Source organism: Bactrocera dorsalis, chromosome 5 (genome assembly GCF_023373825.1).
Source record: "Bactrocera dorsalis isolate Fly_Bdor chromosome 5, ASM2337382v1, whole genome shotgun sequence".
Lineage (NCBI taxonomy): Eukaryota > Metazoa > Arthropoda > Insecta > Diptera > Tephritidae > Bactrocera > Bactrocera dorsalis.
In genome coordinates, this window is record NC_064307.1 from 7,232,435 (window position 1) to 7,304,523 (window position 72,089).

Here is a 72,089-nt window from a genome sequence, read left to right on the forward strand (position 1 = left end):
TGTAAAAATGCAAAAAAAATGTAGGGTATGAATTTAGATATTCCAAAGATAGCAAGAAAATCTTCATGGTATAAAGAAAGGGGAATTGTTTTACTCCAAATGTAACGCGTGCGGGCCACGGGCAGTAATGAATAAATCAAAACTATGGCATCGATTTTAATCATTTTTTCAGTGAGTGACATAGGCCTTATATTTTATTTCCGTGCGAAGCCGGGCGGGTTGCTAGTATAATATATATAAGAAAAGGCTTTCTTAGCAAAGCATTTGGGTATTATTCGTGTAAGTACAATATGCTAGGAGATATCTTCAGATAAAACTTTTTAGAAGTATCCGCAATTCTTTTTCAAAATCGTCGGTAACTTGCCAGAACTCTACTGAACTCTGTAACACTTTAAAAGCAACATTCGTCACATTCGAACATACAAAGTCTTGCTATACTTTCCATTCTTATTTACCACATTTACTTTCACCACGATAATTCCTTGGACGAAAAGAAAAATAACTTTAAAAGCCTTCATGCAATGCCATCTAGCTCATCATCGGCTATAAAACTCTCACTAAGGCTGAGAAAGTGGATTCTGAAAGGGAAAGGGTAACGGAATTTTATGACACCAAAGAAACCACGCTTAACGGTACGCGTATGCGGTTTATTTGGAAACTCCGCCAACTTCATGTTAGTCGGCAGTAAAAGATTTTGAGTTATTTTCGCTTTTTGTTGCAATTCTATTCAGTTGGTTGCAACAAGGATTTAGCTACAGCCCCTACATTCGCCGACGCTCTCACTGTTTGTGTAATAGAAAGTCTCATTGACGAAAAAAGTGCATAATAAAATCGCCACACACTTAAATGTGCCATCACTTTTTATGCTTTTCTGTGATTTTTCATGTTCGACGTTTTATTATTTTTCACTTTTTCCCTCTTTTGCCTTTTTGCTGTTTTTAGGTTACATTTTCGAACATGTTTTTCGCAGCGCACGCTTCCCCACACTGGCACAGCGCGCTGGAGAGTATTGAAAATCGAATACACTCTTAGCATAATGGAAAACGTTTCACAAGTTTTATGGCGAATGCGTGTTGCAGCTCGCTATGGCTTACTTTCAGCGGCACACACATATTATCCTTTGTTGCCACTTTTGGTGTAACTTTATGAAGTAACATGCATAGATGTGTGTGTGGGAGTGTGTGTGAGTTGGCCATTTTTGCCACATTTTATGACATAACCCACGCGCTCCGATTTCCAATAAAAGCACGCAAACTTCCATGCACGAATACCAACATACCACAAGCAACACTTATATACGTGCACACACTCGGGTGTCACGAGAGTCCTTTGTCAAAATTTGTTACTGTAGGCGACGATGAGAAGTTAATAACCGAGATTACTAACCGAATTTAGGTTGTAAATTTTAAACGCTTTTCAGTTGACTTCTCCTAGATGTGAAAATAAATGTGTCCGAAACTCTTTTTACGACTGCGATATTCAACCCTTTTTCACATATATATCTAGGCTATAAACATAAATACAAGTATGTCTTAAAATTGTGCAGCTCTTTCACTCTCCAAATATATTGATAAATGTTTGTGAGAACTTTGTCAAAATTAAATTAACTGTACTCATGCCGTGTACTGTTATAATTAGTATAAACGAATGTTTTCATTTTGGATTAGAAGCCGAAACAAAATATTTCTGATAATTCAATTACAGACATGGAATCAGCTAACGACTGTAAGATTGTCATGTCTTCAATTATTCGGCGAAGTTCTGGCAAAGTCCTTGGTCTCTTCTTGATCTGCCAGAGGTACAGGTTTTCCTCTAAGATCTGTTGGTATTTAATGGCGTTAACATTTCCATCAATCAAGGCCAACTTTCCAGCACCATGATAGGAAAACCACCCCGAGATCATCCAACTCTCTCCCTGCCTGACGGTACGTTTGACACATTCATTATTGAAATGCTCGCCAACTCTCCTGCGGACGTACGACATTCTGTTTGAACCGAAGATGTTAATTTAGAACTCATTTGAAAATACGACTCTTTTCCAATACCCCTTGGTCGAGGTTTTGTGCAGTTTCGCCCATTGGAGGTATTTTTGTCGCAGTTTTACCGTCAATTTGACAAATCCACAGGACTAACCGCCTTCTTAGAGGCGACGTAGCACTGTTACGGTATTGATTTCGGCCCCATTTAATTCTTGAAATTCGCTAGTGATGTCTGTACCTGTTTTAAATCTGTTCTGAATAGTAATCCGCTTAATATGGTGGTCATCCTTGGTAGTAGTCTTCATCGGGTGTCCGGTTTTCCACATTTCATTTTATTTGCAGCCATAAATCACTCACTAGGAATACCCTTTTGTTTCTGCTACCTCTCACTTTTTTCAAATTTTTTTTAAATTAAAATCCCGAATATTTTCTAGAGATTTTTATATATTCCTTTCAAAAAAATACTCGTACTTCGACAGTGCGTATAATATTCTTACCTTGGTCATTGGTCAAATGTCATTTGTGGTACGAAGACCAATATTTATCTGGGGACCCTCTGTTAAATATGGCCATTGTACCAACAAAAGATTCCAAACTTTTAAGAACACGAAAGACCCAACTAGAAGATAGTATCTGTTTTAAAAAGATGGCTTCAGCCAGAGTAAAGGGTCGAACTGGAAAGTGGGGCTTCCAAAATATATTTTAGTATTTAGATATTAACAGGCTTTAATACGTCTGGTTATGGATTTATTGGGTTTCTATTGAAACTCTTGCATGTCAGAAGCAAAGCTGGGAGCTAAAACAGTTTCCAATAAAACCGCATTTTATTCGGGTAGTAGTTCTAATTCTCATTGCATAAATTCTCCATCAACTCCCGGAGACTCACTCCAAGAGCACTCCAAAGTTTGCGAATAAACAAATTATGTATTCGCAAAAACAAATATTTTGTTTAATATAACTCATGTACAGTTTAGCTAACTGCACTGCAGACCAAAGTACCGTTCGGAGAATTACACAAGATGGTCTCAGTAGCACAATGGACCAATTAAAACGAACGCAATTTTGCATAAAACGTGAAAGTCACGCGTGCGTGCAACGTGAATTGCTCAATTGAGTTGAGCAGCAACAAAAGTGCACAGTGCAGAAGCAAACAGCAACAACAACAACAACAGCACTTAGAATGAAGCAACAGCACAAGCAGTTGAAGCACGACAAATTCCCGAACGAGCACTCACCATTTGCCCAAGTCAAGCAAAAGCGAAATTCTTGCTGCAAATAAAAGTTGCAATAACAAAATAACATTTCACAAAACAAAAACAACATGTGTTTCAACTTTTAATTTACCCTTTTAAACTTTTCACTTGCAACACCAAGCTCCGTTGCAAGGCTTTCTGTCGAGTGCAACTTTGCGATTTCCGCTTTCAACACGAACTCCGACGAGGAATTTTTTTTAATGAAATTCTTTGCTGATGCCACATTTAATGAATCTACGCGGAAATATTAATAACGTGGCCCACAGGAGAATGCAATACAAACGTTCGCTTTGTTGTTGCTTCGCATGCGACATAAAGTGTGGTGCCCGAGCGAGTGGTGAACAGCCGAAAGCGATTAGTGTTGGAGTGCACGGGGGACATGAAGCGAACAAATAAGTCAAAATATATGTTCGACCATTTTCAGCTCACGATATGATGTTTTGACCTCGACTTTTGACCTTTTTCGAGATCTTACAGTAATTTAAAATATTCATCATGCCCAAAAAATCGCCAACATTTTCGCTCGTTTTTCCAACGTTCCTGAGGATGAACTTTACAAGTACCTCAATGAACTTAATTCAATCTTTGGCCATAAAGCTCCATCAAGTGCCAGTGTTTATCGATGGTGTGGTGAGTTCAATAGAGATCGTAGACTACTCTGTGAAGATCGTCCAATCAGTGGTTGCACCAGAAACTATTGATTCTCTGCGAATACTGATATTACAAGATCGCAAGAATTCCTTTTCTCCTCCCTTCCCATGCTGGCTGATGCCGCCTAAAACAGTTCACATGCCACAAACCAAAAATCTGTTGACTTTAAGCGGAGATTTCAGAATTGACCAAGTGACTTCACTAAATTCCTCCCTACCGAACTTCGTCGAATTGATTAAAATGCGGAATATGCATGTGCGTACTAACCCAACCCGGTGCTTGGAAAAGCATATTGATTTCCCAAAGGCGATTTGGTTTTTCATACAAAACCAACCCAAGAAAAAAGAAGAGCAAAACCATATTCACAATTGCAACACTCTGAGCTGCTGGCAAAAAACTTCAAAGCTGCGGAGGCGCAAGTGACGCTTCACTGAGTGGTGGTGGCATGCAACATAGCAGCACAGTTTGCAAATGCCACAGCTGCTAGTTTGACAGCTCGGCAGCCACTTCGCTAAGTATCCACACTTTCGGCGAATGTGAGTGACGATTGTGGCGTTAACTGAATTCGCTTCGAGGGATAAGCGGAAATCGGCGGAAAAGTTGGCAAATGCAGTTGGCTTGAAGTATGCGACAGAGATTTGCTGCGTATTTAGAGACAGCAATTCTGAGTATTCATTTTGGAGCTACGAAAAAGAGAAATACAAAAATGTGATCTAAAAATTCCCTTTCGATTTCATGAGAGACGATGAAAGGAATAGATTGCCGGTGCCGAATTTAAAATTATGAAATTTGAAACGTTCATTTGATGGCCAGAGATTTTTTAGAACTGATAATTGATTCATATACCTTGCTCTCTGAGCCCTGATGAAGATCTGTTCAGATTCCGCATCGTCCGTCACTGTAATCCTTAAGCCAACTATGAGTTTCAAAAATTAATTGTCGATTAACTTGCGTAGTAATACACACCACTCGTACTCGGAGGTGGGTGTGCGCCAAGTTTTATAAAGATACTTCAGTCTTTACTCGAGTTTCATGAACAGCAGCATAGGCAGACCCTTTTATGTTTCAAAAAACATCTAGTGGTCTCGGTCATTTAAAGGAACGTTCAAGAGACCCGATCAACGACTTCTCCAACTAAAGATAAGAATACATTTGTTACCACCGGTAGACGAGGAACCAAATGTGATCATGGAAAATGTAGTTGAGAAATGGGAGTCTTGTGAGTTTTTCATAAATAAAAATGTGTTCCAATATTTCTAGGTTAGGTTAGATTTGGTTACAGTGTAGATATTCGTTCTTTGTGTTACCCAGCGAGAGATTTTTTTATGAATAAAACGTGATCTAATATTTCTAGGTTAGGTTACAGGGTTCATCTTAAAGCGATGGATCTCACTTGAACAGAAACATATTAGTCCTTCCTCTCACCCATACTCTCTTAAAATTAGATCACCAGATCCTCATAAATAGACGACGTTTTGAACTTATCACAAATTTATTAAGGCAGTTTATATCCTCGCAGCTGCTTCGCTAGGTTCTCCAGTCTTAATCTGATAAAAGCTAGGCACATGAAGAAAGAGTGGAAAGATGATTCCATCTCGCTCTTCTCCATACATTTTTGGCAAAGAGCGTCCGGCAGAATATTTAGTCACACCGCTTGTGAACCTATTGCACAGTGTGCAGTCGGAACACCAACAATTGCGGAGAGATTGACTTTGTTAAGCCGGAGTAGTTCGGAGAACTTCTTACGGGAAATCTGGTTTTGTTACCAGCATTTACTGAGCTCCCTGGAGATCCAAAGGTTCAACTACAAATCGCAAGGCTGAAATTAAGGAAAGGGTGCCCTCTCTTGGAAGCTCATCAGCTCTGCAGTTTCCGGCGATTCCATTGTGTCACAGCACCTACAAATTTTTACTTCTCATCAAAGTTACTGAAATAAAAATTACTATTGATTTGAAGTACACAAATTTTACTGCAAAAAGTGAACCATTTTTAGAAGCTTAATGGCTGTACCACATTCCATGAGCAATCTCGGCCACCCTGGTTAGGGTGCAACCTTTGGTTAGCTGCCAATAGCAGGCAATCAGCAACATATCACGTACAATCAACCAACTGAACAAGTATAATTGCTTTTTAATTGCAGACCCAGCGCTCTTCCCTTTTCTTTCACGAACCCTTTCAGCTCTGCTCAACCGCACTCGCTAAGAAATTGCCTTCATCTCCTTGGTTTACATTGCCGCTGAAACCTAACCTCACTTCAGCACACCTTGCCGCAGCCAACCTCACTTCACCGCGCCGCACGAAGCACTTGCAACAAACCGCTTGGCACTTCAGCCGCCTGGTTGCAGCTAAATTACTTTCAGTGGTTTTTTCAACACGCCACTGTACACACTCCACTAAACACATGCGAGCACACACATACCCATGCATGAGTGTGTGTGTGTGTGTGCGTGAATGTGTCGGTAAACCTGTGAAATATTTATCCTTTCAACAAACCGCACGCGTTTTAGCTACCATTAGAATTAGTGGCGCCCTTCGGCGGCAATGTTCGTTGTTTGGCTCGGCGCAACTGTGTGTGTGAGTGAGCTCGTGTGAGACTCTGGCGCTGATTGTACATATTTTACGCTCCATTGATATTTGTTGCTCCAACTCATTTAAAATTCAATTTTATTTCCCCATCGCCAGCGCCAACGCACCGCCATTGTTGTTGTCGAGGGAGATCAATAAAGCAAACTATGGGAGATCGCGACTTAATTAAATCCCAAGCCAATAATTTCCACGCCACATCAATGTAGTGGTGACTTGCTGCCGTTGTGAGGGACGGTGAGCGGAGAGACCACACGCAGCCTGGTGACTGGTGGATGGAGTGCATTTGAAGCCACCATGGAAAACAGTTGACACACACTCAGATATATATAGACCTAATCCATGCCCGTATGTACTTATTTGTATTAACAGAATGAACCATCTATGCAAAATTGTATCGAAATATGTGTGACCCGGTGTGTGTGTTTAATTTCCGTCAGCTCGTGTAGCGTGTTTGAGTTTGTTGGTATGGAGGAGTTTCGCATGCGAATATTCGGAAATTCGCAAATCGAAAAATCAACAAGACAACAAAGAACGTCCCGCAGAGTTTTGACAGGCGCAGACACGGTCGCCCTTGGACATTGCTGATGTTGTAGTTGGTTTTGCTGTGATCTCTCGCATGAAAGATTACAGATATGTACATATATGAATAGCACATGTTTCCCCCTGAAACTTTATTATTCGTTGAACTTTTCGAAATTTCCAGGTGCAACCATTACATACAGCTTTCTCCCTCCTTAACCGAAACATCAGAGTATCCTACCAATACAATTTTGTAAACACCTCTTCTCTACTTGTGTAGAAAACGCTTACGCCGAGTTAACAACAGCGGGCCAGTCTTTCTTCTTCTTGGAGCGAAGCCAGGTCCTTCTCCACCTGTTTTTTTCAACGGAGTGGAGGTCTTCCTCTTCCTCTGTTTTCCCCGGTGTTTTCATCCATTCGGACGACATAACCTAGCCAGCGTGACCGATGATTGCAGCTAATCGTTCCATCAAATGCGGGCCATAAATCTTCCGCAGAACCTTTTTCTAGAAAACTCGTAACGTCGACTCATCAGATGTCGTCATCGTCCATGCCTCTGCACCCTACAGCAGAATGGGAATAATTAGTGGTCTCTCATCCGAGGCTGCCGATTAGTTTTCGTTTTTTTACGTGGCGGGCTCTAAACCACGCGCACAACCCTGAGTAGGGATGGTTCGCCTTACCACTTTGCCTCGCCTTCAAACGGATGTTCTGTGGCTATCCAGAGGATACTTGGTCTAATACCGGAAAATCGTGAGCTGCTTGAGCCATATGTAAAAAAATCGTTTCTGGCCACTCCCAAGTGAGCGGCAATCAGAGAACTTTCCTTACTTGCGTGAACTGCTACACACGACTCCATCCTGTACCATATAGCAGGACCGGAATAATGAGTGATTTATAGAGTTTGGTTTTGGTTCGTCGAGAGAGGACTTTACTTCTCAATTGCCTACTCTGTCCGAAGTAAAATCATGTTACTTTGAGGGAAAAGACACAGAGAAAAGTTGAAGTTTAGACACGCGGCTTTAAAGATACTTTAAGAGCAATCCTCTTAGCTACCTATTAATAAGGATCTGTATTTACATTATCGCTTTGATTCAGCGTGCATTTATCCCGTGATCGATCAACTTATTCTGAACAGTTAGACTAGTGATATCTAAGCAGACTCCGCGAATATGCTTCCAATTAATTACTGCAATGGAGCTTTCTATTTGAGATAAGATTTGTTAAGACTACCATCAGTATTTCTAAGAACTTTGCTGCTTCTTATCTTTATTTGTTTCTTCTACTGCGCAAGGTCCAGCGACTTTATCCACACACCTTGGGCCCACTAAGCCTGGAGACGTTTTGGAACGTCAACTAGTTGGCCAGTCGTTTGACTCACATATCTCGTAAGTTATCAGATAATTAGGTTAGTGACTTGGGAGAACCTACTCTCAAGATATTAAATCCAAGATCTTTTGTTGATCCTCCTATTTTGGATGACTGCTTTTTCGAGGATTGTTTTGGAAGTTATAAATATCAGATTCCGTAGGGAACTATATTTCTCGTCTAGCACTTAATTGTGATGGACTTGCTATAAGTACGCATCAGCATCCCTCCAGGCACACTTTCCTCAATATTGTACCTGTTTAGTAACCCATCGACTGTAATTGAATTGTGAGCGGAGCCCCCCACACAACTAAGTAGAAGGTTCCATGTGATTTATTAATTCGTATTGAGTAATGAAAGCATCGCCAAGGAGACCACCAACAACAACAACAAGCGTAGAGAGTTCGTGCTAAATGCTAATTTATCTGCACACGAGTGTGTGTGCTGCTCGTATTCATTTGTAATTGACTCGGCAACAAATGTATGCAATATAAAATAACAAAACCGCAACCTGTGCAGGTGCGGGCGGCGGCGGGGGAAGAGTTGAATTGAGTATAATTGGAATTTATTGCGCTTTAATTAACATTTAAGTTGATCCACATGGACGCGACTACACAAAAGCCACTCATAACACCTTAATGGGAGCGCACGAACGAAATACACACACAGACACACCCACCCGAACACACACAAGTTGCGCGCATCACACATATACGCTCGCAACTGACATCCTGCGAATATGAAACAAATATGAAATAAAGATATGTGGGTGTGTGAGTGAAATCATAACTTTTTGCCGCTGCCTCGCTGCCACCCCGTGCGGCACGTGACTCGGTATGCGCGCTGTGCGCATGTGTATGTATGTGTGTTCGCTTTGCTTTTGTGTAATTAAAATTAAATTCATTACACAGAGATGTATAGTATGTATATACGATACCTGTTGCCACAGCAACCTGCCACATTACTTAACGAGAAACTAACCGACACATACATTCACATAGTAGCAGCACTACTGACTTTCTGTTTCGAGAGCCACGCCGAAAAGTTAAGGAACTTGTTGACAACGCTTGTGACTTACGACGCAAACTACTTGCCTCATAATTAATGTTGCTTGCAGATGTTCGTGGGTATAAAATCAATGGAGCCGACAAGCCCCACTTGACCAATAAAAATCCATTTTGACTGGCCGTTCACTCCAACTTATGTCTCGGTGCTGCAAGTGTAACGAGTTATCTTAGCACAAACCTATAATCGGAACTGGAGGTGTGTTTTTATAGTTCTTTATTTTAACTCGATAAGGTCCCGGAATCTAGATCTGAGTATGGTTGTTTTAGATTTGTAATGCACTTTCTTATACTAAGCAACAAATTATAATTCAGTATTGAGATTATTTCAGTTTGGGTACATTTTCAGATGGAGTTAACACCTATCGAAAAAACACCAAAAATACCTAGAGCTTTAAGTGCTTGGGAAGCTCTTTTTATAAAAATTTTGGTCTGAGGAGATACTATGGGATAGAGTGGATCATATTCGAAAATGTAAAATTCTGAAGTACAATATGTTCCAAGGAAGGCAGAAAGCCATCTCGAAAGTTATCAAGTTTTTAATTTAGACATACACATATATGGAGGCAAAACCAAATTTTGGCTTGAAACCTGAGTATATCTATAATATTTATTTGGATTTTAAATGTAAAGAAATTAATTACAATAAAAAAACATCCGTCAGGTTCGAAGGAGAACATTTTTCATTATACCCTGAACAGGAGATAACAGGTGACCCAAGTAGATATACTTTTTTCGACAACTTTTTTTTGACAGATCACGCATGGTTCGTGACAAGCTGTCATGTTATTTTTGCACAGTATTGCTTAGCATTTCACCACGGAAAGACTTCGCTCAACTTATGGTTAATATAATCGGCCTACTGAGAGTACTATTCGCAACATCATCATCCATATTGAGACCCAACATTCTTTATTGGAAAATATACCATTGGAATAGACCAACTCCAGCACGCAGTGAAGAAAATATAGCAGCTGTAGCTGAGAGTGTACACGACGACCGCGGAGATTCAATTCAACTCCATTCGCGGCAACTCGGACTAACATATGGGACGGGCATATTTTACGTCGAGATCTTAAATTGAAAGCGCCCAAAATACAACGTGTGCATTAACTAAAACCGCTCGATCTTCCCATGCGACATCGCTTAAATCTGTGGGCTCTTGAAAAGTTCCAAGAAGATCCAACGTTTGCGAGCCAAAGGTTGTTCAGCTATGAGACTTTTTTCTAGTTGAATGAGTATATAAACAAGCAAAATTTTCGCAATTGGGACGAAGAGCAACCTGAAAAGATTCAAGAGCTGCCATCGTGAAAAAACCAAGGGTTTTGGAGGTTTGTGGCGCGGTGGAATCATCGGTCCGTTAGTTGCAACAAGAGGATCCCACGTCCAACACATCGCATCAACCATTGGATTTATTGAGAGAACACTTCGGTGAGCACATAATTTCACGTTTTGTGTCTGTCGATTGGCCACCAAGATCGTTTGATATCTCCCCGTTAAACTTTTTCTAGTGGGGATATGTAAAGTCTAAGGTCTATGCGGATAATCCCACTTAGATTCAGAACTTGAAACATAACATTAGCAGAAGGAATACACGAACAAGTCATCGAAAATTAGACACCGGAATAACCATCAGAGATTGATAGAGATAATCTTGAAATAATAAATACCCAAAAATGTTTTTTCAAATGATAATAATGACGTTTATAACACCCAGAAAGAGACGTCGGAAACCCTTTAAAATATAAAAAAAAATTATCAGCACGATGAGCTGAATCGATTTATCCGTGTCCGTCTGCTCGTTTGTATTTATACGAACTAATTCTTCAGTTTTTGAGATATGGATTTGAAATTTTGCACACATTGCTCCTCCCCAAAAAGCTACTCCTTTCTCGGATCACTTTATCATATAGCTATCATGGCAACTGACCGATCGAAATCACGTTCTTGTAAGGAAAGTTTTGTAGGTTTATAAAGTGTATTATACCTTCGATGCAGCCGATGTTAACGTTTTTCCTGGTTTCTGAATACAGTCAGTTCCGATTTCAGATCTTGCAAGTTGCTTAATACTAAGTATTGAAGTCGCTAGAAAGTTCGACCCTGAGTTTAATATCATCCAAAAACAGAAAATACCTAATCGCAAAGAAAATACTTTTAGTCTACTACACGAAGGCATTATAGAATCCACTGTTGACAACATGAACGACACAAAAGTAAGTGAAAGCATATTTCTCTCTTTTCATCATTTAGAAGCAATATTTTATACGCAGAAATTGCAATATTGTTATGCATGTTTTCAATATTCACAACATAACAGTAAAAAATTGTATAGCCTTGCACATATGGACATGTATAGATATATTCATAGAAATCACATCATTTGTAAGGCCAATGGAGCAGGTGCCAAAGACAGGAATTTCAATAAATTTGCAATAACGAAGAGAGTGCCCGCTCGCAAACAAAGCGTGCTGCTCGCACACGCATGCATTCACACATACACGCACATGTGGATGCGTGCTGCGACGATTGTGCTTTAACGCTGCACGTTGCGTTGTGCACTTTCAAGTTGCAAGTCCATATAAATATTGTGCGACATCAATAAAATGTCTAATGGCAATAAGATTTCCATGGAAACTGCGACGCATGTCAGTAGATGAACACTCTTTTCTACCTCGCTAGCCACCGCTACGCGTCAATAATATATTTTTATTAAACTGAACACATATGAAATGAGAAAAGTGCGTTGACAGTCCTTGGTCGGATAGAAATCCGGCTCCGTCCTGGTTAAGTAGACCCGGCTGTCGTGGGAACAGTGTCTGTCTTCAAAACTATTCAGACTGTGAACTACAAAAGTGGCCACACCTACGTTTTCGGTTAAGTTCAGAAGTTCCAAACTTTTGATCAAGAATCCCACAACTGTTTCGAAAAAATTGGCCAGAATTTTCCATAAATTACTCGGCAACTGCTACTTCGTGTCCGAAGTTAAGATCAAAATCTCCGTCGATTTTCGGGAAGAATTCATGTAAGCCACTTTTTCGGCAGTTGGCAAGGCAATACAGAAACACCCTTTATTTTACATACAACTTTCAGAAAACATTCGAACTGTAAGTAGCTGAATGAAACGTCGCAGCCAAAAAAACGAGTACAAAATCCGAAAGAGGAAATATAAAAATAGAAACGTTTTGTCAAAATTCAGCACAAAATTTCAAAAAACATTTCTTATTTGAAAAAAATAGCATAAATTTTGTCTTTAAAAAGTAACTAAAAATGCTGACAGTCCGAAAATTTTGCCAAAAACTACACCTGTTCTTTCAAGAACACTATCCGTACATTTGGTTCATGTCCGTGTTTACGGTGGTGCTCATCGGCTTCCTCCACTATGAACTGAAGCACAACAGTCGCGATCTCATCTACTGGAAGGATCTGCTCGATTTCTGCTACAATGAACTGGAACACTTCGCTCTCATACTCATTATGATCATTGTGCTCATCAAGGTGCTTTTCCTGGCTTTCATCATTGTCATGAATTCACGTTCGTTCACATGGTTCGACGAACTGTCGCAGCTGGAGGTGAAGAAGCGCTATGCCGACTTTCTTTTCATACGTCTGATTGCCGATATTGACAAAATCGAAACGAAGTACTTACGCAGCGCCAAAGAGAATGAAATCGCCTCGCTGAAGAGCTTCATACTGGCCCATGAGGACATGCGCAAGACCATCGATAACTTTCGTAAGGACGCGCGTAAATTGTTGACGCCCAATGAGATCGAAGTATCGCTGCCGATTGAGGAGGTCTATGGCCTCATGGACGAAGAGGAGCGGTTAATGCGTCGCTCTCGCTTCTATCATATGGACATCTCGGCAGATGATGAGTTAATCAAGTCGCTGGTGAATCCGTAATTCAATATTTGTCAAGTTTTCTTACTTTCGGGTTGCATTGCCATTCGGGGCTGCACATATATTTATACGTTGTACAAATCACATTAAAATATTACGATTTTGTAAGGCGCGATTGGTTAAGAATGAACCTATGTAACAGTTATTTGATTGAACCTTCATTCGGATGTGTGAACGAAGCAAGCGATCGCATCAGTAAACAATCCAAGCGCTTAATGTACTCATCGGAAGATCACGGCAAAATTTCCATTATTATTTCAACGCGGCACAGATTTTTATTGAGAAATGTTTAATGACAAAAGAATGCAAATATATTTTAAGGATGGCATTTTGCAATTCTTTTCTAAAAATTTCACACTCTTTATATTGGGCTTAGTGCTTAGAAAGTTTTATTGGCCACAACTTAAGTATATATGGCTGACAGATATAACACAGTTCCATCGACCCACCATCCGCTTGTGTCAAAACTTGTCCTTGGAACTGAGAAGATGTACCAAGACACACAAGTCACTGGTGGTCAAACAGTCGTGGCCTATTGCTATCATTGTGATCAATAAAAAATCGAGGAAGACAAACATGAAAATAAAAAAAATCATGACTTGAACCGAACAAAGCTTCGAGACCTTAACCTCCATAATTCATCATCCTTGACACTTTTCATTTGAAATAGTAAAGAGACCAATGATTATATTTGAGCAGTCTTTTATTTTAGATACCTAACTATTATATCTAGATTAGTGTTTATCATTAAAAACTCAAGGCTACAAAAAGGGAGCATCCTCAAAATCTGCAGACGCGCTTTGAGAAAGTGAACCTTCGTGTGTCTTTTCATAACGTGACGGAACCAAATGATTCCGATGTCGTAACTTAGGTCGAGGACGTTTAAACTGGATTGATGCGTGTTCAATTTTCGGCGGTGGTCTTCCACCGAATGATGTTGATCCATAAGGCCAATCCTCAATTTCGTCTTCAACCTCGGGTAATATTGGATTAAACCGTAGGTTTGTCGGTCTAAATCGTTCGTGATGTTCATTCCGAAAGATCCCTTTCGGTGGGCTTTGAAGCTGTGGTTTTGGTTTAAAATTTATTTGATCGGAACGCATCCAATCAGGCCAACTTGGCGGTGGTGGATGTGACAATATATGCGGTGGTGGATGCGACAATATATGCGGTGGCGGGTGTGGTTTGTGTGGTTTTGGCACAACTATGTTCTTATAGTAGTGCTTGTGGATGGTGATCGGCCGACGACCGTGGAGCCAATGTTCGCGTCGCTTTTTCTCACGCCACTTTTTTCGCTTGATGATGTCCACGCGCTTTTTCACATCGAAAAGCAGATGTAGTCCCGGTTTTACCATGAAGCTAAGCGCCATAAAACCTAGAAAGCCAAAGACAACTGGCGAAATGAGCGCAAAGAGGAACACTTTCAATGTGAATGGATTGAGTACCGTAAAGAAGGCGATAAACTTGATGAAAGGGTAGAGCACATGCTTCAAGTGATTGAGATATTCCTTCTTTTTCTTTTTAAGCGCGCTCTTTTTGCGCACGATATACTTGATCTTCTTCGGCGCCTTGGTGGTTGTAATCGGGTAATAATAATGCGGTCGCTTTGTAGTAAGCTGTGTATAGAATATTGTAGCGTCCTCACCGATCGGTTTCTTTTTGTTCTTCTTTTTCTTCTTCTTCTTCTTTTTCTTCTTCTTTTTTAATTTCTTCACTGCCTTCAGTTTTGCTGGATTGAGCAGAAGCTGCTCTTGTGCATCGCGTACTTCATCCAGTTGCAGTTGACTGAGTATATTGAAAGGCTTCGACTCGGGCGCGAAGAGTGTTGCCGGCCGCTTTGACATGATGCCCAAGTTGGGCAGTTTGCGTGCATGCACGGACGACGGTTCATTCTCCGTTAAATTGCTGGTTCCACTACCGCTCAGTTCCGTGCTTGAAACCCGCAAAGTAGGCGCCTCTCCGCTTGTGTGTTCTGTGCTGTTCCCTTTAGTTTTTTCTAATAACTTATTTTCGTGAATATTACTTAAATTCTTTACTGCGAGAGCAACATCACACCCGGCCGTCGTCTTAACTTGTGAACCATGTAAATTTACTACTTTCTCCGTCACTCCGTACACACCGCCAAACGCCAAAATGCACAGCAGCGTTATGAAATCCTTCAACGACATCCTTAAATACTCGACTACTCTCAAGTTCACAGCAAACTTTGTCGAATTATTCGAAAACTTTTTTGTGCCAATTTGTTGAAGAGCACTTAACGCAGCTCAACTTTTCCGAGACTCTTTAACACTTCAATTTGTTTCAGTTAGGCGGCTAACTGTTTTCTTACTACTGCCTTCCACTGTTACTTTTGCGGTTCGCCGCCGAAATTGAACTGAATTTAAATGTTCGCTTGTCACTTTTGCCACTGCTTCCAAAGTGTGTGCGAAGATGTGTGTATGTTGGCCACTTCACAGCTGGCTTGTCACTTTATGGCCGCAACTGCTGGTCACTAACTAACTACTGGACGCTCCCGAGTTGCCGATCGTTCTACCTGTTTGTGGCTGGGCCAGCTGAGACGCATATTTAAAAGTGAAATTATTCTTACAAATATTTTTGTGTTGAGTTACAACATGTTTTAATGTTGTTTCACTATATTCAACAAAACAAAGTGTGCCCTGTAGGAAAATTTCAGAATTTTTTATGATTTCTTTATTGTTATACTATTTTTCGAAATCCAGTTTACTACGTTTGGTCAAAATTTTGGGTAATAACCAGAAGTTGATGAGGTCGCCCGTTCGAAATCTGAAGAATATACCAAGTATGCGAAGCTTAAGTGGCTTCAGATTCGCCCAAACAAGGAAGGCGACGTTTGAGATTATGTTCCTACCGCATATGAGTTTAATATGTATATCTAAAGATTATTTGCAAGATTTTGTATACGATGAAATAAAGGACGGAGAAAATCTGAACCCGATTTCTCTATCTAAATATAATTTTTAGTTTCCATTTACCTTACATATTTCGTTCTTAATAGAAATATAAAAAGAAAATCAAATTGAATTCTGCATTATTTCTACTTTAAAGCAGAATTCTTGAAGAATATTTCAAATTTAGATCGGAGCTTAATCAACCAAAGGCATTGCCAACATTTCCTTCTGGGTACTTTGAGGTTATCGGATTTTCGCGCGCCAAGACGCTTGTTACCACAAACATCAAACATTTGGCATAATAAACAAGAAGTGAGTCGTTCCCAGCAACGTTTTCTACATACGAGCACGTCTACATGCATACATACATGCGGTCATTTGTACGAAAAGTGCCAGTGCCAGTACCAGTACCAGTACCAGAAGACATGCCAACCTACATCCATGCATTTCTATGAAAGTTGTTTGTGTTGTGCTTTATTGTCTTAGCAAAGTTCTTTACAGCCGGAAATTAAGGTCTCTGGCTGGCTCAACTGAGCAATGTAGTATTTAATTTTTCGAAAGTGATTTTTTGTTGTTCTACATTCATACTAGAACAGTTTTAGTGCGTCTAAATTTAATGGTTGTGAGTAAATTCTAAGTTTAATGCCTCAATTTCAACTCTTTTGCTCAAGTGGTTTATGTTATGCTTTATTAAGCAGAACTTTCTAGTGTGAATTTAGCGCCAGAGAACCCATCATACAAGTATACTGACAAGCATACATACACATTAATAATGGCAGTTATGGAGCTGTCAACAGAATTATAATGTTTGCAATAAACGAAAGCTTTTACGATGTACAACACTTTTTATCGGTATTATCAATGTTTCGGGGAGGAGCAGGAAGCTTGGGTTGTATGAGGTAGTGGCTAGAGGAGCGCAGTCTCACAACGCAGAATATTGGTTCGAACCCATGACATAAAACAGCTGCAAAGCTAACGAAACGAGTAAATCGTATTAACCCGGTGATGTGAATCTCCTCTAAATCGTCTAGAATGCCAGCGCTGGACGCGAATTTCAAGACTCTGTGGCCACACTATCCATACTCCCTCCAGTGCATCATACCGTAGGGACCCCATATGCTTACAGCGTAGTTTTACCAATGCGGGAGAACTGCACTAGAGATACTACCTGCTACTTGCTACCCTGGTGCCCTCGATCTGTCAGCCCCATTTTGCCGGCGTGTATCGCCAACAGACAGTGCCCCATTAGTATTCCCATCATGTTCCTATAGTCTCCTCTATTGAGAGCCAATAGGAATTTTGTGTACTTCCGATCTATCGTTTCGCACATGATTTTTGAAGTTTAGCACCCAGGTAGCTCGTTCCATTGGGTTTTGATTTTCTTTACTCTGCTTCTGTCAAGATCGTCGTATAGACAATGCATGAGTTTCACAATGTTGATCAGGTTTTCGGATGCTAGCCGCACTCGAATCTCGTCCACTATTCCATCCCGCCATGCCTTTGTGGCCTAGCACCCAGTAAAAATGAAGTTGCTTACTTCTGGTAACACTTTCCAGACTTACTCCCTTGATTTCTGCTTAGCTATATGTTGGCCCTAGTGCATTAGAGGCCAGCTCCGCGCACAATAGCAAGGACCACAGCTGGAAATATACTACAGTGGTCCGACAAAGTGAAAGGTTGCCTTATGCTCAACTCTGGGCAGTATACTCCCGCATCAACACCATAGTTCATTTTCGAGCCATCCATATAGATGTTTAGAGTGTTGCGCGTTGCTTACATACCTTTAAGTCTTTTCCTATGTTTACTTTGAATCTTCTTTCCCAGTTAAAAAACAAAAAAGTTAAACGACTATATGATCCAGTCGGTCTTTGCCCAACCACCATAACCCACCGAGCTATGCCCGAAGGTTTAATGTGTAAATTCTCCTGCAGCCAGTAGTCGTCCCATTGATTTTTCTGCGCAGTTTTCAGCGAAGAGGTCTATATGTGGCAGGTTTAGTACCACTTCAGGGGCCACCGGTGGAATTGTTCTTAAAGCTCCCTTTATACACAGCGCAGTGAGCCTCTGAACCCTTTCTATTGACTTCCTGCAGGTGGATTTCAGTACGCCTGTCCACCATACTACTTCACCGTAGAGCAGAATTGATCTAACAATAGCTGTGTGGAGCATTTGCCTACACGCATATAAAACACTTTTCTCACTCTTTCTTCCACGTTGTGCTTTCAGAGCAGTTTACTGTCCAAAAATACGCCAAGATATAATACTTGGTGCGGTCCTTGAGAGAGAGTTCTGTTACGTTTATAGAAGGAAATCTTTATAGGCTAATTTTCTTATGAACACGAGCAGATCCGTTTTCTCGGGGTTCAACACCATACCCGCTTGCGATGCCCAGTTCTGGAGTGTATTGAGAGTGTTTATTCACCATCAGAACTTAAATGGAAAAAAAATTGGTAGCACTTACTACAAGGATAAAGAGACCATTCATTACATGTAAATGGTGATACGAAGAAATCATATTATGAAAGACCTTTTAAGTCTTACAATTTCAAAGAAAAAAGCTTTTGACTACGAAGTAATACCAGCATCATATGAAGATCATATCCGACTCACTCCAAATGGTGATAAGTACCGCTATCGAACTTTACAGGAGTATTCCCCTCGGTCCCTTGGATCCTTTTCGATGCAAACTCTATTTCTACATTAAATCCTATTCCAACTTTGTTTTTGTTGTTGTCAATAAAAGCAATCCCCTTACAAACAGACATTCCAAAGCCATCATTTCGTGAGCTTATGAAAAATATTGAATTAATTTTATGAAATAAGTGAGCAACTAAAGCGAAACACATGTAATACATATGTTATTTATGTCATTCCCCCAGGAGGGTGGCTGGTATCGAAGCCAACAAAACCCAATTGACAAAATTCACTCAATAATGTCACAATATTATGCTCATCAAAAAGGCATACAAACACGAGAAACAAACAGGAGTAATGTGTCACGCAGACCAGGTTAATACAAGGCGAATGGAGTGAGCGTTGCCGTTATGACAACATGAGCACCTGCATATGCAACACTTGACATAAACATATGTATGTATAGGTGTGTGACGCTCGAATGAATGTAAGCAATTTATGAAATTTGTTCAACTGCTTGAACACGTGAGAGCTTGTATCGAAATATACATACACGTACATATGTATGGTTGAGTGTGGGCAAAAAATCTAGCTTCCAAAATGTTTCTGGGGACTTTACTTTATAACGGGTGAACCAAGTAGAGGCACTTCCAAGAAGATCCGACGTTTTCGAGACAAATTTTGTTCAGCGATGAGGCCCATTTCTGGCTCAATCGGTATGCAATCCGAATGTAGGACAAAGAGCAACCTGAAGAGTTTCAAGATCAAGAGTGAGAACGTAACCGTAAATGGCGACCAATATCGCACCACGCCAACTGACTATTTTATGCCTGAAATTAAAGCTCGTGATCTCGGCGGGATTTAGTTTCAACAAGACTTCACTTCATCGCATCAGACAATGGACTTATTCAGAGAACAGCTCCGCGAGCAGATAATTATACGTTTTGGGCCGGTCGATTGGCGATCAATATCGTGTGATATCGCATCTTTAGACTGTTTCCTGTAAGGATATGTAAAGTCTAAAGTCTATGAGGACAATCTCACTTCGATTCCGACTTTGGAGCAAAACATCGCTAGTTACCATCGAAAATTTGACCCAACGGATGGATCATCTGAGATGTAGCCAACATTTAAAAAAGATAATCTTCAAAAAATAAATGCCAAAGAATATTCCTTCGAATGATAATAAACATTCCCTTTTAGAGTTGAAGTTTCTGTGCTTTTTCTTAAAAAAAAAAGTAGGGAACCTCGAAATGGATCACCCTATACATATATACATGCCATTAAGCCAACGGGGAAGACCGAAAATCTGGTAGCCGAAAGCGGTTTGATGTAAGCGTGCCAGAAATCATTTTACCGTTTGAAGCTCTTAAATAACGGCACAACATGCTCATAAGGTAAACAAGCGAATTGAGTTTGTGAATGTGTGCGATTTCGGAAGATTGCCGGCGTAGTACGTAAGCGCCCACAATACTCCAGTAACATTGTACAACTCGTATCATAGGAGTACTTGTAAATATAGATATGTGAGTGTTTGTGAGTGTCTTACGTACGGCCGTAAACGGCTTTGGGGATAACGAAAAACACATGTTTCCTAAAAAAACTTACAAGCACGCTCACCTACATACATACAAACACACAGGCAACTATGTACATGGTTGCGCCGTTGAAACAAAAGCAAAATGCGAAACATTCGACACATCAAAAATCAGGCACTCAAACGAAGACAAGCCCAACAAGCGACGCTGAACATCCTTCGACAATGGCGAAGTGGGGCTATGATCTTATGTGTTTCATCATCTATGTAGGTATGTATATGTATTCGGAAGACAAAAATAAAAACAAAACCGAATTTCAAACGGGGAAAACTCGTGCCCGCACAAAAAATAGGCCCCACTTTCGCCTCGCCTATTGGAAATATTAATATGCAAATTGAGTTTTTTAGTTGAGTGATCTAAGCGGATAATTTCAGAAACCCTTCAACTGCTGCAGGGATGCAGAAATACAACCACATACACACACATATGAATATATGGCATGTGTGTGCGTCTCCATTTTGGTGTCTCTCTGGTTGTATGCCTGCAATACCCTCCACAAAATCGATATAAAGCACCATATTTATGGTGGCATAGACTTGATCAAATGTATGCGTGTTTGTATGCGTGTCTATGGGCTTTATATTGTATTATTGTATTGATATTAGAGCATTAAAGCAGAAATATAGCACATTTAAAGCATTTCCGGTTCAACAAAGGTAGTCAGAGCCATCAAAGTACTAAGAATTATTGCATATTTTGGCAATGTTTGGCTACCGGATTATTTAACAAGATTCGGTTAGAGCGCATTTTCAAATGAAACAATTACTTGTGACTAAGTTTTCTCCAGTTTCTAGTATGAGCTTAGTCTAAACGTACCGCCTGACTGACTAAAGAACTTCAAAAGATGATAGTTGAAGAAGAAGATAGTTGCAGCAGTCACATGTAGCCTGTAAAATAAATTTCAAAACTGGGTGTTTGCATTCGAAAAGTTGTTGGAAAATAAGAAAATGCATCTGACATACATATCTTTGTTTTTGAATAATTATAAAAGATTTCTCCGGACCAGAATGTATACCGAGTTTTCTGGAGATGCTTTAGTATCACACAAATGCGTTAGGCTTTTATTTTGAAGGCTTCATATCCATTGTTAATTTTTACACTTAACTTAACTGCAGCTCTCGAGTTTAAAGTTGTGACTTTATCAACAACAATTGTGTCTTTTTACGAAAGAACCGTGGTTAAGGGGGAGAGTACGTGGTGTGGTTTCCTTCGTCTTTGTACTGCTCCGAATTGCAACTCCTTCAGAAAGGTATGCATTCACAACCTCAGCCGAGAGGCTTTACTGGCTTCGGCCTTTTGGACGGTGCGCTCAAACCTAGTCAAGAAGTGCGTTACTAATTAGCTATAACTTCAAGCTTTTTCTATATTAGACTACCCTTTCCCCAATTTCATCCGTTTGGAGTCACGTCAGTTCTTGCGTTCTGGCATTGCATTTTTGGACCTCCAGTGAACTCGCCGATCAACAACCAGAACTTACCGAAAGAGGCCATCGGAACTACTGCCTTAGCAAAGTCAATCTCGCCGCAATTATAAATGTTCTGAGCGAACACTGTCCAATAAGTTTACACGCTTACTTTACTCAGCCTCACCCTTTCCTATTGCTCAGCTGGTACCAGACGAAGATGGAAGTATCTCGGTAAACGCACTTTTGGCTAAGAAGAATTTTGGTGATATTGCATTAACTATCTTAATATATTGATGGTAAGCACAAAACGATTCGTCGATCGATGAAGATCTGGGAATCTACCTTTTAGGAGTTTATGAGTAACACAAAGGACGGATATCTGTCCAGGTAAGATTCGTCGATATTGAATCAACCTTACAACTCTCTCCTACATAAACACTTATCTCTCGACAAACCTAGACCAAATTCTACAAGTTACTCATCATCCCCGTCCTGACAGAGACATGGAAGAGGACAAAATCTGATGAGTCGACGTTACGAGTTTTCGAGAGAAAGGCTCTGCATAAAATGTATGGTCCTTTGCTTATTGGCAATGGCTAATACCGCAGTCGATGGAACGATGAGTTGTACGAGATATACGACTACATTTACATACTTGTAGTTCAGGGAATTAAGAGACAGTGGATGCGCTGGCTAGTTCAAGTCGTCCAAATGGATGAAAACACACGAGCTCTGCGAGTATTCGACACAGTAGGATACTTTTATTTAACGGATCATGCGACTAAAGCCCGGAAATGGGAATGTTTCTTATGCCAGAGCTTGTTTCAGTACTCTAAAATTCCAAAAAAATATATAAATGTAGAAATAAAACTATGATACAAGTATCAAAACCCAAATTTCCTCAGCTAAAGCACTTGTTTATACTTCGTGTACCGTTATGCTGGCAAATGCGAATGTACAAACACGCGTTATCGGCAAAATCAAATCACTGGCAATCAAGCAGAAACTAAGACGATCAGGCAACACTTCATCGCAGCCTACATACATGCATACGTGTGTTTGTTTGTGTATGTGTGTAGGCAACAGTATATCTATCAAATAAAGTTATTCACTTTTTGGGAAATATTCATAACACAAAATCTCTATGCCAACACATACACACACACGCAAACAGATGTAATTTGTATGAATTTATTTTCGGGCGAAGGCGTTGAACCAATCAAATGCGACAGCTTAAATATATTCGATTTCAAAATTGTATATTTAAGTGTGAAATGCGGATGGGAAATGTGCAAAAATACTGTATTTCCTAAGGCCGAATTCCGCACAGCTGAGCAACAGAATCGTCTGTCTGTCTGTCTGTCTGTCTGTCGTAAGCAAATTTACATATCAATATTATTCATATGCACACACCTCTCTGCGCTCTGCATATTTATGTTTGTACACAAACTCATCCGCAAGGCAAATTGAAAATCTTGTAAAGCGCCCAAGCACCGATTGCAAGGGGCTGAGGAGGGCGGACGGCGATGCAGGGACCTGAAATCCGTTAAATCAAAGACACGCACAAGCAGGCAAGTCAAGCAAGCAGCTTCGTATCTGTGTGCAACCAAATTTATATGCATCTACTTGTGTGTGTGTGTGTGTGTTTACATCCTAGTGTCTTGTAGTTTTGCCAACATTCAGTTCGGTAGGAGGAAAAATCGGAGCTGCGGGAATTCTTGCTGGCTTCTTTAGATACGCTTTCTCAAATATGTTTAGGTATCTCGATTTCATCTTCGTGTTTTGCCCGCCCCACCTCTGCTTCTCAATTTCCTTGGCTTTGCTTTACGAAGCGCTGTATTGGCATTTTTTCTTGCAAAGCTGTTGTTGCTTTGATTTTGTGGTTAACATTTTGTGGGTGATGTGTGAGAGATCACCGTTAGATTTGTATTTCGCCGTCGCATCGCCGAAGTGGTTGAAAGGTTTCACTTACAAATCCCCTTAAGTGGCGTAGACTGCACTGTTGTTGTTGGCGACCATTAAATGGCAGCAAACAATGGAACAAAATCTGCCTCGACAAATATTGTAATAATTGTAAGCATATTTTAGTAGGATGAATGATTATTTCAAATAAATGGCCTTCTAAACCTTAAAGCGTAGAAATCGGTCTACAAAATTATGATTATGTACTTACCATAGAAACTTACAAATTCATAGAACTAATCCACAGAATCAATCTAGTTCAAATATATCGCTCCACAAAGGTAGGAATTGTGTCCTGGGACTAACAGAACCTGAAAAACATATATTAGTCGTACAAAACCGTCTAGTAACAATGAATGTAATTAAGTAAGGAGTTTGGGTGATCCAAGTGGAGGTACTTTTTTCAATAGCCTTTTTTTGACAGATCAAGCGTGAGTAGTGTTATTTTTGTTCAGTATTGTTTGGCATTTCATTATGGAGAGTCTTACGCCGAAAGAACGTTTATAAATCGTTCAACTTTATTACGGAAATTCACGTTCTGTAAAGAAAATGGTTCACACCCTTCGCTCAACTTATGGTCAATATAATCGGCCTACTGATTACTATTCGCAACATCATCACCCATCGTCATTATTGGAAAATATTCAACCAAATAAACCAATAGAATAGATATTACAGCACGAGAAGAGAATATAGCAGCCGTAGCTGAGAGTGTACACGATTCAGACTAACGTATGGAACGACTTGGCGCATTTTACGTCGAGATCTTAAATTGAAAACGTACAAAATACAGCTTGTGCAAGAACTGAAGCCGCTCGACCTTCCCAAATGACTTTGAGCTCTGATCGCTTCTGTTGTTAAGAATGAGGCTTGTTTCTGGCTCAATGGCTAATTGCCGCATTTGGATCGAAGAACAACCGAAAGAGATTCAAAAGCTACGATTTTATACAGAGAAAACAACGGTCAAAACGACGTCACTTCCCACTCATCTCGTCAATCAATAGATTTATTAAGAGAACACTTTGGTGAGCAGATTATCTCACGTTTTGAGTCGGTCGATGGGCCACTAAGATCGTGTCATATTACACCGTTAGACTTTTTCCTGTGGGGATATACATATAAAATGTAAAGTCTGTGCGGATAATCCCGCTTTGATTCAGGACTTGAAACATAACATTATCAGTCGGAATACTCGAACGAGTCATAGAGAATTGGACTCAACGGATAGACCATCTGAAACTTTGCTGCGGCCAATATTCGAAAGAGATAATCTTCAAAAACTAAATGCCAAAGAATGTTCTTCCGAAAAATAATATAGAATCCCCATTAATTTTGAGGTTTCTGTGTTTTTTCTTTAAAAAAGTAGTGAACCTGGATATGAATCATCCTGTAGATCTTCAGAAACGAAGATGCACGAATAAGCTGATTAAAACTCTCGGTTGGATTGCCTCTTTGAATCCACGGTTCCTCTCGCTATTTTTGCAGTATAATATCTTCTTTGATGTTCATTTTGAAGAAATATTTGAAAATTGTCCAGTGTAGTTAATTAGGAAAGGTTCAAGCAGTATATGTTGAGTAACTGACTAAACTCAGCATTAGTGCGTCTATCTCTTGACTAAAATCTGACTAAGTTGTCTGGGTTTAAAAGCTAAAATCAGGTTCTTTAAAAGACCACCAACCTCTAGCGGGAAGCGCTGGCACCCACTTCAATAGATACTCTTAAACTAGACTCTTGACAATGAACAGACAAATCACTCGATGGATAACGGAAATAATATCTATAATATCAAAGCAAGCTCATCAGGAAGCTGGTCATTCAACGATGCTTTGAGAGTTTCTAAATAGATTCTGCTGCCATTTTTCTAAAAACACATTTAAATATGTATTTGCTTATTTGTGAATTTACAGATTACAAAATGCTGTGGACAATGCTTTATTTGCTCAATTGATTCATAATGCATTTAAGCGAACCAGCCAACTACACGCACACACATTGGGAGTACCGTTTATCAGCAAAGCATTGTCATCGGCAGGACCTACGCTCTTTCCGCCCTCTTTACCCTTCGACGGCCGCTGCATTTGTCATTTATTGAATTTATGATCTGCCATTTTGCGGATATTGTCACACACACACACACATTAAGACGAACACAGACACATATATGTATGTATGTATATGCAAATTAAAGGCGTATGTGTGTGTGCGTATTTTTCATTTTATTTGATAATAATTCAATTTCCCATATTTTATTGTGACATCACTCATTTCAAATGACAAGCAAAGAAGCCACTGCTGCAGCAACGCCACCACCGTCACCGCAGCCAACAGCAACAACAACAACAGCAATCATGAATGCGACAAACAACAACGAATAAACAGTGCGAAACCAACAACAAAACATAATGAACACTCGCAATAGCAACGAAGCGGCATGGCAACTACCCACACACACACACACACACACAACCATTCTCATTGAGCAGTGTTGCTGATATCCTGTTTCTGTTGTTGAGGCCGTGTTTGAGCCTTACTTCACAGCTTGCTGATGTCGCACATTATGTTAGCTGTTGTTGTAAATAAAATTGTTGCCAATTTATAAGGATTTCCTGCAATTTTCCAACTGTTTACAACACGTTACTCATAATTTCCAACACATAAACAACGCACACACACACACGTATGCCACACAAGCCTATAGAAATCTTATCAAGGACTCGACGCATGAATGCATGTTATGCGCACTATGTATTGTAGAATGCCAACAACAACCACAGCGCCTACTTATGGGCTCGACTTGTCCACACACACTCACACATGCAGTGGCAGAGGCAGAGGTTCGAGTAGTACTTAGAGGTATCTAGCAGTGAGTCGAGCTCTTCACAAATGCACATAAGCGTGCGCAAATAACGGAATTGTGTCGTTTATAGATATTAGTAAATTACATTTATTGTGTGCGTGTGTGTGCGTGTATGCCTATTGTTTGCCGCTTTATTTGTAATCATTATTATGCCTGTGTGTATGTGCTCATTCTAGGATGAAATGGCTGGAATCTACTTGTCTGTAATAAATTTAATTTAAACATTTACGCATTCGAGCAGCTTGACACACAACGAAATCCACCAGCAGACACGGTCACGTACGGATTCACCTATTTTGATGCCGGCTTTGTCATGTTTATATCTTCACATTGACGCGAAAACTCTGTGCCTAACAATGCTATAATAGAGAGCGAACTGGAATTTCAGCAGAGATATATATTATGAAGTGTGTTAGCCAAACTCAGTGACTTTTGAATTCCCAGCATGCTTCTGCTGACCAAATTCATATTCAGAAAATCGAGTCAATTCTTCTTCTTTAAAGCCATGTTTACAACAGCGTGCCAATCGTTCTTCCTTCACGCTGTTTGACGCCAATTTGAGATTCCCAATATAGCTAGGTCCTTCTCCACCTGGTCTTACCAAAGAGATGGTGGTCTTCCCCTGCTTCCCCCGGCGGGTACTGCGTCGAATACTCTTAGAGCGGTAGTGTTTTCATCCATTCGGACGACATGACCTAGCCAACGTAGCCGCTTCTTTTTAATTCGCTGAACTATGTCAATGTCGTCGTATATCTCATACAACTCATCGTTCCATCGAATGCGATATTCCCCGTTGCCAATGCGCAAAGAACCATAAATCTTCCGCAGAACCTTTCTCTCGACTCGAACTCGTAACGTCGACTCATCAGATGTTGTCATCGTGTGTGCTTCTGGGCAGGAGGGGAATAATGAGAGACTTATAAAGTTTGGTCTTTGTTCGTCGAGAGAGGACTTTCCTTTTCAATTGCCTGCTGAGTCCGAAGTAGCAGGTTGTTGGCAAGAGATATTCTGTGGTTGGATTTCGAGGCTGACATTGTGGCGCCTTCCCAACTAAGAGACCGGACATTCCAGGAAAATGCCCTTAAATAGTAATCCGTAACACTTTTACAGGGGTCGTCATCAGGGAGGGGTCACTTATCCGAGGCTATTTTCTTCTTTTCATTGGGGGTGGTTTTATGTAGCGGGTTCCAAATCCTGCGCACAACCCTCGGTGGAGATGTTTCGCCTTCTTACTTCATTTCAACTTCAAACAGATGTTGTTTGGCTACTCAAAAGATATTTGGTCTAAGACCGAAAGTCGTCAGCTGCTTGAGCTGTTTGAGCCATATGTAAAAGAATAGTTTCTGGTCACTCCGAAGTGCATGGTGCTCAGAGAACTTTCCTCACTTGTGTGAACTTCTACACATGTCTCCATCCTCTAAGTCAAGAAAGCCCAGGAATCCGACGGATATTATAAAGAGGTTTAGAAAGGTTCATTGAGGTCGCACCGGAACCATTTCTTCTTCCCACAAAACCAAAGTCGACACTTCAAAAAGTTCGGAACATCAATAGGTGACTGTTTAATTGGCACCTTCCAGATGACTTAGTCTACGTCTGGTGGACTAAGCCTTCGCCAATGTTAATAGTGCAACGCAATGAAAAAAATTACTGTTATGCCAGGAAGTATAAAGTCCGCCTAATATTATTGTATGAACCTCCAACAGTATTAAGTACTTTCGAGAAACTCTGGTCATAGGAGAGTTCAAATATTTGTTAATGAAGAGTTCATTTAAATCTTGAATACTATCTTTAAATGTGCCGAACTTCAGCGAAAGCTGCTTGGACCACTCAGTGAAGAGTTGCATGAAAAATTGCGCACCGTCACTTTGGGCCAGAAGCAACATAAATATCAACCGAAACTCCCGTCTACACCTCAACCGAAAGGTGCGTTTGTGTATGTGAAAATGACAAGCGTCAACAGCCCGAACATCGAGAGTAATTGGGTGTTTATAGTGCGTGAGTGCGGTTAGCCGAGAAGCACAAACAAAAGCAACGGCGCTATCAATTTGACAAACAAACCGCATACGAAAACATTTAGGAGAAGCATTGAAGCCAAACGGAAACGGACACATGAGCTGGATAAGCAAAAAATGAAGCGTTAAGGAAGTGGATTAGAAAATAAACACACCCACACACACACACATACAAAAGGGAGGCCCGTGCTAAGATGAATGACAGTGTCAGGCAGCACTGCGACCGGGCGACTGACAGTGATTTCATTCTGCTCGTGAATGTGTGCCAGCACAGTGGAGTGGGGAGGGATGGCGCAGCTGTCAGCTTGCTAGTGAACTTATCAGCGCCGTGATATGGTAAAGCTCAATGCGAGCCAAAGCATATCACAGCAAATGTAATGTAATCCTTTCTATACTGTCACGCTGCTGTAATTTCATTGAGGTGCGTTACAAATTTCATTCGCCAAGCCACTCAACCCGGCCACGCACGCACACACATAGCGCAGGCATGTGTCTTCGCACCCACGCACACATACACGTCCATACTCATATGCAGCGTCTTATTTTGGTTTCATTCGCTTTTTTCTTCCGTTCTTTGTGACATGTCATTGTGTTGAAAAATTGTCACAATCACCAACAAGCAACTGCGGCATGGAGAACGCAATCAACGCGCCTGCCACGCCCACTCCGCCTGCCATTCAGCTATGGACAGGATGTGTTAGCTGCGCTGATGATGCCTCCAAAGCCTACCCGTCGGGCTAAGTCGAGCGGCAAGAGATGACTGGAGTTGAACGCGCATAGCTGTTGTCGTTGTGTGGGTTGTTGTTGTTTTTGTGGTTTTGTTTTCGATTTAATGCCGCAAGTGTTCCGTTAGGCGGCAAAACATGTGTCCTCTTCTGGCTTTACATGTTTCGGAAATACAAGAAAAAATAAATTAATGCGATTTATCATTTCGTTTTTGATTTATGTCATTTTATGTGCGAGTAAGTAGTAAATACATCGTAGCGCTTCAAATTCTCGACTATTAGACAAGTTTGAAGTGGAAGCTGGCGCACGAATTAGAGAACTTGATCCGGAAATGGACTCCTAACGCATGTTGACTGTAAAGCGATGAATGCAGATAACAAGGAAATGATAATGATCCAGATAACATTGAATTGAAGAACTCGATGCTGTCTCATTATGAGTAATTTTGAAAAGCTGAGAGATAGGATATTTATATTCTTCTTCTTTATTCGCGTAGATTACGCGATTACGCGCTTATAGCCGAGTTCACAACAGCGCTCCAGTCATTCTTCGCTTTCGCTGTTTGGCGCCAATTGAAGATTCTAAGCGAAGCCAGATTTTTCTCCGCCTGGTCTTGCCAACGGAGTGAAGGTCTTCCTCTTCCTCTGCTTCCCATGGCGGGTACTGTAGCGAATACTCTCAGAGCTCGAGTGTTTTCATCCATTCGGACGACATGAGCCGCTGTTCTTAATTCCCCGAACTATGTCCAAGCGGTCGCATGTCTTGCACAGCTTATTGTTCCATCGACTGCGATATTCGCCGTGGCCAACGGGAAAAGGACCATAAATCTTCCGCAGAACCTTTCTCTCGAAAACTCATAACGCCGATTTATCAGATGTTATCATCGTCCATACCTCTGCACCATATAGCAGGACGGGGATGATGAGTGACTTGTAGAGTTTGGTCTTTGTTCGTCGAGAGGGGACTTTAATTCTCAATTGCCTAGTCAGTACGAAGTAGCAAATGTTGGCAAGAGTTATTCTGAATTGGATTTCGAAGCTGACATTGTTGTTGCTGTTCATACTGGTTCCAGGACTTCGAAGTTATGACTATCAACATTGACGTGGGAGCCAAATCGAGAGAACCAATGATATCAACATCGTCCTACTCCATCAGCTTTATTATATTCTCCAGATGTAGACTGAAGAATGCGCACGATAAAGAGTCACCTTGTCTGAAATCTCATTTGGTTTCGATCGGCTCGGAGAAGTCCTTTCCCATCCCGACGGACCTTTTGGTATTGCTCAATGTCAGTTTACACAGCCGTATTAGTTTTGCCGGGATACCAAATTCAGAAGTCGCGGCATAAAGGCAGCGTCTTTTCGTGCTGTCAAAAGCAGCTTTGATAATCTTTTCACGGTCATTGAACTCCCGAGTGGTCATTGACCTCAAGAAAGGTTGCTCCCTTCATTAAAGGCGAGCAAAACTGTAATTGGAATAACTAAAGATCATTGACGTCAGGAAGGGTTTTTGTATTCGCTAAATGGTCATTGACTTTCTCAAAGCTCGTTGAATTTAGGAAGAGTTGTTTTCCTCTCCTAGGGTAAACCAAAGCTAGGTTCCAACGAGGTCAATCCAGTGCTCTCTGCCAAATGAATAATTTAAAATATTAGCAAATATTTCCCTTCTTTTGGATAAATAATATATCAACACGGACGTCAGATAACTTATCATAAATGGTCTCTAGTATGAGTCAGTTTTCATTAAAGAAGTTTCGGCTATGCAAGACGAACGTTCTCGAATACTAAAAAATGTACTTGGCAAGAGCTCACAGGAAACTAAATGTAGGCATGACATCAACTTCTTGCCGCATTTCCGATCCTACAGGATACCAAGCAACGCCTTAAGCTAGATCTTTGCACGGTATACTAAACAGATGCAGCCATCTGCTGTGCCTTGATCACTGCCATTTGTGCTACTTGGCATGTACACCTTTGCCCTGACATGCCCCTGGCTCAATCAGTTACTCATTGTGCCGTCTGTTATTTAATTTTCATATTTATTGTTCACAGAAAAGCACTTGCAATGCTACAAAAACACCAGCAGCAGCAGCAAGGGATTAATGGACAAGAAGATGTGGTAAGTGCACACATAGGTGGCAGGCAGCTTGCGGCACGTTGTCGCATACATGCAGTAGTAGTAGTATTGTCGGTTTGTTAGTGTTGCCCTTTGGCCATATTGTCTCGCTGGACTATGAGATCTCATTTCCACTTTCTGTAGGACTGGCAAATCCATCGGGCTACTCATGCATCCATTTGCTAAGCCCACACAACCTCTGTGTGGCACAAATTTAGTATCACTTATTATGTAAACTCAAAACAATCCAAATCCGATTAAATACAAGTCTGCAATGCCATAACAAACCAACCAACCAACCGGAGAGGTGCGCATGCAAAGAAGACCAATAAAAACAGCAACCGATGGAAGAGGCAGTGCGGCAGTATGGCGGAGCATGTGGTGGAGAGGCGAGGGAGTGCATGCTTATTGTGCATACAATAAACAATGTGGCACTCTTCGTAATCCTCGTCATATCCCTCAGCCTAGCTATTGTGCACGTCAATCAACGTGCTGCTTGGCCAACAGCAAAACCAAAAACAACAACAGCAACAATAATGGCGGCAAATATGTCCGATTTAGTTGTTGTTGGTATTTGCAAACCAACCAGCCAACCAGTTGCTTGCCAACAAGTGTCTGCTCGTGCCAAACGTGCCTTGCATTCGTTACCCCTGCATTCGCCACCCCTCCCTACACACACCGTCCTCTGTCTCAGTGTGACCTCGATACCCGGCCCGGCCTGGCTGATGTGCAAGTTGCCCTGCTAATTAATATTTAAATGCAAAAGTTCCAATGTACTGACCAAAACTGCGTTGCAATCAGTCCTGGTTCGCACGGCCGTGCATTTACGCAACACACACACACACATACACGCTTGCATGATCGTATACATACCAATGGGTGTGCTATTTACCAAAGCGGCAACGAAGGATTTGTGGCCGAAAATGGTGACAACGAAGCACGTTTCCGAGGTGCATGGGGGCACAGGTGTGAGTCGGTAACGGCGAGTGGCGAGCAAGTGGAACGGTTGGTAGTCGACAAACAGGGGAGCAGGTAGTTGCTTTCAAAGAAACTGTGCTGCAGACTGGGACGAACCGGAAATTTCTAAAGGTTCATTAAAAGAAAGTACTCAAATGTTTTAATGTGTTAGGGTTAGGTCTGATGGCTGATCGAAGATCGCATGTGGACTGCTTTATGAGTCCTTTGTCAAGAAAAGAAGAGTTCCTGTATTCGAACTTATAAATTAGAAGAACGCTTAAGAGCCAATTAATTCGCACAGTCGTTTAATTTCCGCACTCCCACCAGTTTGGAAAAATGTCTTAAGGTATCTGCTCCCAGATGTTTAAGTCTTGCCTCTCAAACGCGGGCCACGCAAGAAGGAAGTAGTGTCGGGTTGTTTCCACCTCATATTCTTCCATACACCTTCTACAAATGGCACCTGGTAAGATTCCCGACCTTACAACATGGACGTCAATAGAACAATGGTCTGTTAAGAACCCCACAACTAAAGAGAGGCTAGCCTTACAGAGTGCAAAGAGATCACTAGATCTCCTGCGATCGATTTTGTGTGATGTCAATTAAATTGAAAAAATGGTATTTAAACCAAATTATATATTAAAGCGATTTGCGAAAACAAAAAAAATGCATTTGAACATTTTTTCAACGAAAAGAAGTAATGAGATTTAAAAATCAGACATTGTGACCACCATGTTATTCTTATAACCGGTTACGAATCGTCTGGGTCACACTAATCAGACAGTCTCATGTCGAAAAACGAAGCTTGGCACATTTCGAAATTCTCACAGTAGAATTACTTAACGGACCCACTGTGCAATGTTGCCCTATACGCAAGGCTTGCAACATTTGATACCATTAGTGGGCGATGTCTAACTGCACATTTGAAATGGCAATAATATCTGTTTAAGCACAAGTGGAGGTAGTCGAGCGGCTAAGGTTTACAACTCAAGCCGAATATGCGCGCGATGTTGCATGTGTGGCATTTAGACACTAGCATCTGTGCGAGTTTAACCCAAATGCAATTTGGTGCAGGTGATGGTGTCGATGGCGGTGCTGTTGGTTGGGTCGATTGCTACAACCACAACGGTATTTCTAGCACCGGCCATACAACTCTTAAGCCCAATTGCCGCAATGAGCTGGCAAATAAGCTCGGATAGAGTGATAAAGGTTGGCTTTGCACTTGTCCAGCTGCACTTGAGGTTTCCGTGGTCATCTAAGCACGTTCGCTAATACAACAATACAATACAAGAATGAACATATGTTGCGTCGGTGAAGGAGAAACAATGTAAGCGACTAACATAACGGAGCTACATTGGGTTGTAAAATATGTTTTTGCTAGATTGAGATTTGGTTGATAAAGGCAAAATTACTGGTTGATAACGGATTTATTACGCTTCTAAATATTGCCCGTGACTAAAATTAGCATTTTGTGTTCGTTTGAGCCAATTTGGAAGCGCTTTGTCTCAAATGGTTCAGACAAGGTCGAAGAATGATTTTAGAACTTTGCCGAATCAAAACTGTACATTCAATTTTTTTCTTGTCTCGTATTGTTCCCTGTGCTTGAGCTTTGGTTAGATTTGGTTTATCCCAGACCCCTCAAAGCACCGCAACCAATTTTTGCCCAAGTTTTCTTGCACATTCGTAATTTGAAATGTTCTCATGCTTTTGTCCAAAACTTCCACAATCTTACAGCATGTAGATTGATCTTATGATATCACATGGCTTTAATAGTACTGATATTTGCTGAAACATGTAATTGATTATGCTATTCTCTAGTTGCTTAAGTCTTCATCATTATATGGGATTCTCAGAATATTCGCCAACCAAACATTGGAAAGCTCTAAATGGCTTAGATGTCAAAGTACAATCTAGCCAACTTGAAAGCCAGATCAGTTGATATCTTTTTCCTCTTTATTGGCATAGACAATACTTACTGCGTATCAAGTTAGTGGTTCGAGTCGATATTAAGGAGCGTACACACGTCTAAAACACTGTCCTCCGTTTATCACAACATGATTGATCTGGTTGGTGGTTTTTCGATCCGGAGACAGCCAGGTACCTTCAAGAATTTTCCTACGCTGGAATTTAGTACTACAGAAAACCATATTTAGGGCACCGAACCGTTGTGCCAAAGATACCTTCTTTGCCCACCCTGGCGTAAAAGTTGCCAAGAACGATTTAAACTTCGGGAGCAGCTCTCATAGGTGCGCTCATAGAAGACACCATTGGTCACATCGTCCCTCTCTTCCGTCGAAGCGTGGACGCCTGCTGAAGAACTTCGCTTTAATGAGGACATCAACTAGCTGGGCAGCGGCACCTTCTCAATTAAGGGTCCGGACATTCCAGGTCCTTAAATTAAATGCGTTTGCCGTGGTCGTCATAAAAAGGGAGGTCTCTCACCCAAGGCTGTTTTTTCGTTTTCAATGGAAGCGTTTTTTACGTGGCGCTTCTGAAACTATGCGCACAATCCTGGATAGAGATGTTTCGCTTCTCACTTTAGCTCACCTTTAAACGGGTGTTCTTTGGCTACCGAAAGGATACTTGATACTTGATCTAGGACCGGAAGTCATGAGCTGCCTGAGCTATACGTAAAAAAAAATCGTTTCTGACCACTCCTTAGTGAATGCCGCTCAGAAAACTCTCATCACTTACGTGAACTTCTACACATGATTCGATCCTCCCATAATTAACTGCTATGCATTCGAAAAAGAAATGGAAAGCTTGGTTCCTATCATTAATATATAATTTTGGAGTAATTATAACGATGTCGGAGCAAGTCATCCGCGTCTTGGTTTCACCAGGCAATCTGGTCGTACAAAGCTGGTCTTCAAACTCAAAAATCGAAGTTGAAAACTTGTATGCGTGTATTTGGCTCGTTAATGATATGTCAACAAGTGTAACGGCTTTCGCTTTTTATCAACGCTGCAATTACATACACACTTTCATACGTGTGTATGTATGTATATGCCTAAAAAGAAAAGCAAGAATTTGAGATGCTCGAACGCACTCGTTGTACACAAAATGGTCAGCGGTGTACTTTCCCTCGGCAGACCTACTCTTCATGCATGCGAGTGCCGTTAAAGAGCGCTGCATGTGCGTATGTGTGTGTGCACCACTTGTCATTTTATTTGTGAACGTGCGGTTGAAATGACTTTCGGGAGTCCATGTGTGTGTGTGTGCGTGTGACAGTGTCTTCTGAATTTATGCAGGGCGTGGCATGTGAACGTAGCATGCCACATTTCCGCTTATTTAATTTTGTACAAACAAAACGCCGGAAAAGCGGAAAATGGCGAGTGAATGAGCTCCAGCACATTCGGCAGTTTGTGCTCCTTGTGTTCGCCCATATTTCGCGCCACATAAAATTCTTATGTTCCATCAAATGAAGTCGATGTGCGAGGACACTCTAGCACACGTGGGCACGCACAAACACGCTGCTGTCGTTGCTGCTCCACTGTCTCTTGGTGCGCACCCCACCATCACTTCGACCGGAGGTAGAGTTCGGAGCTCGAAGCTCGGAGCTCGCAGCTCGCAGCAGTGAATTGAAATGAAATGTAATGTCTAAACTGTTTATTTTTGATATTCGACTCTTATGTTGCCTATCACTTTGTGTTATGTCGATATTTCCTTTTATTACGTATTATTTCAACATTTTATGGCAATGTTCGTTCGTACGCACGAACGAGGAGACGGACGATTGAACAAACGCACAGTTAAATAAATATTTGTATGGAAATATATTTGTTGGTGTATAAGTATGCACATGACTGGCGAAATGTTCCAAATTTTATTTAATTTCCGTTAGAAGACTTACCACGAATCTCAGGAATAATTAGGGTTTGTCGCAAATGTACTTAATTCGACTAATATTCTTCTCGTAGACGCAAGCAGACAATTTTTTACTTTCCATTTTGCTAGTAGATTAACTTTCTTACGAATCATCAGTGAACTTCACCCATTAAGTAAAATTTTTCAGAATGTAAAGTTCTTATCCTTCGAGGAATACATTGTTCACAAAGAGAGGTTGAAAGATCGAGCTTTCTCATGATTTTAGTGAATATAAGTTATATTGATATCAATTTTAGTCCACGCCCCAAAGACTAACTGTCTAACCTAGTCACTGAGTCTAGCAAACCACCAGTATGGCTTCCGTAAAGTGCACAGCACACCACAGCACTTAGCATATATGTAGTTCATGGCCTCAGCCAAAAACCAACCTGCGGGACGACGATCCTCGTAGCGTTGGACTTGTAAAAAGCCTTTGACACAGTCAACCACATAACGCTACTTGAGGACATCAAAAAATCTACGTTCCCTCCAGGGTTGAAGAAGTGGACTTAGCCTACCTGAGCGGCCGACAATCATCCGTACTGTTTCTTTGGAAAAACTTTAAGTTGAGTAGAATTACACAGGCGGTTCCGCAGGGTGGTGTTGACTCTCCGTTGTTATTTAACTTCTACATCTCGAAAATCTCTCTACCATCAAAGGGAATTTCTATCAACTCATTCGCTAATCAATGGCATGTGCTCAAACGTAAACGTCTAACTCTCCCCCACTAAATCCACAGCGACCATATTCATAAACTGGACTTAGGAGTACAGACTTTACCTTAATATTGCAGTCGATGGCGTTATAATTCTCACTGTCAATAACCCTACTATTTTAGGTGTTACACTCGACTGCTTGTGCTCCTTCACTGTCGACAGTGAAACGCAGACGAGGAAACTTCGTACATGCTAAAACACTACACACCGGAGCATAAGAGGATGCTTCTTGATGTTGATCAGCAGTCAAAACACTAAATAGTGGAACAGAACTCTGTGGGAGTTTGAAGAAAATTCCAGGAGCGCTACTTGAAAGCATAACACCAGGAGATGGTAACCCGATTCCTCAATCAATGACGATGGAGCGGACGTTCCATTGCCTCACCATGAAAAAATTCGAATAGCCATTACCGGTCTGAAGAACAACAAAGTGGCGTGGGCCGATTGATTGCCGGCTCAGCTATTCAAATACGTCGGCGAAGAACTGATAAGGAGCACGCATCAGTTTCTTTGTAGAATATGATCGGTCGAAAGCATGCCTGATGATTGGAATTTAACTGTGCTCTGCCTAATCCACAAAAAAGTGTTCTATCGAGCGTAGTGTATGAAAGATTAAAGCCCACCAACAAACTGATTGGATTTAATCAGTGTGGCTTTAGACCTAGAAAATCTACAATCGGCCAGAGCTGGAACATACTCGTGAAAGGAAGAAGAACACACACACGAAAAGGAGATGCCTCTATGCCGCTTTTTCCGAATTTGGTATCCCCGAAAAACTAATACGGCTGTGTAAACTGACTTTGAGCAATACCAAAAGCTCCGTCAGAATCGGAAAGGACCTCTCCAAGCCATTCGATACCAAATGAGGTTTCAGACAAGGCAACTCCCTATCGTGAGAAAATAATTCGAGCTGCAGATCAGAATAGAGAAGGTACAATATTCTACAAGAGTGTACAGCTGCTACCGTACCGTGCCGAATATATTGATATCATTGGCCTCAACAACGCGCCGTTAGTTTTGCTTTCTCCAGGTTGGATAAGGATCGCTTCCCTAATGGATCTGGTAATGAACGAGGGCAAGACGAAACGGTCAAACAATATTGCACTAAGTGGCATCACACTATAAACAACCGATTTAGTGAAATTAAAGAGATTAGTTTTTAAACGGTAATCACTAAAATCAACAACTTTTCGAATCAAGTGTAGCATACCGTTATGAATAATGTGTAAGGAAGTCTAAATCTATTGTTTATAGTTTAAATATTTAATCAGATGGCTCAGAGCGGCTTAAAGCGCCGAATCTTACATACACATACACACATATATGTCCATATATTTAGGATTTGAAACATTTTTTTTGTAAAAAGAAGAAAAGCTGCTGTTTATAAATGTAGAATGCGCAGCTATTCACATGAACTAATAAGATATTTGAACAAAAAACGGAAAGCGGAAGACGAAAGCATTTCGCTGCATTTGGAAGCGATGAAAAGGAAAAATAGACTGGAGAATTCAAAGTGCACAAAGAAAGAGCGACGAAGGAATCTGTCTGTACACATGGGTGTATTTAAATGGAAATGTTCTCGCTCAACATTTGTGCGCGCGCGTGTGTGTGTGTGCTGGCATAGAGTTCCGCTGTTGCGTAAGAACAGTTGCTCCATTTCTCAGCGCACAGCTTCGAAGACATTTGCGTGCCGAGACGCGCTGCCACATACACACTTTATGTACAAATGTATGTACCACTACTACTACATACTCAAGGATATACGGAGATGTCCTTTGTCGTCAGCTTTCTGTGCGCGCGCTTTCGAAATTGTCAGCGGCTGCGTAGCTCAACCAGTTGATTGGGCCGCCTGCCGCGTACCAGCAGCAGCAGCGCGCTGCCGAAGTTTATTATTCTACTTAAGTCTTTAAATTACACGGTATATGTATATGTATGTATACAAACACACACAAGCACAAACAAGCACACACAGTCACATGACAACGACAGCAAGCGTTTCCGGGCATAAAGTGCAACTTTTAAATTTTGGATACATTTTAAAAGAGATACAAGAAATATTTATATATTTACTCGAGCTGCCGCACACAGCAGCTGGTACAGTTATATATGTACGCACACATATGTGTGTTTATGTTTGAAAATGTCCTTATAGTTATGCAGCACTTGTGCCACCAACAAAGAAGTCAGCGTTGTCCTCATCGCAGATAGGAATGCCCTCAATTTTATTGTCAATCCAAAGTGCAGCTGACGAAAGTGGAAGAGGAAGCCGAGGCATTGCAAACATACACACAGCAGCACTTCTTTCGAGCATTCTGAGAACCCTCATGGGATCAGCAGTGACCGGTTGTTGTCCTTTGCCTGGGAGTGGTTTGTGCGTTTGAGTGTACATGGACGCTGTTGCAAAGAAGTTTTTTACTTGCAACGTCCACTTTTTCGACTGAAATGCCCATATTGAAAATTCTTATGACTTCGACACTGCTTCGCCGCACTTCAGCTTTGCTGGCACTCCAATCTCCGATACTATTGCCCACAAAGTGCCTGCTGAGCGGAACGAGCAACACACATGATACTATATCAATGGAAAGATGGCACTCGAGTCTTCTGCATGCGAATTTGAATGTATACTCGTAAGTCTTTCACTGCTTTGGTGAACGAAGACGCATGAACAAGTGAAGTTTAAGACATTTTGGTAAATTTATGCAACTTTAGTGTATAGAAAAATAGTTTTGCGGTTTAGTCTGGAGATATCATAAGTTCCAGATATTTTCATAACTGACTTCTTCGAAGAGAGCAAACTTTGCATTTAACTTCATAACGCACAGACCAGTTTGGCCCTTTGCAATACCGGATAGATTTCACTTGCTAAGTCCAAGAGGAGTAGTCATCGTTTAGGATGCCTGCCCTCAAAAATAGAGTTGAGGATCTAAGTATACTAGTTACCGATCCGATTATTACCTTTATTTTGTAATTTCCTTTTCGTTTTTTTTGGCGCCATTTGGAAATTCCAAGTGTAGCCAGGTCCTTCTTCACCTTTCCAAAGGTCTTCCTCTTTCTCTGCCTACCCCGGAGGCAGTGCGACGACTGTTTATTTCTCGATTTAGCTCTGCAGCTCGAAATATTTTCTCCGTAAGTAGATTAGAAAAGTCGCACGACAGGGAGTCACCTTGTCTGAAACCTCGTTAGGTATCGGAGGCCTGGAAGAGGTCCTCCCCGATCCTGATGGAGCTTTTGGTATTGCCACTCGAACTTCTTCATTGTCGGAAAATAAGTAGAACGTCTGCGTCATCGTCATCGATTGGGAAATCGAGTTCACCATCTCCTGGTGTTCTTCTGTCACTGCCATTCAACAGGTAGGAGAAGTGTTCCCTTCATAATTTTAGTATATTCTGGGCATCAGCCACTAGATCACCTCTGGGGATACTATAAGAGTGTATCCGGTCTTGAAACCTTCTGTTAGTCGCCGCATCTTTTCGTATAATTTTCGACCACATATTTCAGCCTCTCACTTTTTTGTCCGAAAATTGTCTCGCTTCCCTCTTCGCTTCCCGCACGTATTGTGGTAGATTGTAATGTTGTGTCTCCACTGCGACACAGCACACCTCATTGTACCATTCCGAAAACTAATAGTTTCGTTTTCAGCTGTACGTAAGGAACTTGAAGGATCACAGTACTCTTATATCGAGTTGCTGACGAGTTCTCTCAGAGAGCAAGATTGAAAGTCGAGTAAAAAATCGTTCGACTGTATGTTGTGATTGCCGCTCGCAGTCCAGCCTTCCTTGAGTTTGTTGACGTACGTTTTTTGCTAGACAGAGGCGGGTGCGTATCTTGACTACCACAAGATGTGATCTGAATCAATGTTAGGATCTCGGAACGTACGCACATCTGGAGACGTGTCTTCTGTCTATCATGTTGTGACCTGCTCTGCAGAGTTTTTTATCCGGAGACAGCCAGGTAGCTTGATATTTTTGTTCTATTTTCTAAAATCTCTAAATTTAAACTAAAAAATATTAAAATTCGCTCGAAGATTTCAAAATGAAATGACAGAAATAAAATAAAATATGTATATATCATATAAATTGCTCTAAATTCAACTGAAATCACAAAACCCAAAAATCATTTAATTTCAAAAATTTACACATACATACATATATTATACACAGGTACGATTTTATTTATATTCGCACACTTGTAAGTAATTGGTTTTGAAAAACCACACAAGCGTAATGTCTCTTTTCCCTCGCGAAAAATTTCTCAAAAATAATTTCCAGATGTGTATGCATAATTTAAAGTTGGCGGTATAGCAGACTATATGTATGTATAAGCAGGCGCTGTACGTGTGAGGTTGCACATATTAATATGTGGAAAATTAGCACGTCGAAGATAAAGGGAAGGAAGAGAGAGCCGTGACAATCTCTTGTGTCAATAGGGATAAAGTTTACGCCAACAAAAGGAGAAACTTCCAATGAACAGCAGCGTAAAGACAAACACCCCACAGGAAAGGAGTCTGCAATGACGAACTCTTTTACTTGCCGCAGTTCCATTTTCAACACTTCTTTTTTAGCGAGAACCAATGGCCTTTGCAACCTCAACATTTTGACAAATTATTTTCAAGCTAATTTACAAGTGGCGCGAGACATGTCAAAGCGAGGGGCGAAGTGAGTATATACCTACTATAGACGAACACAGCCACAAAGGCCAACGAGTTGGCGGGTAGCTGTCTGCAGTGATATTGGACGAAGCCAGGAAAATAGAGCTTTGCAGGTTAAGACAACTAATGCTGACATCAGTGACATGTTTGCCCACATACGCACGCATATATTATTGGCAAATACATATTTAAGAATTATATGCAGTTGGCTTTCAGGTTGTGCGCCCTTGTGTATGCAACGGAATTGTGCTGAGAAGAAACGAAGACGCGAAGGCAAAAAGTTGTTGAGCTAAAACGCCGACATATTCACTAGCGTGACTCCATCTTCCCCCTGCCATCTTGCCACATCTGCATTTACCCTCTAAATGGCAAGCGCTGTGCTTTGGCATTCTCTCCTCCGAAGTAGCCATTAATTTTGTCACTTTCGAAAGTGCTTTGACAGCGTTGGAGCGCTTTAAAATGACTGATGTGCATGCGGGCGGGTCGGTGGGTGGCTTGGGAAACAAAAACACGGCACTCGTCTTAAATTGACAAGGGGAGATGGATGAGCGTCGGGAATTAGCATCTTTTAGCTGTGTATGTGATTTGCTGTACATTTTGGCAAGCATACTAAATATTTCACTTCGACAGGTGCTATTAATCGTTGATTATGACGTGTCAGAGACGTTATCGATAATCCGAAAAAGTTTAAATTCTCGCTGAAATGCAAACGTGCGAACTTCGCATGCACGGCGATTGTAAATATATGTAAATTGTGGAAAATCCTAAACAGTTAGAAGAATATGCTTCTTTTGTGAAACTTGATCAAACATGAAAGCGATAAACTGAGTAAAAATGTTGATATTTTGCAGAATATTTTCGGCACCCTGAGTCAGTTAGTTTTGCAAATGATGGGTATGGAACCTTTGTCACAAACTTTTGCCTCAAAATATCGGTAAATATGAAGGAACTGGTAAACATTGATCAGAAACCATGGCAAAGTGGACTCTACCCAACCTATAACGGGATTAAGGCCGCATATTCAAAACTAATATATTATGAATGTTGTTTTTATTGCAATGGTTATCCAGTCCCCGTTAAGGTGATAAGGTTCAGATAAGTTGTCATCAAGGTCATCCAAGGGTAGGCCTGGGAAGCGTGCTGCTTCGACGAGGTCGGACCATAGGGAGAGGGATGTCAGATGTGAAGGGTTATCGGGACAAGCAAAGAGATGGTTAGAGTATTGCTGGACATATATTTGATATGTCGGGGTCGATTCTGAATAAGTAGGAGTTTAAGCTGCCAGAGTAACCAGAACGACGCTGAGCAAGTGTCACTCTCGTTTCACGCGGCAACTCGAACTCGTCCTCTGCAATGGGTGGTGGTTTGATTCCAAGTAAGCCATTCACAGAGAGGGAGAAAGGTGTTTATGGTTCCACTGTGAATGACGGTCTGAAGTTAGTTGCGTCCGCAGTCTTTTCGGCGTATTGTCTTATGACGTCGACGTGGTTGAGGAAGGACCTCTTGAAGCTCCTATAAAGCGGTTCCGCTTCAAGCAAGTGACTGCGGGGATGATTTCTACAAAAACACCTCAGCAGAAACTGCTTGGAGAGGAGTTCATAATGCTCCTTAACTGGGAGCATACGACCCTCATGTTGCAGATGTTTGATGGGAGACATCCTCTTATAGTCCGGAGTGCAGTGTTCTGGCATGCCTGCAACTTCCTCGTCTGCGTTTCACTGCATCCAGTCGACCATATTGGTGCGGCGTAGTTGATTACCGTCCGGTCGATATTTCTGAATTTTAGGAAAGAGACAATTAGTAGAGAAGTAAGCAACTGAGCTTCAAGATTGAAAATACTGAAGTCGAAAATTCTCGAAGCTGCTTTTATGTTAAGCATTCCGTCTAATATCCATTAAATTCTATAATCCAACCAAAAATTAAGCTATACTAAAGCCCTTCTGCCTTAAAAACACATACAGACATATGTTCGCTTTAATAGAACTAGATATGTGTGTACCGATGAAAAATCAATTAAAACAGCATTGCGAAGCCGAAGCCTAATGGCTGGATCGATTTAACAGCAATAATCAGGCGCTTCCTGGCGACCAACAATTTAATTAGGTTCAGCCAAACTTTCGATTAGAGAGCCACGCAGCAAACCTGCAACGAATTAACTAATTTACTGATGAAATCCATTAAAGCGCTCCAAACTGCACCTCACACGGGCAAACGAACACAGATACACACATACAAACACATACACATACACAGCGACAGTGGTGCCAACAAACATAACCTCATTAACGTTACAATTAAATTACCGGTTAATGTATCGCCACCGCAGACCGCACAGACGGCACAACAATCGCGGGCAAGCGCCACAAAGGGTATGGCGGGGCGCTAGTGAGGCAGACACCAACAAGCCATTTAATTGTCCGCTGCCAAATGGAGCGTGCAGACAATCAACAGTGTATGTAGAGCGAAAAAATCGCAGTAAAATGAAGTGAAGTAGCACAGCGTCGCGTAGATGGCGGTGGCTTGTCCGCGAGCCACACCGAACACTTGGCGAATGCATATTGGCGCATCTGCAGACCACAAAAGTGCACAATGAGAAATGAAACTGCTGCCACAACGATGCGCTCACACCAACACCCCCTTACTTATTTGTGTGTGTGTGTGTTTATGCGCAAGTGTCGCGCCAGCCGTGGCTGCAATGAAATCACGAAGGCGCTCAAGGAGAAATGCGCGCTTGGGCAAGGTCCAAAGTGCCGGGCAAAACCAAAACCGCACATGGCCAATACGACTGTGGCCATTACACCGAAAAATAAAGGAATCTCGCCAGCGAATTGCAAGCATACCTTGCGCCAGTGGCTGCGGGCGCGTGTGTGGGTGTGGATATGCACATAGGTATTGCTGTCGTTGGCAGTTGCGAAAAGGGCGCACTTCGAATGCTTGGCTGGCCAGTTGCAGTCGTTAAGTAACCGACCGCACAATGGAATTTCACACCAACCTGCACCACCCGCCATCGCCCCACCATGCTGCGAGCGCTCTGGCTCGTTCTGCTAACGGCTGCAATTTAATTGCACTCAATTTACACAACAACAGAAGAAGCGCTGCAACAACAGAACTTTATGAGCTGACAACATGGGCGACAATGGCGGCAGCGGCCGCAGCTGCAACGGCAACAAACAGCAAACAAACTTCCTCCTGCAACTTCCTGCGGTATGGGACTCCGGGAATTGTTTAACACATTTTCACTTCCGCCTGCAGCTGCGTCTCCTCCCGCCTCACGTACGATGTACGTGCGTCTGTGTGTGTGTGTGCGCGGCGAATGCGTGTCAGCTCCACAGCTCTACTTATAGTGGGCGTGTCAACTCCAACGTTCCAAAGTTGCCGCGTACCACGGAAGGAGGGGGAGGGCCCATTGTTCAAGTGGAAATAATTTTTTATCGCTTACTCAAAACACTCGTTTACCGGCTTTTGGTATTTGTTGAAATGCAAGCGCACAGTGCGTTAGTTCCATAACAAATGGAAAATGCAATCATTCCAGGACCAACCAGAAGCGGAAAATTTTATATTAAATTTTACCAGATAAGTTATTTCTAAAATTGTTGCTTAAATGTGTTACTGTTGTTGTTGTTGATGTAGAGGCAAAATTCTTCCGAGCTGACAGCCCTTGGCCGGATAAAAATTTGGGTCCGTTCCGGTTACGTAGACCAGACTGTCGTTTGAACGGTTGCTTAAATTTGTGTGACCAGCCCCTTCGCTCGTTGAATTCTTGACCTATGAAAAATGTTTAGTTCCAATTTGCCTCCAGACATACGGTTAATACAATAGTCTCTGAACATTCTATACAATTATGACATTTTATTAGTTTTTATGTGATATTAAGACACTATTCACTTTTGATAAGCCTTAGAAATTGTTAAATATAGTCCTTAAACTAACTCTAAGTAATTACATTTTTTTAATTACTGTTACTTATTAAATCATAGTTAATTAGTAGTAGTTGTATTATTTATATTATAGCATAAATAAAAAATAAGCATAAAAGCGTAAATTTATTTGTTTCTACATAACCTATAAAACGAGTTTATATCGATTTTCGGTGCAGTCAGTTCAGTCAGCAAAGTACAAATAAGTGCGTTAAAATTGATGGGTACCCAGGAGTGTTCCTATTATGTTCTTCTCTTTTAATTAGCGGTATGTGTGCTTGTCGCCTGTCGCCAAACACTGTGATAACTTGAGCAGATTTGTCGTTCACATTCCTGCCACAGCAGCTGCATATGTATGTATTTTCACTTGCTGTACGCGCGGGTATACATATGTGTGTTGTGTGTAGCCGGCGGCGCTGCTGTAACTCGCTGTATTTCAGCCACAAATCACTCCTGTGACACGATAAATCCACAGCACAAAAACGATTAATGTCCAAAGGAATGTACCATGGATTTGCGATATAAATCAGTAAATCCCTTTAATTAAAAGTTTACGCGAAAACTACGCGCAAAATTATTGCCACTCTCTCTGCGCGTTGCGTTTTGCGTGTGGGTGAGTATATATGTATGAGTAAGGGTACGGTTGGGGTTATGTCTGTTCGCACTTTTAACAATTTATTGTATTCTTAGTCGCATAGAAACACTTTCTAATTTATACGCTTTTAAAATCATAAGAACTTGGCGATTAAAAGTTCTGCGGTTCATTCAATCTACACTAAATTCACTTAATATTAATATTGTGCCTGTAAAGCAGTACACGACACTGTTTTGTCTATTGAGAATTGCATTAAATTTCATTATACACGCTTGTCAAGTCTTAATTGGCCAATTAGTAATAAAAAAGTGTGTTATAGCGCTAACTACATGTGTGTGTGTGTGTAAAATTGGGCGAAGAAATTACTTGCTCTACTCGCTGGTTCAGCTTTCAATGACGCACAAAATATTTATGCCGCTTTTGCCCAGATTAACACCTTCCAATGCGCCTTCATGATGGGTTTTCATGTGGATCAGAAATTGTATGATCACATAAAAGAGATTATTGCGGTCGTAGGCGCAGGTATGGATTTCTTGGTCGCTTATGAAGTTGAAACGTGGTTTCTGCGGATTCGTGCAGAGTATAGCGCAATGAGCTTTATTTTTGACGAGCGCCATAGTTTCTTTTGCTGAGCGCTTCTCTTTGCCCATTATTACATAGCGACTGAAGAAGGGACGACCACCACCTTGTGGTAAAGGCATGAGTTGACTGTCCATGTAAACGCAAAATAGATGGAATAAGATCTGTAAATATGCTATAATATTAGAGTGTGTTCGTATTACGAATATATGTATGTGTGAACATACCGCCGAGTCGGTGGGTAAGTGCTCGTCCCATTTCAAACCGTGATAAGCAGCTCCCGAGTTCCAACGGTAGTCCGAGATGCATGAGCCTTCTGCCAAATCCTTAATACGCTGAACCAAATACTCTTGATTGCTCGACATTTCCAAAAAGGGCAGTATCAAAGGCAACATAGGCATGTACTGATTTACAAATTGTTGATTTTCAACTGTTTTCTTAAGGCGTTCCAAACTAATGCCACCCATACGCATATCCGCAAATCCACGATTTTTGAATGATTCATCGATATTTTTGATTTCCTTTGATAAACGCTCCAAAAAAGTTGCAGACATCCACTGTAAATAAAAATATAGGATGTTAGTATAGTCGTTTAAGTCTTAAAAGACAACTATTTATTACCCTTCTCAAATTGGCTACATATTGTGATAATTTTTCGGATGAGATGCGTCTAATAACTTCCGAGTTGCTATCCATGAATTTAAGACCACCGTCTTCAGTTGCTGATTGTTTACTAGGTGTGGCAGGATCTGAATGAGGGCAATGTTAAATGACATTTCGTTAATCATAAAACAATGTTTTTACTCACTCGTCAATGGAGACAATTGGTATATGGATGTTTTAAGCATATTAGCTGCAGTGTTACAATAGTTCCAGAAGGAGTTTACTGAACCAGTATTATAATGTTGACTCACATCTGCTGTATCATTCATGCTTTGTTCATGTATGGAAAACTCTCTAAAATTACAAGTTTTTCATTAAAATACAAATTCCTTTATCAAATGACACGAAACTTTAATAATAAAGCGCGTCAAACGGTTTCACTTACTTTAAATAATTTTTTAGACTCTCCTCATCAGTTATCAGCTCCTCACGTTTGTATTTGGGGTACGACTCCATTAGGGAATTGGTATTGTTCATAGCGCTGTTGTTGCCGCTCATAACCAACGAACGATTGCCCATTGAGTTCCAGGAAGTATTGTGTGCTTGTTGCTGCTGTTGTGGACTAAAGCTGCCGCGAGGTGGTGTTGTGCGACTGTAACTCCAATTGTGAGACATACCAGCGCGCGCTGCAAATAACATATAGAAATTAAATATACAACCATAATTCTGGAAAAATGTTTCTTACAATCATTGAACGAAGAGTGCCAGCTTAACAATGTGTTGTTTATTTGATTAGGGGCCAAATCATCGCATGCTTTCTTCTTGCTTTGTGATGGTGGTGTAACAAGAAATGACGAATCTGTAAACAATGTAAATTTAAACAATTGTTAATAGAAATATCAAATAAACACAAATTGATTTGTTTATTTTCTTACCGAGCTCATCAAATTTAAGTAGATTTTTCTGTTCTTTGGTGCCTAATATTGGATTTTTACGGAATATGAACAGAAAGTATTTGAGGAAACTGGAGAAGGCACCAAGTCCCGTTAGCACAGCCGCAACATACTCTACATAATACCATTTCGAGTGTGCAAACGGGCAACGGTTAGAAATATCAAATAACAGTATGGCAAGTAGCACCACATTTAAACAGCCCCAACGCAAGCTATCCTTCGCTAGTTTTGCGCGTAAATGCATATTGAGGCTGAGCTCCACCAATTTGTTGGGCGAACCGCTACCGAGAAAGCTATTAGTATTAAATTGCAACTAATTCATATAACATACCAATACTTTTGCAAAGACTGCATTGTTGTTTTATAAATTTATTTTATTTTTAATTGTCAATATGTACTTAATATACGAAATAACTAAAAAATTTGTAAACTTTTCGCCGGTCCAATAGAAGTTTGCGCCTTTTAGCACAGCTGTTTTTTTGCAATGCCGTTTCTCGTGTTGTCACCGCTAAGTTCCACAAAATCCAAACGCTATACGCGACATCTTTTTTCTAAGCACACGATAGGAAATAATTTGTATTTTAACAATTTTTATAAATGGAAAACTTTCGTAGACAACAAAATGTAATTTTTCTTAAAAGTGGTTGAACGTATTTATAAACAGTGAAGAGGTTCGAAGTAGATGAGAGAAAATATTTCTAGAGCCTTGTTGCAACCCTGTGTGGAACGAAATTATCTCCAAGCAACTGCGCTTCGGTTTTTGATTACACAGGAACTGGTAAAAGGCTGTTATTTTTTGTTAGTGAACATGTACATATGAAAAGTATATTTGATTGGTTTATGTGAAACTACATTGTGGTAGGTTATATGTATATCATTATTTATTGCATAAGTGAAAATGTAAACATAAAAGTGTATGGAAAAGCAAATGTACCTCTCTTAGGTATCTGTCTGAAATTCAACGGCATATGTACATATATTGCGGACATTTGAGGTTAGCTTTAAATCCAAATATATATTATTGTCGCCAGATCCGTACATTTTTGCGTGATTTGGCAATATTAATACTTTTGCGGAAGAAGGGAGGAATAAGTGCCAAGTTGTATTTAATTTTCTGGTCCAACAATTTAACTGCTTTGATACACCCTGTACTAATATTAAGCAAGGGTTTGTGTATTTGATAAATTTCTGTTGGATTTTTCTTTAATTTTTCCTGAAATGAAATATATGTGTATAAAAGAAACTAAATATTTGTGTTTGAAATTTGTGAAGGAATACAAAATGTGCGCTGTTAACCGATAAATAACGGATTTATTAGGTAGGTACCGTTATGAGTACTGAAAAATCTCAAATATGAAGGTAACTGAATATATCCGTTCGAAGGCTATAAGAGAATTATATAATCTCCCGATTTGTGCCTTAATGGCGTACCCACCTTTCAAAAAATTCCATTAATCTAAACACAAAATTTAATTGATATTTTTACAATACTCTTTATTTAATACTGTTTAAGTTGTATTTGTAATTAATACATAAAACCAGACGTAATTGACTGGAATTGTTGGCTGCACTTCTCTTCCACTTTTCCCTCTTCGGTGAGTCTGTCTGCATGCACGAAATTGCTTTTAAGTGGGGGAGAAATCCTTAAAAACTCGTCTCGAAGTATATAAATATAAATTAAGAGAACTATACACATTTACATACAGTGTTACATACACAGAACATTTAAGGCTTTCATACATTTTTGGTATTAAAAATTTCGAATAGAAAACCGGATTGAGATTGACTTTTTTTAAATGCTGTTCACGGGTTCCTTTAATACTTTTCGTTTGCTTCCTAATTGTTACATGCATATATGTATGTAAATAGTTGAAAATATATATTTATATATATGTTTGTGTGTGTGTGTGAATGTATATTTAGATGCTGATAGTTGACCGTATTTTACATTTACATACATAGCTCCCGTCACACTGCTTACATATGTATTATTACAAGAGATTAATTTAATTAATTATGTTTACACACATACACATATAAAGACGTAAGGTAAAATGTACAATAGGCAAATTTGATTACATAATATGATTTTGTATACATTTGTTGCGTTTCTCATATTTTTTGTGAATTGGTTGTAGATTGTTGTTGTTAGGTTTCATTTCGACTTGCTGATGGCCGTTAAACACATATTAGCTGCACATTCTGTTGAAGGGTTTCCATCGCAAATTGAGCAGGCTTCACACGCAGCACCTTAGTTCAAGGCGCGCTTACCCCAACCGCCATGCAATTTCACCCAATCCTTGGAGGAGCGTTTGCCCCACATGCCCTTGAGATTGTTCCAGCCGGGCTCGCGCTTGCCCCATGCACCTGCAAAGTCAACAAAATCAAACAATCAAAGCAATTATTGAGGACTCGCGAAGACCAAGAACTCACCTCGGAATTTGTTCCAAGTGGGTGCGTTGCGACGCTTGCCCCAGGCAGCGTTCATTTTATTCCAAGCGCGCTTCTCGCTCAGCGGTGTATTGTTGTCATCATTGTTGTTGCCGTACCCCTCAGCATCTTCCATCGACGTAACCAGGTCATCGTTAATTCGCAGCCCACTCTGTTCGTCCTGTCTGTCGTTCAACAAGCGATCCAGTGTGCCGGCGTTGGTCAGGTACATCATGGAGAACTTCAGGAAGGGTTCATCACGTTCACCATTACTGATCAGCAGCGGCACCAAACGCTCGTCATCCTCCGGCTCATTCACTTCAGGCAGCGTTGGGCCGACATAGTGTGCGCGCTTACCCCACGGACCCTGCAGCGCCTGCCAATTGCGTTTGTCTTCGTTGGCGGCAGGCAGCGCGACGCCTGTGACCGCCTCTTCGCCGTGCACGCCGGCCAATTTCATGTTCACAGCGGCGATTATGAGCAAGGCGTGGAAAATGGTCGTGAGGAATTTACACCTGGACTGCCGTTCACTGGTGGGATGCTGCATCTTGACTTGGAAAAGTGTTGTTCTTACTAGAAAAGTGAAGAAGAAGTAAAAGTGGTCCTGTGATTAATCATTTTCGGTATATTGTATACAGTAAACAATGGAAATGTTACATTTAAATTCGCTGCTATGTGAATGTGAGTGGGTCGAGCTTTCAACACTAAATTCGCTCGCCTACTTAACGACTCAATGCAACATATGCGTTAATTACCGCCAACAATTACACTCTTAATTTGCCTTATGTTAAATGGCGGTACTTCTCCTTTTGGAAGCCAATTCGCTCGTCATCCACATGTTCGGCGCAAACTGCAATCTCACGCACACATACACACTGACACTCTCAGTGAGAAAGTATTTCTTGACACATTTTTACATACAAACATCCGAAGTATTTTGCACTGTGTTCTGTTCTGTCTTAATGCGTTTGCCATGGTCGTCATCGAAAGAGAGATTTCTCTTCTGAGGCTGTTGTTTTGTTTTCATTGGACACGTTTTTAACGTCCGAAACCCAGCTCACAAACCTGGGTAGGGATGTTTTGCCAAAAACCAAAAGTTCCGTCAAGATCGCGAAGGACCTCTCCGAGCCGTTCGATTCTAAACGAGGTTTTAGGCAAAGCGACTCCCTTTCGTCCGACTTCTGGCATACGCCGATGATATTGACATCATTGGTCTCAACAACCGCGCCGGTAGTACTGCTTTCTCCATAATGGATAAGGAAGCGAAGCAAATGGGTCTGGCAGTGAACGAGGGCAAGTCGAACTATCTCCTGTCATCAAACAGTCGTCGCACTAGGGTCTAGGCACCCACGTCACTGTTGACAGTGATAACTTCGAAGTCGTAGATAATTTCGTCTATCTTGGAACCCGTATTAAAAGCTACAGCATTGTCAGCCTCAAAAACGAACACAGAATCAAATGATGCTAACTAATTTTTTCACTAAAAGTCTATTGATCCGCTAATGCAGTTAACTGTTAGTCCTAAGTGCCCATTGGCCATTCTAGAAACCAAGCGGACTTGCTGTATAAAGGAGAGGTCAACTGGAACCTTTTGTTTTGTACGCAGTCCTTTCCAGAAGAACAGAGATGTGGCCATAGAATCCTTTTGCACTTTCTACTATGACGGGAACTGAGTAGGTTTGCTTCCATCTAACCGAAAGCAGACCCCGCATTCCACTAGACTAGATTCCACAGCACGCTTTCTCAACTGCTGTACACTGTGCTAAAGCATCGAAAATTGCGTAGGTGGACAAAACTCAAAGCTAAATACTACCAAATATACAAACTCAGTCACACATACATATAAACACACACAGGTACAAGCATTTATGAGGGCTTAAGTATTGTGTATGAACGAGCACTTTTAATCGCTCACGCATATGCAACACATACACACGCACACATGCACACGTATCGGCACTCAAATTCGCTCCCAGCTCGGTGTGTGCGCCCAGGGGCATGCGATCATGGCTAAAAGGTATAATAACAGTTAGAAATTATGACCCCATAATGCTTAAACGGCAACGCACGAACAAACAGACCTGCGCCAGCGTGTGTGTGTGTGTGTGGGTGGATACAGGCAGCAGGCGACGAGTGCGCAGATTTCCCCTAAGCCGAAATTGGAGTGCCGAAAATGTGCCGAAAGCAACATGAACGGTAACAAAAACGATTTGCCCTTTCAGGCAGTCATGTGCTTGGCGCAGAGCAGAGGGAGTGGGGTGGCATTTGTTCATTCATTTGTTACTTTGTGACGCGTGAAAAACCGTTTGTGTGTTTTAGCCGCACACAGTTGTTTGTGCAGCGCCACTTGAGTGCCGAAGTGCTTACATAAATACCAACATCATGGCACTGCTAAGCGGTGAATAGGCGCAAATTGACAAGCGTATTTGGTTATAACGGCAAATCATCATCAGCTGAAATGCCAAGCCACTCACACACACACGCTCCAGCGCACTGTGCGACGCCCACACCTTTGGGGGAAATAAAATAAGATAAATGTTCCACCTTTGCGCTTTTCAGCCACAAATAGGCCAGCTTAAAGCGCGCTGGACAAGACACAGTCAAAAGTCAAATTTCGAAAAGTGCGCATTTCAATGAAGAAACCGATTTCATGCGGAATTCCACAATCAAGTGCTCGTCACTTTCGCCAGCTCATCGGCAGCGCATTCATCATACGCCCTGTTGGCCTATTGAGCTTTTGGACAGCGTGCGGCGCGCGGCATTCTTGCGGGCGGCCAGTAATACGTCAACTCATTACTTTGTATATTTATGCATACATGTATATGTTTGTGTGTGTGTGAGTGTGTGCGTGAGCGTACGTTCGCTTTATAATGCCTGTCAGACCGTGGCCACAACGCAATCTTTCATCCTGTGCTCATCATTTACTCCTTTTTCTGTCACACCACATTCACGCTTTGTCTTCCATTCCATTGAAAGACGTGTGTGTTTGTGTGCGTCCGATGTGAACGGTTAGTGTGTAGGCACATGTGCGCTCTGTAATTTGCTGCTTGGGCACTGCTTCCACACCACAGCAATCTCGAGTTTTCACTTAAATCACTTACGATCATATGGCACATCACAACACACCCGGACAATGTGGCCACATGGGAGCGACCGCTTGTTCATATTTACATACATATTTATCTAATAAAGCTGACTTTAATAATCGGTGGTTAATAAAGTAACGAAGCTGTGAATCAAGCCAATAACATTCTGTTAGATACTGGCGCGATTCGTGGGACTAAAACCGAAAAAAGTTACAGCTGTTCCAAAAATGGTTCGCTCGCCTCCGTTCTGGAAATTTCGAGGTGAAAGATGCACCCCGCTCTGCTCGACCTAGCGTTGAAATAGTCGTTGAAATTATGGAAAAGATTGACCAGGACCGTCAGATAAGCAGCCATGACATCGCTAAGGGACTAAGCATTCATCATCAAACGGTTTTGAACCATTTAAAAAAAGCTGTCTACAGAAAGAAGCTCGATGTTTGGGTACCACATGAATTGTCTGTGAAAAATTTAATGGACCAAATTAGTTCTGTCTGACCGAATTTTGTGATTCTTTGCTGAAATGAAATGAATTCAAATCATTTCTGAAACGAATTTCTGAAGCAAATGGTATTAGGAAACGAAAAGTTGATCAAATACGACAAAAATGTGAGAAACAGATCATGGCTCAATCGTGGTGCAGCTCAACAAATGGTCGCAAAGCCAGGATTGACGCCTCGAAAGGTTATGTTGAGTGTTTGGTGGGATTGGAAAGAACTCATCCACTATGAACTGCCCGAGCCTGGTTGAATGATGTGATTCTACATTTTACTGTCAACAACTGATGAGATTGAAGCAAGCAATCCAAAAAAAAACCTCCAGAACTGATCAACAGAAAGAGCTTCGTCTTCCATCAGGACAACGCTAGACCACACATATTTTTGATGACTCGGCAAAAACTGGGAGAGCTTGGCTGGGAAGTTTTGATGCATCCACCACATAGCCCTGACCTTGCACCATCGGACTGCCATTTGCTTCGGTCAATGCAGAACTCCATTAATGGAGTGAAGTTGGTTTCAAGGGAAATCTGTGAAAATTACTTGTCGCAGTTTTTCTTCGAGAAACCAAATAAGTTTTACACTAATGAAATAATGTTTCTAGCTGAAAATGGCAAAAAGTCGTCGGACCAAATGGTACATATTTGTTTCATTAAAGTTTAAATGCTTATAAAATGAGTTTAAGTTTGATTAGAAATACGAAAAGACTTTTTCGACAACCCAATACGTTGTAAGATCTCCGAAGTTTCGAAGTTTCCCTCTGGGTGTTACAAATTTCGTGGCAAGCAAAGAAAAACTACAACAACTATAAGCATCAAAATACAAGAAAAATCACGTGAGAAAAGAACACCTTCATAGATTTCACTTGAGTTCGATCGAGCTTCTGCAGCATATTCGTGTTGTGCTTCGTGATGTTTATCGTAAAGTAGTTTGTTATTGTTTTAGCCGTTAGCTCAGCTAACAATGAACAATAGTTGCAGGGGAATGGCACGAAGCCATAAATAATACCGTTATTGTATTATGGATAAAAAAGCATATGAGTAGACAGGAGTATATATTTATGTAGGTGTATGTATATATGTGTGATGCAAATGATTAACAAAAATTTGGTTAAACGGTCAAAGTACACTCACGCTCACTCCGCACGTATTCCCATCGATTTCGATTCGATAATATTAAGCCATTTGTTATTTTCATAAATACGCTGAGTGCCCGGATTAAAGTAGCCAAATTGGCAGCAGAGGCAGCAGCGGCAGCAGAGTGTAGCATTTGTTCTTGGTATTACATATATACTCATACTAGGTGTACATATTAACTTATATATACAAGTATATACAGGAATATAAGAGCATTGCTTGGTTGGGCTCTTAAGCAAGTCGAACGCTGATGGACTTTGGCATTTATGCATAACACAATTTATGACATGCGCGCCTAAAAATGCTAATAAAAGGCGGCAAACGAGTGTGTAATCATCGAAAGCACTTTTACAGCACAATTTCAATGCAAAATTGCAAAATTATGACGATTCAAATGGCGAAATGGCGAAAGTGAAATTATCTCAGTCGGAGAGCAGAGATGAGTGACAGGGAAAGTTCATGCATACCGCATAGTACAGTTAGTTGTATTGCTATTGGCTCTAGGACAAATGTTTTAAGCCTTCTACTAATATTGATTGACGTAAATTTTGTTGGCGCCGAAATGTAGGCAACATTTTTTTAAATAAATGCTGGGCGTTTTGTCTGCATATAAATGTTTGCCTTTATTTTATTTCTATAAGATTATAAGCCCCTTTGTTATAGGGAACGCTAATTGAAGGTATACAAAAACAATTTCAATATTCATTGGCACGCTGCCAGAGTTCATTTACTTTGGAGCTTACTGTAAGCATAGCTTTTATATGGAAAATGCAATAATAGCAGCGCGCCTGCACTCACACGTTCCCGTTATTGCGCGTAAAAAAGTAATTGCTCGTCAATATTGTTGATATTATTGCGGCAGTTTTTAATAACCCCGTCTACTTATATGCTCTTGGCTTAGTATACGTGTACTTGAGCGAAAATAGAAAATAAAAGTGCAACAAATTTATATAAACGCGCGAAAGTACGCTTGAATACACCGTTACCACAACCGCCTTCACGTTAATTAGGCTATTTGCAGCATTAAAAAGGAACTCACCCTTTTCGAAATCGAAAATCTGATTCCTTCTATGTTTCGAAATTCAAGTAACCTTACCTTCGTTATACTTGTATATTTATAGGCATAATTGACGAATACTAGGAGCTTAGTAGAGTTTGAGATTTTTCATGGAGATCAGCCAATATGTGAGGTTGCACACCTTGCATAGTTTTGAGCGCACAGTCAGCGAGCTCAAAGCCAATGTAGTCGCTCGGCAGTGGAAGTGACATCATTGGAAGATAGCAAAATCATTTTTTGAAGCTTTTAATTAAATGTGTGATGACTGCGTTGAAGTAAAGTGATACACTCGAAAACGCATACCTGTACGAGTATTCTCAGTAATGATAAATCTAGTTTGAGAACAGCGAACACAAATCCCGTAGCATACTTTGCACCTCGCTTTTGCGAAGCTTCATCTTACGCAGCTTTACGGAAGCAAAATTCTGCAGAAAAATGGTTAAATATTCTTTAAAACTAATTGTTGCTTAAGTCAACATGTCAGCCACTTAAATAAATCGACTTTTCAATGGGCCACACGCGCTTGCCAAACTCAACTCTTTCCAAACTCATCCCATTCGGCCTAAGACGCGCGCTTTCGAAGCTTCACAAGCTTCACTATCAACATAAATCAGCAAGTAACAAAGAGTTTGCTGCTGACACCTGCCCCAGCTGACTCGCCACTTCAACCGAATGTCAGCCAGTCAACAACTTTCAATTACATTTTAGTTTGGATAGGCTAATCGAGGCGGCCAAAGTGGAATGTGTTTGCTTAACCCACAAAAGCCAGGCGAAATCTTAAATTAGTCACTGGTGCATATAAAAACAGCCGAACACGAACGTTCCACTAAAAATACAAAATTTCAGTGAGGAGAATGGAGGGCATTAGAGAGCCTCTTAAGGCACATGCATTTGGGAATTCCAAAGTGGTCTTGAAAATGCGTCAAAATTAGTTCGCGCGTTGCCATATTGAGTTTTTCAATCAAATTAGGCATTCTCTGAATAAATTCACACACACACACATACACACACGGATACGTGCGTATGTGTTTATAATTATTTGCGTCGTAAGTGATGCCGCACGTTCCATAAGTGGCAAGTCTACGGACGAAAATCTGCCGAAGGGACCATGTCGCGATTGCAATGTTTGGATAGGACCATTGCCAACAAAAACAACATTCGCGGTTTCCCTTTCTCATTCGCAGAACAAAAAATCCGACGGCGCATTCAAATCAACTACAACAACAAGAGAATTAGAACGCTTTTAACGCCTCAATTTCGACAAGAATGTCAACAACGGCAAGTTACCGCTTTTGTTGTTGTTCTCCTATTGACACATCTGCCTGTCTGATGTGATGTGGACGCCGCCCATGTCGCTTTAGGCGCTATCAAAAATTCCGTATTCCGCGACGTTACAACAAACAGCCGTCGGTGGTGCCAACGCATAAATGTCCTTGGAAGGCTGGAGTTTCGCCCGAAAACCACACATCTTTTTACGTGCTCGGCTGATAATGTGATGGTGGCGAAAGCCTAAATTTCCAAAACCGACGTTAAATCGCCACAAAAACGCAAATTCCGGACTAAAAAAATAACCGCACAATCAAATGATTTGCACACCATCATCACACACACACACACATACATACACACACGTAGTTACTCCTAAATCATTTCAAACTTACATAGGCTGGATATTAGCATGAATACATGAACAGCCAGTAGCCAGCAGCTGGAAAAAACGTGGCTGAAGACCGCAAGCTTCGCTGGGAACCGACATCTAAAAATACACACTCATACCCACACACATATGCGTGCCTGAGAACGCTTACTTTTCGTCCCAATTTACATTTGAAATTATTTAATATTTCCCTTAACGAAATGATCCGCTGATGAGCCAAATTGGCAAGTGATTAGAATCGGATGGAGCTTAGCTGGAAATATGACTGCTGACACAGTGGGCTGCAGCCAAACGAAGCGCGGTAGACTACTGCGCCAATTTTGTTCAGCGAAGAGGACCATTTCTGGCTCGATGGGTAAGCAAAAAAGCAAAATTGCTGCATTTGAGACGAAGAGCAGCCCGAAGAGATTTAATACCTGTCATTTCATCCAGAAAAATAAGGGTATGGTGTGGTTTGTGAGCTGGTGGAATCATTAGTTTATATTTCTTCAAAACTGATTTCGGAGAAGGTAACCGTCAATGGTAACCGTAACCGTACCAAGATAACCGATTATTTGATACCTGAAATTGAAGCTAGTGATCTCGACGACATTTGTTTTCAACAAGACTTCACTTCATTGCATCAATCAATGGATTCATTGAGAGAACACTTCGGTGAGCAGATAATTTCAGGTTTTGGGCCGGTCGATTGGCCACCAAGATCGTATGATATCACACCGTTAGACTTTTTCCTGTCGGGCTTTGTAAAGTCTAAAGTCTATTCAGACAATACCACTTCGATTCCGTCCTTGGAGTAAAACTTCACGGGTGTCATTTGACAATTACCAGTCAAAATGCTCAAACGATTCATCGAACATTGGACTTAACGAATGGACCATCTGAGACGTAGCCACGACCAATATTTTAAAGAGATAATCTTCATGAATAAATGTCAAAGAGTGATCTTTCAAACGGTAATAAACATTATTCTTTAGAGTTGAAGTTTCCGTGTTTTTTCTTTAAAAAAAAGTAGGGAATCTCGAAATGAATCACCCATTATATGTATGCAGTAAATTTCAAGTGAGATATCTTCATTTTTTAAATACTTTTTGGCAGGTTACTTTTCAATGGTTTTGACCTCGTGAACTGAGCCAGACAATAGTCTTTCACCCAGCACATTTCATCAGTGCGTCCGGTAGTGCAAAACTCACAGAGAAATTCTATTATGATTAAGATATCTTATGTAATTATAATGACTGTAGACATAAAACTTTCAAAATGCTTTTGATAATAATCTACACAGAAAGCTTCTATTAATAAAACTATCACAATATTTGCTCACTGACACCCACGGTGCCTGAAACTAGCTCAGTGAACCACCCACGCAAATCACTGGTAAAAATGTACTAAAATAAAAGTTAAACAGTTGTATTTCCACAACAACATGCCAACAAACACACGCAACGCTCTGAATGTATGGTAGACTTCCTGGTGGAATTCAAAAATGCTGCGGCCGTTGTAACTATCGGTGAGGGTAAAGAACACCCAGCGCTTTATGTAAATCACCAATTTCATTTGCGATTCCGTTTATTTACTCTGCCAATTGCTTGAGTGAGCTGAGCTACGGCGAATAGATAGAGTGGCGATTGCGGAGCTCATGTGTACGGTTTTTCCGGAAATCCTTTGCCAGCGCATGGTAAAGCACCGTTACCGCTACGCTCGATTTCATAGCTTACGTCATGAGATGAAAAATAGATTTTAGGTGAGGACATTTATTTTAACAAATTCGACGAGAACTGGACGACCGGCGCGACGACTGAATGACGAGAAACTATGAATGTTTGTTTGTGAATGCCTGTGTGTGCTTTGGCGATGTAAATGCGTTTTTAATGAGGACGAATTTGAAGAAGGACCGGCTGACGAACTGCCCAAATTCGACTGGTTCAACTACATTGAACAAACAATTGGCCATTGGAAAGCGACGCGGCAGAAGTGTCCTAAATATTTTAAGCTTAAATATTTTTGCTCGGCTGAGGTGTACGGATATTGCAAATACACAAACAACACATGGACGGTGAAAGAGAAAGCAGTTGTTTAGTCGAATTGTCGAAGTTAGTATTGCTATTGCTTCGCAAGAAGAGCACATACACACATATGCATACTTGCAACATGGTGTGTTTGAAATTTTGTTATCAGCTGAGAAATTACATTGCCATTGAAGGCGGCAATCAATTGAGCAACGGCGCTTTCCGGTTTAGCGACTGTTCCACAGGCATGTCTGTATGTTTGCAGATTTAGGCCGGCCGGTGTTCTACGAATTGAATATGCGTCCGTTTGTGTGTGTGGTGGCATTACATTGTTTTGTCGTTAGGCAGGTGTTCCGTTTATTAGAAGTGCTCTTTCTACGCACACACACACGCACACAGACGGACATGTGTAGTAGGTAAACAAGCACTTTTGTTGAAGACTTCGCCGTGTCTCAGCTGCGCTCTTTTGTTATTGCAACAATTGATAGCGAAATGGAACTTCCGCCGCTGTGCGCTTGCAGCCAAAGCTAATCGTGGATATGTGGAGCAGTTGTATCGTGTTTAAATGGCCGTTTTATGACCGTCTTTTTTCAATTGACCGATATTTGATTGTCAATTGAAAACTGAATGGCTTAATCCGCATCATTTTTCAGCTTGTTGGGATTTCCCTGCTTCCGCTTGTTCGTGTGCGCGCATAAAAGCTGCATTAATTTAAGCAATTCGACTGCGTTGCAAATAGTTTTTGTTGCCAAAAATAGCATATGGGATTTAATCTATTTTATTTTTGTGCTGAAATCACTTTCAATTTGTACTAAAACACCTGTTGCTTTGCAAATTGATGACTCAATAGATTTTGCAATGGAATTGCTTTGATAAATTAGTATATTAGCCGTGGGCTGAGTTACAGTACAACGCACTTCCCACAAGGGAATTGCAATGTTCTCTATTTCTCACTAAAATGTGGGCATACAAACTCATTCGCTTTATTACGCTGACTTTTAGTTCGAAATTTGTAACGCGATATTTCATTTCACTAAAGGCTAAGCTTAAGCACATGGCTGTTGTGTTCATATTTGGTAGTCGAAAAAGTCTTTTCGTTTTTCAAATCAAACTTCAACTTGTTTTTTTATGTTTATACTAATAAATAAATAAACAAATATGTACCATTTTGGTCGACCACTTTTTGCCATTTTTCTGCTAGAGACATTATTCTGCCAGTATAAATAGAAATTTCGAAATTTCCAGAACGGAAGCAAGCGAATCATTGTTGTGCTATTCGAACTGATACAGCAACGTCTCTGTAAACTTCACAAATTTCATTGGTGGCTTGCATTCTTCCCTTTTTTTTACAAAAATTTCAAAATATAGCGAATTTCTTCATTATTTTCACTCATTTTTGAATAGCTGTAACTTTTTTTCAACTTCCCGAAATTCATTTTTTTTTTGAATATGCGAAACTTAAAATCTCAGTTTTCCAACACTATATGTTATGATACAATGTGATTGGTAGCACTGGAGATCTGCGACAGCAACGGCAACTATTGACAAAATACGAAAAGACTTTTTCGACTACCGAATATAATAAATAAAGAAGAGCGCATTCTTCTTGAAATCATCAAAAAGTTGACAACAGAAATGAAAATTATAAATAATGTAAAGTATTTAGAGAAAAAAAAAACAAAAATCCAATCAATGCAAGCAAATTAAAATCTGAAACATTTGGTCCAACATGGCGTATGAGTGACTGAGTTCAGAGCTATGGTATACGCTTTCTCGTGGCGACGTAGACATTTTGGTGCTGAGACATGATTATTTGAGGGGAAAAGCAAATGCAATAAAATTAATTATATCATAGCACCGTTAAGTATTTTTTTTTTAATTTTAAATTTGTAGCTTCTGAGCTCATTTTACTTTTGAGATTTACCTTTATATATTTTAAATCGCTAACAACCAAAGCTGATCTACAAATGGGTGGCTCACAAGCCTACCAGATTATGCTAACATATAATATATATTCTGAAAATATTTAAAAAATAATTTAACTTTTAAGATTTATTAAATTTTGCATACAAAAGCTGCACGCTTTGCCTTTGCAAAGTAAAAATTTGCAGTTCACAAATATTTCGCATAAAATCGGCACTGAGTTATTACTCAAACAAAACAGAACGTTTTCTGATAACAACTATCAATCAAATTGTATAGAGCAATTAATTAAACGCGCTTAGAGCACGCAAATCCATGTAACTGCTGGGATTACTGGAAATGAAAGGCTTTTTAGATATGCGTTGAATAGCAGAAACTAATGACTACAAACGAACTAGTATTTAGAAAAACTGTATTGCTAGCTAACAGAAAAATCAAAAAAATAATAATAGAAATAAAAACATGTTTCGCTGAATACAAAATAAATATGCTTTAAGAAATATTTCTGGTTTTAGCATTTTATAAATATGTTTAACATATAACGCTTTCAGCATATTAATGTGTGAAATTGGCATAAACATTTTTTTTTTAATTTTTTTTTTTAAAATTTTTGCCTATTTTTGTTCATTATGCGTTAGTTGCAGTTGGTGCCTACTGTAAACACTTCTAATATTGAATTGTTTGCAGCCTCGAAATAAATAGCGCTGCGGCCCACGGATTCCTGCACTTCAATTTACACATGTACTTATTAGTTTACTACACACATTTGCACATTTACTACTGATTAATAAACTAATTCCACCTTTATTTAATTGGCCACGTTATTTGATTATTTTTCGACGATAAGATAACTCTGATAAGCAATTTACGGAAATGTTGAAAGCAGAAATCCTCTTTGGCTCATTGGAGTATTGTGTATGCAAATTTGCTTTATTTCTAAAGGCACTTGGAGCTATAGAAAATAAACGATTACATTTCATCTATTTATATCTCTATATATAGAGTATTGTTCTAGGTACTTATAAAATAGCTGTCAAAGGATAGGCAGCAATTTGCATATATAAATATATATCATCAGAAAAACCGAAATTGAGTTTTTTATTGCTGACGATTCACTACATCATAATACATGTATGTAGCATAAAATTTTCAGCTATCGCTGTCAGATATAACCAATATATAACCAACATATAACCAATTTATAACCAATATGTAACCAACATTTAACCAATTTATAACCAATATATAACCTTTTTATAACCAAAACTCGAATTTGGTTTCAATATGAATGGTTTCTATTATATCGTTTTTTTTCACCTGTAAACTTATGAAAAGTGTTATGTAATTTTGCATTTTAGGTGACGATATATGTGTTATGAAATGTATTGAAGGCCATAGAGTTCAAACCCATACGGTTTATAAAAATCGATTTTTTTATTCCTTTATGAAATTCTACAACATCTCCAGAATATTGTCCTTAATTTTTAAGTTGATCCGATAATAGATTCGGAGATACAGTTTTGAGAACTTGTGCGGTCAGTTTTTAAAGTCGGTTGGAAATATTTCTCGAGAACTACTCCAAAGATCTTCGTAAAATTTTATGCAGGTCTTTGAGCCTTAAAGACAAGAAGAAGGATTTTTTTCGATTACAACTATTTGAAAAAAAATTTCGCGAAATTTTCATTGGAATTTAAATTTTTTGTAAAAATGTCTGCCATAAATCCAATTTTCATTTTTTTTTCTTCGTGTAAGTTCTAAGTTAAAATTTTAACTAAAACAAGTAGTTTTTTTACTTTATATGATCCTGTAAGGAGTTATCCTGTTAACACGGGCGTCGCAATGGCTAAGGTTTAAATTTTTTTCGCAAAAACTTCGGAATTTCTTTGTTAATATGCATGTTTGTAACAATAAAAAATTCTAATTAAATATTTCATTTTTTATATGAGAAAAGAAATGTTCAAAAATTTTGTTTTTTATACCCGAGGAAGTCCTGTAACCCCTTAAAGATGTACTTGAGTTACAGAGAATCTTGCTGCAATGTCTAATTTATGCTGAAATAGCAAGTTCATTCAAGCTTCTGAATATTTGAGATAATGTCTTTACTAAATTTTTTTATCAAAACAATTGTTTTTTTATTTTTGAATTTTATGCATTTTTCGAGCAGTCTCGAGCAAATCCTATGTTTTGTAGAAAAGCACTATCGAACTCACCTTTAAAAATCCTTTAAGTCCTTTAACTGTACAATGTATATCCCTGTAAGTGTCGTTGTTGTTGTAATTCACACTTGTTGCACTCTTTAGTTTATTGGCTCTTTGCTTTTAATTAATTTCACCGCGTTTTAGCTCTAATGTGATTATAAAGCGAAGCAGATAAACTCAATTTGCCGCGTAACTTAACGGGACACACTAAAGTAAAGTAAAGTAAATTCAAACTATGTAACAGTTATGTCAATGATGTTGCTTTAGCGTTTGCTTTCACTTGCTGCGGCTGTCGTGTGCTTACTGCTGGCCGCTTCTAAGCCAACTGCGCGCTTTCACCTGTTGATCGCCGTTAAATGCCTCCAACTGGCTCAGCGGCACTTATTTATATGCGCCATCGGCAACATGGGCGCGGCAATAAACACTTCGAAGGGGTCGCTTCAATTCGTACGCTCTTCAAATTTCAAAAACCAACAATCACCCGTTTTCGTGTAGAAATATGTGAGTTTGAGGAAATGCGAAATTTTACGCAAAACTTTCGGAAAGCATATAAAAAGATTCGTCGGCCGTAAAATCCCTCTAAAGCGCTGTGCCACTGCTTACCACCAACTGTGGCGCTAGCAACACGCACACGAGCAAGCAATGCCGAAGGAGTTTCCGAAGTATGTCGCTGCTTCGCAACTGTAACTGGCTTCCGAACGACGACGACTATCACGGCGATAAACGAGCGTACGAGCGGCAACAAAAGCGGAAGTACACGGAACGCACACACACACGCATACATGGTTTCACGCACAAGAGCATGCCACTTGTGTGGGGCGCCAACACTTATACGCACACACACACATACATGCGTATCTTTAAGACAGGATGCATGACACACTCAATTAGTTGGTGGCTTTGTTTTTGTCCCACACACACTCACACACATAGATGCTGGTGGTGTGGGGTGTTATGCAGAAGGAAGTGCCGAACAGTGTTGCCCATGTGCCTACGCTTTTGTTCCACTTAACCGCAAAATATGATGGCAATTGTGAAATTTGTGTGCGCACGGATTTGCCGCTACCCCTTGCAGGTGTCATTCGGCCCGCATAGACAATTAAGACATTTGATACATTTGATAAATTGCTTCGAGTTGGCAATGGGTGAAATTTATTTTTACTATTACGGCCGTGCTATTTATCCAAGTATTTGGTTATTTGGTTATTGCCAGAGCTTAGGCACATTCCAGTGGCCATTTTGTGGTTCGGTTTTTAATTAAACCAGAACAACAGGTTGAGCTTTTGTTGGCATCGCAATTTATTATTTTTCCCATTTGCAAATCTTGCACTTAGTTGCAATTGGAGCCATGAGAATTTGCATTGATTTGCGCCTTTAAACTGTTATTGTAGACAACTAAATCGATATACAAATAATAACGGTAACCATACTGGCATTGATGGAATGCTTCAATTATTGGGTGAAAATATTAGTTTTAACTCTCGCTCACATGCTCAACTTATTCAATAACTCCAAGAGAGTAAGGAGAAAAAGAAAATCGAACTAGTTATTTCCGAGCTGGCTTGAAAAAAATTGATAAGTGATGTTTAAGAAATTATTATTTTTTTTTTTTACTGAATATCAACAATTTTGCTAATTTGTTTGCGTTCTGGCAGCAATTCTTAAAAAAATGTAAAAATTTGGTCGGTAATTAATTTTTATATCCTAAGCAAATTTGCCACGAAATTGGTAACACCCAGAAGGAAACGTCGAAGACCCTATAAAGTGTATATCAATAGTGATCCATTTCGAGGTTCCCTATTTTTTAAATAAAAAACTCGGAGACTTCAAATTTAATGGAGAATGTTTATTATCATTCCAAAGAACATTCCTTGGCATTTATTTTTTGAAGATTATCTCTTTCAAATGTTGACCGCGGCTACGTTTCAAATGGAACATCCATTGAGCTCAATTTTAGATAACTCGTTTGAGCATTTCGACTGGTAACTGGTGAATGACAAGCTTGACGGTTTGCTCTAAGCCCTGAATCAGGGCGGGATTGTCCACATAGACTTTACATATCCCCACAGCGAAAATTCGAACAGTGTGATATCAAACGATCTTGGTAACCAAACGAACGGTCCTAAATAAATCCATTGATTGATGGATTGTGGGAGAAGTGGCATCGTCTTATTCAAACTATGCGTCACCGAAATCGCGAGCTTTAATATTAGGCATCAAATAGTTGGTTATCATGGCGCGATAAGGGTTGCCATTGATGATTATGTTCTCACTGGCATCATTATTGAAGAAATAAGGACCGATGATTCCACCGGCCCACTAACCACACCTAACCGTTGTCTCTTCAACATGAAATGGCAGCTCTTGAATCTCTTCAGTTTGCTCTTCGTCCCAAATGTGATAATTTTGCTTGTTTACATACCGATTGTACCAGCAATGGACCTCATCGCTGAACTAAATATGACTCGAAAACGTTGGTTCTTCTTGTAACTTTTCAAGAACCCATACAGCGAAGCGATGTCGCTTGAGAAGGTCGAACGGTTTCAGTTCTTGTACAAGCTACATTTTGTACGCTTTCAATTTAAGATCTCGACGTAGAACGGCTTAAGTCGTCCCTTACGCCAGTCCGAGTTGCTGCGAACAACGCCGAATTGACTCTCCACGGTCTTCGTGTACACTCATTTTCTTCTCTGCGTGCTGGACATGGTCTATTCGGTCGAATATTATCTAGAATGAATGCTGGGCCTCAATATGGGTGATAGCATCGCGAATAGTACGCTCAGTAGGCCGATTATGTTGACCCTAAGCTGTGCAAAGCACGCGAAATACATTCTTCACAGAACGTGAATTTTCGTAATAAAGTTGAACGATTTGTAAACGTTGTTCAGGCGTAAGTCTTTCCTTGATCAAATGCGAAACAATACTGAACAAAAATAGTATGACAGCTTGCCACGACTCATAGGTGATTAGTCAAAAAATGCTATTGAAAAAATTACCTCCACTTCTATCACCCTTTATAAGCCACGTCCGTCTGTCTGTATATATGAGAACTAATCCCTCAGTTTTTGAGATTTATGTATGAAAAAAATTATTTATTTCACAAAATGTCATCATGAAATTTGAAGTGGACTATACGTATTGTCCAAGACAATGCTAAAATATCCTAACATACTGTTTAGTTTGGATCACTATAGCATATATGTATGTATATAGCTGCCATACAAACTGATCGATCAAAATCGTGATAAAAAACTCCAACAAAATTGCTTCTTATCGTCTATGTCCTAGCCATAGTTCATTGGTGAAAGCAACCCTTAACTTTTAAAGAGTCTTTCGCCTAAAATATTACAAGGGATTCAATCATACATATTTATTTATATTTTTACATATTTATTTATTTACATATTTATATTTGAAAGACTCGTATGTTTTTGTATGTTTATACCAAGGATGGATGCCCTTCAAGTTGTTATTTAGATTACTAAGTTTAGTAAGCAATATAATCGGAAGTCCTAGCTGTTGAGATCAATAATTTCCGATAACTCCCAGCTACACTTTGATTTTAAGGACTAGTTCCAAGCTAAGTTCAATGCTCTCACTATTCCCCGTATAGTACACACTTTAAAAACCAACAAAAATCATGAAATAAATAAAGAAGTGCGCTGAAGCAACCTCGTTTTGTGTACGCTTAACGGTCTGAAAGGTGTCTCATCGCGAAAGATGCTGTCACTAAATATGCATGTGGACATGTACTCGTAAGTTTGCCCATCGGCAGAAGTTTTTTCATAGCAAACTGTATACCTTAACTGGTTTAACAGTTATTTTACCGATAAATTAAAAGAAAGACATCGGTTATAAGGTTTTTTTTTTACCCAAACTGGACATAAATCTTCCAATATTATAGTCTAAACAGGAATACTAAAATCTAAAGTCATCTTTCTTGGTGACCAAGGTGGGTAACAAGGACCATACAAACGCCCCACCAAAGTTTCAGCATCTGGAAAGAGAATATGTGAAATTATAAACCCATATTGTGTTTCATAACAATCTCAAGTGTCATAAAAATCTATTACTTAAGTGCAATATCCGACTGCATCTACTTGCAACACTCACACAGCTAGACATTAACACAATCCAATCGCACAAAACAATTGAGTGGTCATTTGCGTCATATATGTCTTAATACCTTCTCATGAACTTTCATCTGCTCTTACAGGCGACTCTAACCCACACACAAACAAACACAGAAACATGCGTGTGGCACTTGCACTTGGATAATGCCCCTTAGGCATTAGCCGAGAGTAATCTGCCTGGCAATATGGACACAACACAGTAATTTCTGCATGTGCATATGTATGGGTGTATCTAAAAAGTTCATAACTGGAAAAATTCATGTTGTCTCGATATTGTGTCTTCAAGGTCTCCTTGTTGCAGCGGTAATTGCAACACCTAATTGCACATCTTGGTGTGTTAATGCTCCTTGATTGCAATGCATACAGATTGAAACGCAAACATAAATGTAAATGTAAGCGTAAATATGTAAATGTGTGCATGTGTAGGTGTGGCGCTTATTCTGCAACAGAATTTGAGTTTGTTTAACAGACGAGTTGCTTACTCTTCTCCGATTGACCATGCTTGCGATACGGCTGATATATAGGAGAACTGAGGAATAAGCTTAGAATCGATTTGGGGCGTTAAAACTCATCGGCAGAAAAGATGAAGTACTGAGGAACAGTTAATGGCGAGGTTTTGAAGGTGAGACTATGGTGTGTTCAGCGCATCTCTTTATTTATTTTACAGGAAATACTGAGAGCATTAGAACTAAGCTTGGAACTAACACGGAAAATCAAAACGTAACTGGGAGTTTTCGGAAATTATTGACCTCAACAGCTGGGCCTTCCTATTATATGGCTTACCTTAATCTAAGTGCTCTAAATATCAACTTTTAATGGATCTCCTTGTTATAAACATACAAAAACTAACGAATGTGTTAATTTTTGAAATAATGTATAAAAGTATGATTGAAAAGCTTGTAATTGGTGAAAGACTCCTGAAATGTTGAAGGTTGCTTTCGTCAATGAACTTGGGCTACGTCAAGACTTTGACGACAAGAAGGATTTTTATAGAGACCCTCCCATACAAGTAGTTTCAAGGGAAGATATAATAATCTTTAGCCCCTTTGATGAGGACCACAGCTGTATTTTTGGTAAAAATTAGAAGTGGGAACATGGGGAGCAGCTCTTATATTTCCATCCATAAGAGGAAAGGACCATAACTAACTATTGTACAGGTAACTCGGTTATTTATGAAGAAAACAAGTGAGCAAGCAAATGAAGAGGGAAAGTAATAAGACTGAGTCGATTTAAAAAATATTATTGAACCAATCGTTAAAATTCTTTAAAAACTTTCTGCGTCGAAGTCTAAGCACTGAAGGCTTCATGGAAGGCATTCTCTGAATAGCGAAGGAAACAAAAAAGTCCGGGGGCCACATCTGGTCTGTAGGGCGGCTGCGGAAGCGTTGGATGTCGGTCTTGGTTAGGTAGCTGTTCACAAGAAAGGCGGCGGCTCACACCGGCGTTGTAGTGGTGCAACTTCTAATCGGCTGCGATGTCTTGTCGGACCCGATTGACCCTTCGCTTGAATATCTTGAGGAGTTGCACGTAAAAATTGGCGTTGACGGTTTGTCCACGAAGAACAAATTCATGGTGGACGATACCTTTGATGTTAAAAAAGGCAATGAGCATCGATTTCACTTTGGATTTGCTCATTCTTCCGATCTTAATCAGCGACATCCTTCCGGTCCTCCAAAAAGGCCTGGTGCCACCGAAACACACCACTTTTTGTTAAAGCAACATCTGGGCAAGCCTGCTTGATCATACCAAACGTCTCTGCACGCAGATTTACCGAGTTTCACACAGAATTTCTTCATTGCAGTATTTATGCAAAGTACTAGATCACCCTGAGCGAGGGACGTAGGAAGTCTGATAAGATATAGAACAGTTATAAAAAAGTAGTGCCCAGAGCACTCTCGAATTTGGTTGTTCTTCCATAGAACCGGCAGAGTCTTTACAAATAGGGAAACTCCGCGTATGTCCGAAATTCAGTCGATTGCATACCCGAGATATTTTCAAAATAAAATTTATCTATAATTTATATTTTCATTCATAATTCGAAAGCAATATATTTCGCCTATTCGCTCATATAGCCACATGCCTCCAATTCTGTGCTCGTTGAAATTTCATTTGCTTTCAAATCAATCTGCTACCTGAATTCCAATAACCATATGTCTAACATTGAAATAACCACCTTGACTGATTTATTCTTTGTAATTTTTCACTGTTCCATTAGCCTTTCACACGAACCCTACCTGTGTTTGTGTGTATGTGTTAGTGTTGTATTCGCACTTTTTATTTGCGAAAGCGTTTTGATCCACGTTGAATATTCATGCCGGTGTCGACGCATATTTTTAACACGCCAGGAGCCCTCTCAAGACCCCGCCCACCACCAACTTGCCGCTGTCATATGTAAGTATGTGCCACCACTTCGTCCTCGCCTCCTCAGCTGTGCATTGTCGTTGCGTGTGCCTGGCTGTTTGGGATATTTACAAATTGCGTTTTATTGGAATAGTGACAACGCATCTTAGCATTGTTGACGAATGTGCTGCTCTCACCCGACCCTTTCTCCTCTCGTCGCCGCTTTGCCGTGTACTCGCTGGGCAAGTGTGTGTGTGTGTGTGTGTGTGTGTGCGTGTGTCAAAGTTGCTTTGGCCACAACTGGTGGCGTAATTGTTAATGGCTTAAATCGTAAACTGAGTGATGTGCCTGTTTGTATGGATGTGTGTGTGTGTAGGTGTGGGCGGAGGTCTAATCTGCAACAATGACGTACCAAACCCATTACTTAAGCGTTCAGATACAAATAATGCAACCCTACTTTGCTTTGATTTTGCCAAAAATAACAATTAAGATTATTTCGAACACAATATAATAAAATATTTCAGCAACATTCCGCAGATTTTCATATCAGATTCAGATTTTCGAACCTCCTTTCTCAACCCCCTTTCCTACCCGCTTTATTATGCAATTTTTCTTCACACCGCTGTAGATGTAGACAATGGGAAAATTTATGACACCACTGCCTGCTTATTTAATGAATTGGTTTTCTGCATACACTTAACCTGGCAGGGCTAGCCATCGCTTTAGAGTTCGCAAATTCGATAAGAATCTGCGGCAACTGGGCCTGATTGATGGTGAATGAATAGAGATTCCGTTACAGCGCATATGCTCCTGCATGATATGCTTGCTACTGTGTAAGCATTTTATTGCATGCAGCATTAATAGTATGACGTCACACCTGTTGATAAGGCGGCACGCAATCGTTTCGAATGCCAAGTCCAAAAATAAAAGAGCACAAAGACTTCGGAATATAAAACAGTGCATGTTTTGGTAATACTAATTATTTGTAAGGTAGGGTATAATGGGGAAGACTATGCAGCAACCTGCAGTGGTCTCAAATACACGTTCGGAGATCACCTCATCCTCTTCATACTCGGTTACTCCCAAACCCCTCATTAATACCGAAAACCAATAACAAATAACAAAACAAATATCACGTATTTTTATAAGATTTTCTGAGGGGTGTGTAGAACTAAATTCTTTCCCTGAAAATCATCATACCGGCCTTGTCAATATTCCTCTTCTTCTCATTCCAAAAAATATGACGCAGAAGATCACTTTC

General features: G+C 40.3%; 4 protein-coding genes across 5 annotated transcripts; 1 reads left to right on the forward strand and 3 right to left on the reverse strand.

Annotated features, from left to right (window-relative positions):
- The first annotated feature begins 12,545 nt into the window (after positions 1–12,545).
- On the forward strand, positions 12,546–13,731 carry LOC105223419 (uncharacterized). Its single transcript, XM_011201150.4, has one exon. The coding sequence runs from the start codon at positions 12,688–12,690 to the stop codon at positions 13,318–13,320; it is 633 nt and encodes a 210-aa protein (XP_011199452.1). The 5' UTR covers positions 12,546–12,687; the 3' UTR covers positions 13,321–13,731.
- A 347-nt stretch (positions 13,732–14,078) lies between these two features.
- LOC105223437 (uncharacterized) lies at positions 14,079–15,753 on the reverse strand. The gene has a single exon (XM_011201168.3). The coding sequence runs from the start codon at positions 15,483–15,485 to the stop codon at positions 14,079–14,081; it is 1,407 nt and encodes a 468-aa protein (XP_011199470.2). The 5' UTR covers positions 15,486–15,753.
- Positions 15,754–45,550: 29,797 nt separating this feature from the next.
- LOC105223418 (transmembrane protein 209) lies at positions 45,551–48,860 on the reverse strand. The gene is made up of 8 exons (XM_011201149.4): positions 48,700–48,860; positions 48,351–48,649; positions 48,161–48,274; positions 47,861–48,101; positions 47,621–47,769; positions 47,434–47,561; positions 47,040–47,369; positions 45,551–46,976 (listed from the first exon to the last, which is right to left on the reverse strand). The coding sequence occupies exons 1-8, from the start codon at positions 48,720–48,722 to the stop codon at positions 46,617–46,619; spliced, it is 1,644 nt and encodes a 547-aa protein (XP_011199451.2). The 5' UTR covers positions 48,723–48,860; the 3' UTR covers positions 45,551–46,616.
- A 976-nt stretch (positions 48,861–49,836) lies between these two features.
- Positions 49,837–64,721, reverse strand: LOC105223417 (allatostatins MIP). 2 transcript variants are annotated; one of them, XM_049457408.1, is made up of 3 exons: positions 64,368–64,721; positions 50,802–51,367; positions 49,837–50,735 (listed from the first exon to the last, which is right to left on the reverse strand). In XM_049457408.1, the coding sequence occupies exons 2-3, from the start codon at positions 51,343–51,345 to the stop codon at positions 50,620–50,622; spliced, it is 660 nt and encodes a 219-aa protein (XP_049313365.1). In that variant the 5' UTR covers positions 51,346–51,367; positions 64,368–64,721; the 3' UTR covers positions 49,837–50,619. The 2 variants fall into 2 exon arrangements, with proteins under 2 accessions (XP_049313365.1, XP_049313364.1); XM_049457407.1 differs by having other exon boundaries at positions 50,802–51,371.
- Between the last annotated feature and the right edge of the window lie 7,368 nt (positions 64,722–72,089).

Coding starts and splice junctions, on each gene's coding strand:
- LOC105223418 (XM_011201149.4), bottom strand. CDS start 48,722: ATGCAGTCTTTGCAAAAGTATTG. Junction 48,650..48,699: donor CAGTCTTTGCAAAAGTATTG/GTATGTTATATG, acceptor CTTTCTCGGTAG/CGGTTCGCCCAACAAATTGG. Junction 48,102..48,160: donor GCACTCTTCGTTCAATGATT/GTAAGAAACATT, acceptor TGTTATTTGCAG/CGCGCGCTGGTATGTCTCAC.
- LOC105223419 (XM_011201150.4), top strand. CDS start 12,688: ATGCTGACAGTCCGAAAATTTTGCCAAAAACTACACCTGTTCTTTCAA.
- LOC105223417 (XM_049457408.1), bottom strand. CDS start 51,345: ATGCAGCATCCCACCAGTGAACGGCAGTCCAGGTGTAAATTCCTCACG. Junction 50,736..50,801: donor CACTTGGAACAAATTCCGAG/GTGAGTTCTTGG, acceptor TTGACTTTGCAG/GTGCATGGGGCAAGCGCGAG.
- LOC105223437 (XM_011201168.3), bottom strand. CDS start 15,485: ATGTCGTTGAAGGATTTCATAACGCTGCTGTGCATTTTGGCGTTTGGC.